Source organism: Arachis ipaensis, chromosome B10, assembly GCF_059453495.1.
Source record: "Arachis ipaensis isolate K30076 ecotype BB chromosome B10, ASM5945349v1, whole genome shotgun sequence".
NCBI lineage: Eukaryota > Viridiplantae > Streptophyta > Magnoliopsida > Fabales > Fabaceae > Arachis > Arachis ipaensis.
This window is the reverse complement of record NC_142435.1, coordinates 147,052,035-147,124,123: the sequence shown is the minus strand read 5'-3', so window position 1 is coordinate 147,124,123 and position 72,089 is coordinate 147,052,035. Positions and strand designations below refer to the sequence as shown.

Sequence of the window (72,089 nt, the reverse complement as noted above, 5' to 3'; positions counted from 1 at the left end):
ACTAATTTTTCTATAACATTTTTTAAATCAAAGCATTCATTGGTGGAATGCCCACGGACTCGATGGTATTCACAATATTCGTTCCGGTTTCCTCCTCCTCTTTTGCCTTTGAGTGGTCGAGCTGGGGGTATTTTTTCTGTGTGGCAGACTTCTTTGTAAACATCCACAAGGAACACCCGAAGAGGGGTGTAATTATGATATTTTTTAATTTTTTCCCCTTGTCGATCTTCCTTCTTTTTGGACTCTTTATCTTTATCTCGGTAGGTGAATCCGGATCTTGAGGTTTCTCCTAGTCGAGAATTTTCTTCCATGTTGATGTATTTCTCCGCTCGTTCTTGCACTTCATCCAGAGATGTGGGGTATTTCTTTGATATAGATTGGCTAAAAGGTCCTTCTCGTAGGCCATTAATGAGGCCCATGATGGCGGCCTCTGTTGGTAGGCTTTGTATATCTAGGCATGTTTTGTGTAATCTTTCCATGTAGTTACGAAGACTTTCCCAATCTCCTTGCTTGATTCCTAATAGACTGGGGGCGTGCTTAGCCTTATCTTTTTGGATGGAGAATCTGGCCAGAAACTTTTTGGCTACGTCGTCAAAGCTTGAGATGGATTTCGGAGGTAGGTTGTCGAACCATCTAATTGCTGTCTTTGTGAGAGTTGTTGGAAAAGCTTTGCAGCGGACTGCATCTGAGGCGTCGGTGAGGTACATTCTACTTCTGAAATTGCTGAGGTGATGGTTGGGATCTGTAGTGCCATCGTACAAAGCCATATCCGAAAGTTTGAAGTCCTTAGGTATTTTGGTCCTCATGATCTCCCTAGTGAATGGATCTTGATCCTTGCGAGAGTTGTCCTCAGGAGTGGATCGAGTAGCTTTGGCTTTGAGATCGGTTTCGAGTTTTAGAAGTTTGTCTTCTAATTCTCGGCGTCGCCTTACCTCTTTTTGTAGATCCTTCCCTGTTTCTCGTTGATGCTGGCTTTCTTTTTCAAGTTACTTTAAACGATCTTGAAGCGCTTCTATCATTCCCGGATTGCTGCATTTTTGTCCCTGTTAGATTCCGGGGTGTCTTTCAGTGTAGTGTCCGCGTTTTTGTGCGGTGTTCTATCCTCTAAATCTGAATCGTGGTTGTTGTCATGGTCGCCCGCCATGGCGATGGGATGACTTCCAGGTCCCCGGCAACAGCGCCAATATTCTGAGGGTTACCTGAAACTGTAGGTCGATCTTGGACGAGATCTTCTGTACCGGTCGGAGATGACGTGTCCGGAGCTGTCATGTCCGACTTGTTGGACTTGGCTGCACTGCTGATCCTTCACCACCGGAGGGTGGGGGTACCTTCAAGGGACTCCGATGCTTAAGTTAGCAAGGGTATTAAGCAGATTTTTAGTAGAATCAAAGTATGAGTTATACCTGGGTGTTCCAGTGTATTTATAATGGTGTAGAGTGACCTTTTTAGATAAGATAAGTTAGTTATCTTATCTTATCTTATCTTTGGGTGAGGTCAGCTTATCTTCAAGGGAACCGCCCTTATCTCTATAGGCTTGGGATGCCTTTGGATTTGGGTCGTATTCCTCTATTCGGGCCCTTTAGTGGGCTTTCCTGGCAATTTGGCCGAGCTCTTTGAGAAGAGGTCGGATAGTCTGATCTGAAGAGGTCGGTTGCTTTGTCTGCAAAACATCCCAGGTCGGACAGCTCAATCCTGGGTATGAACAATTATTTTTCTAAATGGGTAGAGGCTATCCCTCTAAGGGAGGTGACTCACAATGAAATAATAGATTTTATTGAGGAGCATATTGTGCATAGGTTTGGAATTTCTCAGTCTATTACCACTGATCAAGGAACCATGTTTATTGGGAAAAAGGTCATGGAATATGCCAAATCTAGGGATATAAAAAATACTTTCTTCTACACCATATTATGCCCAAGCCAATGGACAAGTGGAGGCAGCGAATAAAATTTTGATTGCATTAATTAAAAAACACATTGGAAGGCAGCCAAGAAATTGGCACCAAACTCTCAGTCAAGTTCTTTGGGCTTACCGAAATTCTCCAAGAGGTTCTACTGGAACCACCCCGTATAAGTTAGTTTACGGTCATGATGCGGTGTTGCCAATTGATATTAATCTGCAAAGTGTAAGGGTGGCTAGACAAGACGAGATAGCAGTAGTAGATTATTGAAATTCTTTGCATGATGAGCTCAATGAACTAGATGACGAAAGGTTGAGAGCTTTAGAGCGGGTGATTCGACAAAAAGAGGTTATGTCAAAATCATACAACCGCCGTGTTAAAACAAAGACATTTGCAGTTGGAGATTTAGTGTGGAAAACAATTTTGCCTATAGAAAAAAAGTAAAAAACTTATGGTAAGTGGTCTCCAACTTGGGAAGGACCTTATGTAGTTGACAAAGTTTATTCTGGAAATGCCTATAAGATTATTGAAATCGGATCAGGAAGAAGAATTCCTTCAATAAATGGCAAATATTTAAAGGTATATAGGCCAGGCATACATGAGATAAACATTCCACATGTTTAAGGACATGAAAATATCCAGTTGAAGTGTCTAAAGAAAAAAATAGCAAGTGTCCAATCTCCAAAATAAGGATAAAGTGCATACAAAAGCGAATAATAAACAAAATTCTAAAGGTTCAAAAAGTGAAGATTGCAGACACATATTAAAATCACAAAGGTTCACATAAGCAATGCAAGACTAGGTTTCAAAGATCTCCTTCAAGCGAGTAACTTCAGCTTGGAGAGCGGTTTGGAAGTTCCTGGCTTCTTTGGCAGCTTCCTGTGAGGAGGGCATCTTCTCTTCAAGTGACTGTAAGGCTGCATTGCTACTGTCAAGCATGCTACTTGCTTTGGTAAATTGAGCCTCATTCTTTATCAAAGCAGCATCCAGCCTATTTTTTGCTCCTCTCTTGACAGTCAGTTGTTGTTCTAAGTCTCGAATCTCCTCAGATAGCTCATGAGCCCGATCTTTAGCTTTTGTAATATGGGCAGCCAGGGTAGCTTTGACAGTCTCAAAAGAGGAGGTGTCTTGTTTCAACTTAGAAAGAGATTCAGTTAATTGTTGACACGATGAGATGGCTGCCTGAGAATTTGGAAATTTGGCATAAAGATCCTCATAAACCTAATTTAAATGGCACAAAAAACCTGATTTATGAATGGTTTTATTTAAAGAAAATGCATCAAGTTTAAAATCTTGGACAAAAATAATCTCTCATTGACATTTGGGTATGTACTTCATAAATACAAAAGCCTAATTGACTTAGAAATTCTGTTGAGTCTCTTAGCACTTGGAGTCAAAACTATTAGAATGTTAGTGTGGAAATTTTATAGGATTAGAAATTTTATCAAATTTAATTGACACCTAGAGTTTAACATATGAAAGAAACGACTTCACAAAGTTAAGATTTTGTTACTTCTGAAGTTAGGAAAATTGTGTCAATTAAAACAATGAAAGTGTGTGTCAAAAAATTCTTAATTGAAATATTAAAGGTCAAAACAAAGGTCAATTGATACACATTTAATGTGTCGAAATTAGAACAGATATCATTTGACACACTTAAAATTTTCATACAAAAGAATAGACCCCATTGACAGTTCAACTATTAATGTAAAAAATTTTATAGACTTAGAAATTCTGTTAAGTCTATTACTAGTAGGCATTTAATCTGTCAAGCGGATGTGTCTAAAATGTCAATTGACTCTCAATATCAAAAATAAGAAAAATGTCAATAAACAACTAAGTTTTCTCACTTTCAATCATTGCATATCTTCAAGTGAGAAATCTTGGGGGGCATCTTGTTAGGCAAAAAATTATTATCACTTAGGAAAAAATAATTTGTTTTAAGTAAATAAATATAAGATAATATTATTATTAACTTATGAAGCCAGATTCAATATATTAGGAGAAGCTTCTAATTCACTAGCAAAGAAGCAATTTTTATTCAAAATTTGAATTAAGCCTGAATTATAGGACGTGCTATATGCAGGAGCAGTTATCAACATGGAGCGTTAAAATTTGAGTAAAACAGCTATCTATTTAACTTTTGAAATTCACAAGAGGTGCGGGAACAGTTACAAGAAATTCAAATTTTTCGCAAGTGGTGTACAAATGGTAACTGTTAGCTGACATTAGGTTAGTCTATAAATAGAACTTTAGGAAAATATTGTAGGCAGTTCAATTCTTCTTGGAAAACGCTTAGAAACCCAAAAAACGCTCTCAATCCCTTGGCATCACAGAGTAAAATTGGGAATCTTAAGTAATTCCTCTGAACTCAAACACTTGTACTTTGCTTTTTTCCAGTTTTTATTAATAAAATTCCTCTACTTTTACGTCTTTTTCTCTTTTACGTTCATGTTTCTTCCTTCATTTTCTTTTTAATTTCCTGTTTGTTTTAATTTCTGCATTTTACTTTGCCTCCGGCACCTTGCATGTTTTCTTTTCATCTTTAATTTTACTTTCGAAACTACAATTGAGACCTTGAGGCATCCACAAAAAGAGTCGTTTCCGCTCCTTAAATTAAAATTGTGAAACAAAACTCGAAAATTGTTAATTTATTTGTTGTTAACAATGGAACAAAAATTTGAGTAAAACAGTTACCACACAAACAAAAAAAAACAAAAAAATTAAAAAACAAACGGGTCAAAATGTCATCAAAATCCGTTGTTCTTATAGTAATCCTAGGTACCGTCACAAATAATAATAATAATAATAATAATAATAATAATAATAATAATAATTTATTTACTAAATGACAAATAATATTAACATGGAAAATTGATTAAAAAATTTTAAAATAAAACATGCGTACTTTAAAAGTTGAAACAAGTAAAATAACACTGTACAAGAATAATAATTGACCAACAATTTCAAATAAAAAAGTATGTTGTCTAGTGCACTATGCGTTTGTTTCTGATAATAAGATAGGATAAGACACTGAGAATATGACAGGACAAGACACTTATGGATAGAGACACAAAATTTTGTGTTTTTGTATTCTGTTTGGTGATAAACTAGAACAAATTATGAAAATCTAATTTATTCTCATTTTTTTTTCATTCAAAAAATTTGAGATGAAAAATATAATAATAAAAAAATATAATTATGAAAAATTAACAAAAATAATAAAAAATGAATGAAAAATAAGTTGTGTCCTTTTTGTCAAGATGGATACAAAATACACTAATTCAGTGTTTTCGACACATTGTCTCTATCCATGTCTCCTCTGTCAAACATAATTTTGTATCTCAGTGTCCATATCTCAGTGTTCTGTCTCTGTAAACAAACGCAATACAGTATGGATACAAAATACACTAATTCAGTGTTCTTGACACATTGTCTCTATCCATGTCTCCTCTGTCAAACATAATTTTGTATCTCAGTGTCCATATCTCAGTGTTCTGTCTCTGTAAACAAACGCAATACAGTACTTTAACTATCCGAACACTCCATGAAGAGAATGGCAACAATCTTTTTAAATTTGTTTGTGCAGCGCATTATACTCTTTTTTTTACGGTGAATTATATGATAAAAATGGTAAATTTAATAGTTTTTTTTTATAAAATTAAATAGTACTTGAAAAAATTAGAATTTATATTTTAAATAATAATAATATAATAAAAAATAATTATAAAATAAATTTATATTTTTATATGATTTTAATTTATATAATAAAGTACCTTTTTTTACATTTTATAAATATATTTATTATTTTTACTTCTCTATTGATATATTATTCTCCTTTATTTTTTTTACTTCACACACATTTATTTTTGTTATTTTTATTATTTTATGTCTTACTCACTCATAAATACTTGCAACACAATTTAAATATATATGCAAGCCTGAACTTATTCTATTCAAAATATTAGCAAAGAAAAAAGATATTGAAGATAATTTTTATTGATATAGAAACAAGAATAGTATAATTTTTTTAGAATTTATTTATCATATGTTCTAAAAACACATGTTAAGATTACAAAACAAAAAGTTTTTATTGAAAATATAAAAAATTTAAGAGAAAATGACAAATTGATCTCTAACTTTTTTATCTGCACATATTTAAGTTCTTAAAGATTTAAAAATACATTTAAGTTTCGGATATTTTTAAATTAAAATCTAGATACAATCCCTAGATCTAATTTGTCCCATTTTAAAAACTCTTTCACATATACATTCGTATTAACCAGGTGAGTAGAACAGAAGTCACATTTAATTTTTTCGTTGACCCAAGTGAATATAAATGATCGATATGTCCAAATTTTAAAAAATGTTAGAGATTTAAATATATTTTCAAATTCTCGAAATTTAAATGTTTGCGGATCAAAAGATTAATGACCTATTTGTCTTTTTCTTATTTAAAATTTTTATGCATTTATTTTGTAGTCATTAAATAAAAATATTTAAAATTTTTTATTAATAGTAAGTTTATTATGTATTTATAAGACACATATTAACTATTTTTTTTTATGGGTGAATTGATGATTTTTTTTTTATGAATATTACATGATAAAATAAAAAAATTGAAAAAAAAATTGCGTTCAGAAATTTAAGATATACCTAATATTAAATATGCCTATTTTGCTTCAGATTTTGAACTATCACTTTTCTTCTCCAACTTATTTTTTTATTAACTGTGATATTCTCTGCAGAAATATATTTTTGTAGTAAAAAAGATTCGCTTATTAAGTTCACTACATCACATGCCTCAGCCAATGCATGCAGCAGGTTTAATTTGCATGTTTGTTGATTGGATGTTTTGTTGGTCCAATAAAAAATCTTGAGCCTTCGTTTTTTATCTTGAGGAATATTGGGCTATTAGCTAGACTTTTCTATTTTTCTTCTGCTTTTTTTTTTATGTTTTCTTTTTTTTTTTTTATTGATGGAACTGAATTTTTTTTCACACAGAATAATAATAAGTGCAAACTAAATTATCAACTACTTTTTTTTTTAATATTATGTTAGACAAAATTCGGCATTTACACTAAAACATTAAAAAATTCAAAATCAAATTGAATTGAAATTAATAACCAAATTACACCCTAAATTACATGGTAAAAACTATAAGAATGCAAGTTATTTTTTTAGTACAAAAGAACATAATATTTATAAAGAATGAAGAATCATAAATTAAAAATTTTAAATTAATGACTTAACTTAAAAAATTTAAAACAAATTTAAATAAAGAACTTGACTAATCAAAATTTCTATTAAATTAATGAAATATTACAAACTCCATATGAATGAAAATCTATTGAATTATTAGAAATTCTCTTATCTTTTGTGAATGTGTTGGTAAATTTTTAATATATATATATATATATATATATAATAATATTATTTAAGTGAGTGAGTAATCTAAGATTAATAATAAAATGAGGATATTATATTTTAAAAATGATATAAAATAGAATATGTGTAATATATTATAAATTTGTGGTTTAGCTTTTATTCTATTTTATTTATTGTTTTGTGTTTTGTGTTTTATTTTAATTTTTATAATACGTTCCATTTATAATTGTGTTAAATTTTTATTTAAAAAACTATTAGAGTAATTAATTACATTTTATCATTAGTTAATTGATAATATGAGATATGTCATTAACTAACCTTATTTGGAAAAAAAAGGTAGAGCTTTCATTAACAAATAAGGGCAAAAATTTAAAAAACTGGCTTTTGTTTTTTTGAACGAACATAATATATCTATGAAAAAACTAAACTAAACGCAGTGATATCAATAATAAATAGTAGAAAAAAATGTATTGTTTAATTATAAACTGGAGCTTGTTATTTATTTACTTCTGACCCCTTTTTTAATTATTTTATTCATTTATGTTAACTCACAAAAAAAATAATAAAAAAATACAAACGGGTCAAAATGTTATCAAAACCCGTTGTTCTTATAGTAATCCCAGATTTCAAGGTACCGTCACAAATAATAATAATAATTTATATGCTAAATGACAAATAAGGGAATCTGGGAACTAACAAAAGAGAGATGCATGCTTTGGAAGTTGATGGAATAATTGACGACGGAGAATCCAAGAAAGAAAAAGAAAGAAAAAATAAATATGTAGACTGCTTTGGAAGTTGACGGAATAATTGACGACGGAGAATCCAAGAAAGAAAAGAAAGAAAAAATAAATATGTGGTCTACATACATTGGTTTATTATGGTGTCTGTATTGTTGTGCAATACTTAATTACACGAACACTCTATAAAGAGAATGGTAACAATTTTTTTAAAATTGTGCCTGAAGTAAATTGTAAAATTAGTTTCTAAAAATTATTTATTTTTTAAAATAGCTTTTGAAAATTTTTTTTAATTAAATTTATTTTTTAAAAATTTTAAATTTTTTATGTTAGTTTTTTTTTTGTCATTTTCATGACTAATAATTTCAGAATTTGTTAACGTAGTACGTTAAGTAATATCATAATATATCTAATAGTTATAATTGACTATTAATAGGATGAGTTTAGGAAATTAGATAAAATCAATCTCAAATTAAGAGATTTTAATGTCTCAAGTTTTTTCTTCAATTAAATTTTGATTTAATCTAACTTCATAAACTTATTATGTTAATAGTCAATTAAAATTTATAAATGTGTTTTGTAGTATACTTAGGCCCAGTTTGAATAACCAACTTAATTAAGCTCATTTTGATAAAATAACTTAAACAATAAATGACTCTGTTAAAAGTAACTTATAAATAAGTTATTTTGTGTTTGAATTTTTAACTCTAAAAGTGCTTATTTTATAGAAATGTGATGAAAAGTAGAAGTATTATGAGAGAAATCATTTTTTTTAACTTCTCTATAAGCTCCTAAATAGCTTCTTAGAAAGTTGCAATTTGGTTTTGAAAATTGCAGTAGACATTAATATTATTACTTTTCATAAGTCAAAAGTTAAAAAAAGTTACTTCTAGAATTTACCAAACGGGCCCTTAATGTGCTACATTAGTAAATTTTGACATTATCAATTAAAAAAATGATAGAAAGATTAACAAAATTAATTTAAAATCTTTAAAAGACAAATTTAATTAAAAAAATTTTAAAGACCAATTTAAAAAATAAATAATTTTTAAAACTAATTTCACCATTTACCTTTTATTTGTGTAGCTGCACACATTATATTTGGATTACAGTTTACAAATTGAAGTTTGTATAAAATTGATTTTGTAAAATTCATTTAGATGAAAAATAAGTTTGGATTAACGTAATTTATGTTTGGCAATCTTTATATTAAAATTGATTGTAGTAAAATAAATGTTATTTAAATTATACTACTCAAAATTACTTTTAGACAAAAAATTAATAAAAGAGACATCAATTTAAAAATTATATATATATATATATATATATATATATATATATATGTAAAATCAGAACACTAACAAAAAATAATATAAAAAATATTTATCATATAAATAAAGTAAATACAATAAAAAAGAAAAATATGAAAGAGAGTACTATAAATTTTATAATGTCAAACAAAAAGAAAATATTCTATAATTTTTCTAGTACTGCTAGTATTCTTTAATTTATTATTATTTTAGACTATAAATTTTTATTATTTATGACTTTATTGTTACTTATAATTAATTTTTTATTTATTTTGTCCTTTTTTATAGGATTATAATTTATATTATACAAAATTTTGACAATAAACATAGTATATAATAATTACCATTACAAATTTTACAACGTCAGAATAAAAAATAAAATAAATTAATACAAAACAAAAATAAAGTACATCAAAGAATAGAAAACAAATTATACAAATAAAAAATAATAAAAATTTCATAAAATCAACAATATATATCATATGAACAAAAAAATACAATAAAAAGTAAATAAAATTTGTATGAATAAAATTAAATAAAAAATAAAAAAATTTCATACACAATGTAAATACAATGTAGTAAAGGATAGAAAAAAATTAATATGAAAAAAATAATAAAAATATTATTAAAAAAGTCAACAATATTTGTCATACGAATAAAAGAAATACAATAAAATAAATAAAAAATCATATGAACAAAATCATACAAAAATAAAAAAAATCATAAAAAATATACATATAAAAAATAGTATAGTAAATGATAAAAAAACTCATAAACACATAACATGAGAAATTAAAATACTACACAAATAATATAAAAATATTTATCATATAAATAAAAAATATAAATAAAAATATAATAAAAATATAAAAATTAAAATATGAAAATGAGTACTAAAAATAATAAAAAAATTAAAATATTCAATTTGTTAGTGATTAAAACAAATCTGATAATCTAACTATTTTAATGAAAAAAAATTAGATCGAAGAACTATGAAGAAGTAGAAAGAACTACAAAGAATTATTGTAAAGGTAATAGTTACTAGTATCCTTTTTATAGAAGAAAATGAAGGGTAGGATTGTTAAAAAGAAATAAAATTTTCACCTAATTTTTTAAGAATAATAAGCAACCATGAACGTGAAACCGTAAATTTTAGTTTCGCCGAACGTGCTTTCACAGGCAGAATTAATTCTGCGTTCAAAAAGATAAAAATGGTGCTTCTCTCTTCCAATGCCGTTTGCCAAACATACCCAGCTCTTTCGTTTATAAATATGTTTATAGAATGTTAGGCAGCCAAATACTTTATACAACCAAGTCTAGTTAAGCACTGAGAAATAAAAACACATTCCAAGTACTTCTTTCTGATACTTTTTTTTTGTCTACATCGTCATCTTTTTTTCCTGTTCGTTTTTCTTTCATTTGATTTCTTCTACTCTTTGTTTTTACTTCTCCTCCTTCCTCATCTTCATGGTCGTCATCTTCTTCTTACTTTTTTTTGTCTACTTCGTTATCTTTTTTTCTCTTTCTTTTTCTTTTATTTGATTTCTTCTACTCTTTATTTTTACTTCTCCTCTTTCGTCATCTTCATGGTCGTCATCTTCTTCTTTTATAATTAAGCAGTGAGAAATAAATTCGTCATCTTTTTTTCTTCTTCCTTTTTCTTTCATTTGATTTCTTCTGCTCTTTGTTTTTATTTCTCCTCCTTCGTTATCTTTATGGTCATCATCTTTTTTTATATATATGTTTAGTAAAGTTATTGAGTACAAAAATTTTAGTACACAGTACAAAACCCATAATAGCAGTAGTAGTAAAAATAATTTGAGTTGTGCAGCAAAATAACTGAGCATAGAATCCAGAACAGTGATAGTAAAAGTCATTTTTGAGTTATTTAGCAAAATTTTTTGAATGATGTACAAAATTTTTTATACTAAATTAATAAATTTATGTGCTATGTGTAAAATTTAGCTCATTTTTTTTATATGAAAACAATAATGGTGTAATGCAATGAAATGAACGGATGAACAAAAATTTCACTGTTATGATCTCAGTATAAATGGTAACCTGTTTTTTACCATTTTTAATCGTTTTTTATTTTTTTTATTCATCAAAATAATAAAACGTAGCCTTTGTTTTATTGTTTTCACGTTTTTTTTTTAACAACAAAAATTTTTTGGGTGTCAGGATTTTTTTTAAGGACGCAAAATGCAGGTTGCATTCTTAAGGTGTCAAAAACTATTGTAGAAGGCTTAAAATGCAGATTGCGTTTTTAGTAGAAAAAATATTTTAATCAAGAGTGTGTCTGTGAATTTTTGAACGATGATAATGGTTGCCATTGGTGCCGGCGATATTGAAGAAGTTATGCTTGTTGTCTGTGTACTCTTGTGTATCCATATATACTATGAAGTCGATGATAATGGTTGTCATTGTCTGTTATGAAACTTAAGTATTTGGAAAATTAAAGTTTAAAAATGGTGTCTGAGAAAATAATAATTTTTTTATTTTATTTTAATGAAAAAACTTCTGTATATGTCATAGTTGTGAATTTTTTTTACAGTTACTTATGTCAAAGAAACGAAAATCAACATTAGTTGAGGTTGAAATTATGGAAGAGGTTAGATTTACGTAAAACGTATCCTGCGTTTTGCAGGAGCCTCAGCTTTTTTCGTTTTAGGTAATGCAAAAAGTAACTTGTGTTTTGCAGGTTACTGACTTCAACGGATCCACATCTGTGGAATACACCCCAAATCACAGTATACTTGCACATCTTCATTATTACTTCCATTCTTAAATTAATTTACGCAAAATTTTTTATGCTATTTTAACAAATTTATATTATGTACAAATTTTTTTTGTTTAGTACAAAAATTTATGTACTATATGAATAAAATTTTGTACTTTCTAACAAAAATTTATGTGCTATATTAATAAAAAAAAAATGTATAATGCACATGCATATTGAATTTTGAAAAATTTTACATATATCAATTTGATTGGATTTAATTAAAAAAACAGTTGTATATGTAATATTGTCAAATTAAAAAATACAAATAAGTTAAATAATAAATTAAAAAAAAGTAAAATATGATAATAATTGCACACACTCTTTTAAAATTTTGCAACTACACAAATATGATAAATTAAAAGAGTATAATGTGTGCAACTACACAAATAAAAGGTAAATGGGAAAATTAATTTTAAAAATTATTTATTTTTTCAATTAGCCTTTAAAATTTTTTTAATTAAATTTGTCTTTTAAAAAATTTAAATTAATTTTATTAGACTTTCTATTATTTTTATTAGAATCTCTTAATTTTAGATTGATTTTATCTAATTTCATAAACTAATCATGTTAATAGTCAATTACAACTATTAGATGTATATTGTGATATTGCTTAACGTACTACATAACAAATTATGATATTAGTAGTTATGAAAGTGACAAAAAATTAATATGATTAATTTAAATTTTTTAAAAAAAAATTAATTAATTTTTTTTAATTATTTTAAAAAACAAATTTTTTAAAACTAATTTTACAATTTACTTCAGGCACAAATTTAAAAAGATTGTTGCCATTCTCTTCATACCGTGTAGTTAAGTATTGCACAAGAAGTCAACAATACATGTGTCATAATAAATTAGTGTATGTAGATTACGTATTTATTTATTTTATTTTTCTTTTCTTTCTTAAATTGTCGGTTGTTAATTATTCTTCTTATATGTTGTGTAGTGTCGTTTACTTGTTTCAACTTTCAAAGCATGCATCTCTCTTTTCAAATTTTTTGTTAGTTCCAAGATTCTCTTATTTGTTGTTTTTTTTTGTTATAAAAGTAAAAGAATTGATATATTTTAACATTATAATTTTTTGTATTTTTTAAAATTGTAGAAAGTATACAAATCGAAGGGTGCGATTTCTATACCTCAAAATTTTTATTTTTTTTAATACAAATCAGACAGATTGATTTATGTACTTTTCACAAATCGAACGGTCCGATTATGTACCTCTAGAAATTGGACTATTCGATTTCTGTACTTCTAATAAATTAAATGGTTTGATTTCTATTTCTCTAATTAAAACGATCCCACATTTAAGAATAACACCCCAATAATTTACATTTTAATAAAACACTATTACCACTCTAATATTAAAAATAAAAGTTCTCACTTTTCTTCTCCAACTTTTTTTTTAACTATGATATTCTCTGCAGAAATATTTTTTATGTAATAAAAAAAATTCGCTTCTTAAGTTCGTTTGCTTTATGGATTTTCTCATTTTTGGCCCTCTCCTTTGCTTGTGATGCTTTTAAGAATTTATAGAGCATCAAAGATATTTGATGTGATTGTACTCCCATATCTTCTAATTCATTTCTTCATTTATTTAAAATCTTTTGATAGATTAAAAAGTGACCGTTGATGCTTTATAGTTTATACCTTCATTTATTATTGACGTTGTTCTTCTTCTTCTTCTCTTGCTATTATATATTGTTAATTTTCTTTTGTACTGTATTACTTAATCATGATCATAATACATGCAGCAGGTTTAATTTGCATGTTTGTTGATTGGATGTCACAGAAGCAATTTTTGTCTTGAGCCTTCGTTTTTTGTTTTGAGGAATATTGGTGGGCTATATTAGCCAAACTTCTTCTTCTGTTTTTCTTTTGCTTTTTTTTATCGATGGAACTGAATTTTTTGTTACAAATAATATGGATGATGGTAATCTGGGAAAAATGAGACATGCATGCTTTAGAATAAATAAATAACACTGTAAAAGAAAAATAATTCATCGACAATAATTTCGAGAAAGAAAAGAAAGATAAAATAAATAGATACGTGGTGTACATGCACTAGTTTATTATGGCATCTGTATTGTTGACTTGTGCAATACTTAATTAACTACACTAACATTCTGTGAAGAGAATGGCAACAATCTTTTTAAATTTGTTTATGTTAACTGCAAACACATTAATTAATGATAACTTCTAAAATATATTTCCAATAAAATACAATTATGAAGAAGATATATAATAATTAAAATAAATTTACCAATTAAATCCTATGATCTAAATTTAATTCAATAAATTAGTTATTTACATGATATTTTACACAATTAAAAGTACTTTAAATATTTTGACGTAACATTATTTAAAGAAAAAATTTTACTCTTCTCTCCTAAAAGATACTAAAATGATACTCACCTCTCTTTTATTTGTAAAATGTATATTTTTTTATAATTTTTAAAAAACTTCCTTTTTAATTAATTTTAATTTTTTTTTGTGTTAACTAATGTTAACTTTATCTATTTTTCAAGAAAAATAAATTATTTATTTACAAAAATATCCTTTAACAAAAATTTTATTTTTTATCCTAAATTTTGCTTACCAAAATACTTTTTAATAAATTTTTTTATTGATTAAATTATATTTTTAACAAAATATTATTTAAAAAATAATAATTAAATTATTTTTTAAGATATCTTACAATAATTCTTTAATTATTAAAGTGTGACTTTATCAAAATTTTTCTTAACAATTATAATTATATTTTACTAATAATTTTTCGATATCAATATATATTATTTTAACATTAATTAAAAAATCTTGGTAAGATTATTTTTTGATATCAATATATATTAATTGTTATACATATTAACAGTGGTAAGATTTTTTTATTTAATATTAAAATAATATATATTGATATCAAAAAATTAATAGTAAAATATAAAAATAATTGTTAACAAAAAAATTTTGGTAAAATTATAATTTAATAATTAAAAAATTATTGAAGGGTATTTTAAAAAAATTAATTTAATTATTAAATTTTTTAAAAAATATTTTGGTAAAAATACGATTTAATCAATAAAAAAATAATTTATTAAAGGATATTTTAGTAAGCAAAATTTAATGGAAAAAAAATTTTACTAAAGGATATTTTTATAAAAATAATTTTTTTTTGAAAAATGGATAAAGTTAATATTAGTTAATACAAAAATTTTAAAATGAATTAAAGAAGAAATTTTTTAAAAATTATAAGGAAGAAAAATGTACATTTTATAAATAGAAGGAAGGAGAGTATTATTTTAGCATTTCTCAAGGGAAGAGAATGAAATTTTCTCTTATTTAAATATTGCAACTTAATTATTTGTACTTGTATATATATTGTTGAATATGTTTATAATTAATTATGAGAGCATTTTCAATGCTAATTTTAATTTTATTTTATTTTAGATCTATAAAAATATTTGTGAGACTATACATTATAAATAGTGATTTAAAACTAAAAATAAATTTTGTTCCTCTAATACCTAATATTAGTTCAATTAGAATTTTATTTTATTTTTAATTATTTTATCAACATAATTATATAAGTACCAAAATTTTATTGGTTCTCTATCAATGTAATACTGTATCTCTAAAGTGATATCGGTTTCATTTCATAAATCAACTCCAATAAAAATTTTAATTCAAAATTATATTTTTTAATTCATTTAATAAACTTAATTCTAAAATAGTTTTTATTGTTTAAATTTAATATTAAATATTATATTTCAATTTATTAAAATCAAATCCAATTTTTTCTTTCTAATTCAATAAAACAAACTTAATTATATAGTTGCTATTTTTTTTAAATTTTAAATGACCTAAAAGTGTATTTTAGTCCTTTAAAATCAAACTTAAATTTAGTATTATATTTCAATTTATTAAAATCAAATCCAATTTTTTCTTTCTAATTTAATAATACAAACTTAATTATATAGTTGCTATTTTTTATTTTAAAATTACCCAAAAGTGTATTTTAGTGTATTTGAAGCACTAAAAGTGTATTTGGCTTAGTCATGGAAATGAATCATCTCCAGTTTTTTCAACACTTGACAAAATACAGTGCAATCTCTCACCTTTGATTTTAATAGTGGGACCAAAAATAAATAAGAGAAAGAATGTGGTGAATGGTTAGATTAAACACTGCACACCATCCAGTTTTTTATTCACTGGAGAGGATCCACTCCCCTTAGTCATCTGCAGGTTAGTGTGGGTACCCTTCTCGCATTCACTGCTGTGGCAATATCTGTGTTAATTCTAAGATATATCCCTCCAGGAACCAATTATCTCAGTTGATTCTTCTGAGAAACATAAATGTCTAGTTGTGAAAGAAGATGTATCAGCTGACTTCATTTCTAAATATCTTTCTGCTGGCAACTGTGAGTTACACATCCTTCTCCATTACCATTTTCTCTGTCATAAATGATGCAAAATTTGTTACTAAGAGTTGTAATTAGTTTTGCTACTAGCATACACAAGTTTCTTGTCTGAAAGTACATAGAACTTATCCTCTTCATTCATTACCTTGGAAAAGCAATTAGTTTCTTGATTACATACCAAATCTGTGCCATAACTTGAACCTAGGGAACACTTGAAGAACAAATTAATAGGATATTACTGCACTTTCAGCATCCCGTTTACTCAGTATAGCTCGGTTAACCTGTATTTTTTCTTCCATTGCGCAACTTATCTAGCCGGTTTTTACTTCCAGGTCTGGTACATGGGCGCGTGTTTCTATATGGCTGGCAAGTGGACGACGCCTATCATGCATCGACAAGTTGTCTTGCTTAATCTTGGTGGCAGCCCAAACTGCAGCTCCACTTTTGTTGTATATATCTGTAATTTCTGTACAGAAAATGCATATAATATCGAGATTCAATAGTTTAGCAATTGTAGTGTGGAATATGATTTCCTATAGCAACAGTTGTATTATGCCTTAAACTACAGCTGTAATATTCTTTTTATACGGATTATACCTTCTGTATCATCCTAAATGCAAATATAATTTAAAAAGTTGATAACGCAAATGAGCAAACATCTCCTCAGATTTCAAATTTTCATTCCATATTGATGTAGCCAAATCTTGATACTACAGTGATTTCCAGGGCAATTAGAATGTTTAATCTGTTTTTCTTTTGTCACTATTGCTTATTCAGATATAGTCAAGAAGTAATGTAGAGATGCAAAAGTGATCAACATTTTGAAACCAAAGAACTATTACATTAGAAGTATTTCATTGTTGAAATGCTGAGGAAGGGCTAATGTTCACTCTAATTCTTGTAAGTATACTTGTGATGTAAGATATTTTGATCCCAGGTTTTAATGAGAAATAAAATAGTAACTGTAAGAACTAACTTTGTTAGTGGAGTGACATGTGTCATCATATCCTATTTTAAATCACTTGTGAAACTACAGGCACACTGTCACTTGAAGAAGAACCACCATTTATATTCGAAACTTCGTCTGCCATGAATACACTATGGAAAATAAGGATTCTTTGATCTTCCTTGCTTCCGAACAACTTTACATGTACACCATAAAAATTTGCATAGAAGTTACTTGTAGCTAAGTTCAAGCTTCAAACAACACAGTAAGTTTTATTCATTTGAACAAAATTTGAACACAGCCTAAGAACAATAAGATATTTATTACATAGTTACATGAAATGCAATATGCTCTGATATTTTTTAGAGTACGCCATATGTAAAATATTTTATGTGGAATATATGCGTACGCTACCTATTTGGTGAATTTGTAACTATGATTTATGCATTTTAGCCACAAAGACATACATTAAAATCTACGAAAATAAAAGGATGAACTCATCATGAAATTACATACTATCAGGATCAACTCTGGCACTTTGAATTGTTGGCATCTTAAGACTTGTCTCTTCAGATTGACTAGCTTCTTCATTCTTGCAACACTGCATCCAGTTTTGTTCATCAGGGCCCTTTTCTACATCTCCAGTTTTGACAGAACTCCTCAATCTTTTACTTGTAGAAGGAGATGATACTTCTGTTTTCCTCGGCCAGCCTCGTGGCGGCAGTTCATTCAAGATCTCAATCGAATTGTCATGGCCGATGTGATCCAAGGAAGGATAGTCTATTTCAGAGCCACTAATGATGTCAAAAATGCGTACTTCAATGTTAGAAGTTTCATTGTACTCAAAATACAGCATATGGCCATTATCCAAAGAGTAATATGAAGCAAATTCTTTCCAACCATTTTCAAATAGAATCACACCATCATACAAAGACCAATCTATCTTCCATGCAGTGCCATCTGGAGGCTTCAGATACACTGGATTTGGAAGACTATCACCATATTTCTTACTGAACTTTTTTGTTAACTTCTGCAATTCAAATAAAAGTATGAAACTAGTCTTAGTAATAAGCATAAATGAAGAAACCCTTACAAGGGAAAAATCACAAAGAGAAATGCATGCATTAAATAATATTATAAGTAAAAAGGATATGAAGTGAAGAAAATGCTTACAAGGTTTCCATCTTCAAGGCTTTTTTTGAGACCAATCTTAAAGAAACAGCTCAGAGAGGAAGGAGAATGTTTGTTTGTTTGGAAAATAAAGGAAGCCATGGAGAGTATTTAGGCGGTGGTGGATGATGAAGTTATCATTTTACCCTCAATATGAGTTGTCTCTACTCTCTACTCTCATGAAAGTACTTGATGCAATACCAAGAAGAACCGTCATCAAATCTAATGCTAGATACATGACCAACTCGCTACTTATATAAGCAGTTATATATATACACACAAAAACTATATTTAAACCAAAAACTATATTTAAACTCTTAATTATAGAGGATTAAAATTCTGGTGTTAGTACTTAAAAATGGTTTTATCTTTAATGTATCAATAAGGTTCTTTAACTGTGGAAAAGACTCAAAAATTATTTTAAAAGAATTCTTAACCTTTCCAATTTTTATAAATTTTATTTGATAAATAAAAAAAAAATTCTCTCAAAATAAAAAGCACAAATTTAGCACATTAGTATTCTAAAAAAAATCTTTCAAATATTGGAATTATAATAGACATAAAATTAATTATAATTATTTTATATTTTCTTAATCTTCAATTTTTTTATGATATACTATTTTAATGAGTTGATCGATTAGATTCATAGGTAAAAATCCATGAAAATTCTGCCTCACTTTTTTTTTATCCCTATACCAAACACAACCATATCTTCACTTTGAGAAGATAAACAATGCAAATCATGAAGTGACAAAACAAGAAGTAAAATTAAAACAGTTCATACATATATATATAACTAGTGACACCAAAAAAGATAGGAATACAGGATACAGTAGAAGTTTGATTCAACAAAAGAAAGCTGATACATTCTTCACAAAATTAACTTGTCTAAGAATTAAGAGCTCTTAGTTCCTGAAGTTATAATACATTAGCCTAGCATTGGACTCTACAGACATGAACATTAAACAGATCTTTTTCATTGATGAGCTCAAAAACACAAACATCTCCAGCTTCTAATTTACTTGCTCTAGCAAAAGAGCTCCAACCAGCCGAAATAAAGGTGTTTCTTGACGACGGATTGTAGATTATCGTAACAGGCCACAACTTCTTTCCGAACTGTAACTTTACATTCTGCTGATTCTTTTTAAAATATTTTCTGTAGAAGATAGCTGATAAGTTCTGCACCACATTTCATTTTTGAATCACTATGGTTAAAAATAGTTATAAACTTACAATTTGTGAAATTAAGTATAAATTAGCACTCAAAAAAGTTTGTATGGCATATTATGTTTCATCACAGAAAAGAAATAAACTTACAGGCCTTGATCTTCTTGGATCACTGTCTTTTATCTTGACCATGAAAGAGGGATTCTGTGAATTGAGCTCCTCAACTTCTTTCAGGAGCTGAATCCCATGAGTCACTGGTTTGGAAAGTGACTCTGATATCATAATAGAATTGTAAAAAAATTAGTGTAAATCTTACTTGTGGAGAGTTTTAGATACAAGCTATTTCTATAGGGTTGGAGACCAACAAAAATTTTATCATAAGATTAGTTTATATAACAAATTGTGATTACATTAAAAACCAAATATATAGTCACTGCAGTTATAAGCTAATTGCATTCTCAGTCAAACACGGGATCAATTAATTTTTAATATAATTTTTTTTAATGAGGATAATGCTAAATCCTATTCCATTATTAAAGTTAATTACGTTTTCAATGTTGGACTGATATCTTAATTTTTTTACAGAATAACACAGTTTAAGAATTTCTAAACAATTGCCTTACCGCGGCGTTGTCGACGACAAATATGAACATCAAGCACTGGATCTTTTCTATTGACGAGCTTAAACAAACAAACATCTCCGGCTTGTAATTTACTAGCTCGAGCAAAAAAGTTCCAACCAGCAGAGATAAAGGCATCACATGATGATGGCCTATAGATCAACTTAACAGGGAACAACTTCTTTCCAAACCTTATATTTGCATTTTGTGGATTATTTACAAAATACTTCCTGAAGAATTTAGTTGAAAAGTACTGCAGCACATCATATTTATGTCATTATCGTTAGAAATAAGACAAAGTTTGAAAGAATGATAGCACATAGAGATTCACATGATACATAATTTTCAACACGGATATATGTATTAACCTATACTTACACATGGTGCTCTCGTTTGAGACAGTTGCTTTATCTTGATGATGAAAGAGGGCTTTTCCCACTTGAACTTAGCTTCTTTCAGAGATTTAGGTCTTGCAAGACAGGGCCTAACAGAAGATTCAGAATCTTTTCTTTTTCTATTTCTTTTGCCTTGTACATGGGAAACAAAGAATTAGAAGCAGTTGCAAGTAATAACGGTTGAATCCACAAAAGGAAAGGATGATCCAATCGTGAGACACATACCATTAGAATCTTGATTGACAGGCATCTTATGGTTTTTCTTTTTAGATTTAATACTTTCTCTGATTTGTGTGTCACTTTCCAACTGTCTACCTTTAGAAGCAGATGACACTGGTGCTCTCAGTTTTTTCCTCGATTGGCCCCCGACTCCTGACATTGGTTCATTCAATCTTTTCTCCTGCCGTCCCTCGTTAAGTCTCATGTTTTGAGTGTTGGGACTGTTATCCACGTCTATAGTTTGTTGTTCTTTTGGCCTTTTCACCGGATGGCCCCTGTGTTGTGGCGGGTGCTCTTTGATCTGATCATTGACAGGATACTTTATTTGGAGGCCACTCATGTCACATATTTGTACTTCAATGTGAGAAGTTCCAATATTATACTCAAACCATAACACATAGCCATCATCAAGAGAGTAATATGCAACAAACTCTTTCCAACCTTGTTTAAACAAAATTCCACCATCTTGATTGATCCAATCTACTCTCCATTCAGTACCATCAGGAGGCTTAAGATACAACGGGTTTGATAGACCAGAACCATATATTCTGGTGAACTTTTTTGGTAACTTCTGCAATGTTATGAACCTGATGTTAATAACCATATTAACAATAAGGTGATATACATTAGCATGTCTTCACCAAGATGTTGACATGTATTATGTTAAATAATTTAATCAAACATGTCAAGCCATCATATAGTAACATTAAACCCCCAATTCATCCTTTACTGATAATTATAAATAGTTACCTGATTAGTGAAAGTGTTACCAAATCAGTAATGAATGATAAGAATAAGAACATATGCACAATAAAAAATGATTAGTGAAAGTGTTACCTGATTATTTTTCATTAAGAATAACGTAGATTTAATTGTAATTAATTTTGTAGTAAGAATACATCATGAGTACATAAGATGTAACCACTTAAAAAATATATTTTTAGGTTTTCATTTCATCTTATGTATTTTTTATCTATTTTTGCTGCAAAATTAATTATAATTAAGGCTACATTATTGCTAATGAAAGATGATCTAGATATCATGAAGCGATGAATAATAATCCTATTAATTTTAAAGAGTTTACTATTACTATCTTTGGAGCTAAGAAGCCATGCATGTGTGTTGTTCTACGAGGAAAGTGTTTATAAACAAAAAAATCATATACAAGGAAATAAAGAGAGAAACTATTGTTGAACTGAACAATATCTCAAAAGATAAACAGTTTAAAAAAAAAGAGGAAATGAAAAAGATCAGAAAATACTTACAAAGTTTTCATCTTGAAGAGTTTTTCTGAGGATAACCTTAAAGAAACGGATCACAGTAGAATTAGAAGGAGAATGCTTGTTTTGTTGACAGTTAGAGGGAACCATAGCAATGGATGATGAATGTATTTGACTGTTATTGAGACTCACAGGCTCTCTCACCGGTGCTGCTTAAATAACTTTATTTTGGGATAATAATTAAATTACAAAAATAACAAGTGAATACTAAAATTAGTTATATATATTTTAATTTATTTTTATGTATTATATAATTTTAGATAATTTTAATATATATTTAATATAGTTTAATAAGTTAAAAGGATCAAGTGAGGATATGGATTCATTCATAATTGATTGCAGAGTTATATAACCTTAATGGATAATGGTACTATTGGAAAAACAAAAAAAATAGTTAAAATTTATCTTGTAATTATTTTTGTTTATTTTTTTGATCAAATATTTCTAAAATGGAAATATGAAACACTATTAGACAAGTTAAACAAAAGGAGAAGGTGTATATGAAAAGAAACAAAATAGAGGCATAATAAAGTGGTATAATAATTGATAAATGTTAGTACATAAAATAAAAAGTGAATACTAATAATCAATTGAGTTAAAGTTTGGCTTAGTTTGATAAAATTTTTTAGCCCATGTCATTTATGGTCAGCTTGATCCGTTAAATGGACTGGTCCGTTTATCATTTTATTTTATTTTTTGAAAAATATTTTGACAAATTATATCACTTTTAGGTAAAAAACTTTAAATAAATAGTATTTTTTTAGTCGATGAGTCAGATTTTCGGGTTGAATCGATAAAAATGTCAACTAAAAATGCTACTTTTTTTAAAAAATAAATAAATAGATTGTTGCCCGTTTAACCGATGGACTAGCCCATTTAACCTCTCATTTTTTTTCGAGTTAATCGGGCTCAGCCCGTTTAACCTGAAATTTAAACAAACTTAACTTTTAGAGGCAAACCACACCCATTTAAATGGATAAATAGGCTGGCCCAATAGGTTTAACCCATTTTGACGGCTCTATTTACAATCGGCAAAAATGATTCTTTAATATATCAAAGGTACTTTAAATGATGGTATTTTTTTATGAAAGTATTAGAGATATGACTATTAGTATTACATTATCCTATTAGATTATGTTTTTTGGATGAATGGTTTCATGACATGGTATTAGAATTTTAGATCTAAAAGATCAAGAGTTCGAACCTTGGTGAACCCAAAATTAACTTTTTATCATAACAATAAAAGGATATTATTTACACAAGAATAACAAATAAGGGCAAAATTTTAAGAAACTTGCTTTTTTTTTTTTTTTCTGGAACGAACATAATATATCTATGATAAAAACTAAACTAAACGCAGTGATATCCCTAATCAATTGTAGAAAAAAATGCATTGTTAAATTATAAACTGGAGCTTGTTATTTATTTACTTCTGACCCTTTTTAAAATTATTTTATTCATTTATGTTACCACACAAAAAAAAATGAATTAAAAAACAAACGGGTCAAAATGTCATCAAAATCCGTTGTTCTTATAGTAATCCTAGGTTCCGTCACAAATAATAATAATAATAATAATAATAATAATAATAATAATAATAATAATAATAATTTATATACTAAATGACAAATAATATTAATGATAGAAACTTGAAAACTGATTAAAAAATTTAAAAATAAAACATGCATACTTTAAAAGTTGTAACAAATAAAATAACACTGTCCAAGAAAAATAATTGTCCAACAATTTCAAATAAAAAACGAAAGATAAAATAAAAAAGTATGTTATCTAGTGCGCTAATTTATTATGCCATATTGTTGTGCAGCACTCTATGAAGAGAAATAGAGAATGACAACAATCTTTTTAAATTTATTTATGCGGAAATTATTATACTCTTTCTTTTACTGTGAATTATACGATAAAAATGGTAAATTTATAGTTTTTTTTTATAAAATTAAATAGTACTTAAAAAAATTAGAATTTATATTTTAAATAATAATAATATAATAAAAAATAACTATAAAATAAATTTATATTTTTTATATAATAAAATACCTTTTTTAACATTTCATAAATATATTTATTATTTTTACTTTTTTATTGATATACTATTCTCTTTCATTTTTCTTACTTTACATACATTTGTTTTTTTTATTATTATTATTTTATGTCTTATTCACTCGTAAAAAGCAACACAATTTAAATATATATGTAATTCAAAATATTAACAAAGAAAAAAGATATTGAAGATAATTTTTATTGATATAGAAGCAAGAACAGTATAATTTTTTTTAGAGTTTATTTATCATATATTCTAAAAACACATGTTAAGATTATAAAACAAAAATTTTTTATTAAAAATATAAAAAATTTAAGAAAAAAATAACAAATCGATCTATAACTTTTTGATCCGTAGACATTTAAATTCTTAAACATTTAAAATACATTTAAGTTTCAGATATTTTTAAATTAAAATCTAGATACAATCTCTGGATTTAATTTGTCTCATTTTAAAAATTCTCTCGTATTAACAGAAGTCACATTTAATTTTTCCGTTGACCAAAGTGAACATAACGGATGGAATATCCAAATTTTAAAAAATGTTAGAAATTTAAATATATTTTCAAATTCTCAAAAACTTAAATGTTTGTGAATCAAAAGATTAATGACCTATTTGTTTTTTTCTTATTTAAATTTTTTATACATTTATTTTGTAGTCATTAAATAAAAATATTTAAATTTTTTTATTAATAATAAGTTTATCATATATTTATAAAACACATATTAACTAAATCTTTTTTTTATGGAGCTTCAGATTTTGAACTATCACTTTTCTTCTCCAACTTATTTTTTTATTAACTGTGATATTCTCTTCAGAAATATATTTTTGTAGTAAAAAAGATTCGCTTATTAAGTTCACTACATCACATGCCTCAAGCCTCAGCCAATGCATGCAGCAGGTTTAATTTGCATGTTTGTTGATTGGGTGTTTTGTTGGTCCAATAAAAAATCTTGAGCCTTCGTTTTTTATCTTGAGGAATATTGGGCTATTAGCTAGACTCTTCTATTTTTCTTCTGCTTTTTTTTTATGTTTTCTTTTTTTTTTTATTGATGGAACTGAATTTTTTTTTCGCCCAGAAAAAAAAAGTGCAAACTAAATTATCAACTACTTTTTTTTTTAAATATTATGTTAGACAAAATTCGGCATTTACCCTAGAACATTAAAAAAATTCAAAATCAAATTAAATTAAAATTGAAAACTAAATTATACCCTAAAATAGATAATAAAAACTATAAGAATGCAAGTTATTTTTCTAGTGCAAGACAATATAATATTTATAAAGAATGAAGAATTATAAATTAAAATTTTTAAATTAATAACTAAACTTAAAAAATTTAAAGCAAATTTAATTATAAACTGGAGCTTGTTATTTATTTACTTCTGACCCCTTTTTTTAATTATTTTATTCATCTATGTTAACTCACACAAAAAAAGAATAAAAAATTACAAACGGGTCAAAATGTCATCAAAATCCGTCGTTCTTAATAAGTACTCCCAGATTCCAAGGTAGCATCACAAATAATAATAATAATAATAATAATAATTTATATGCTAAATGACAAATAAGGGAATCTGGGAACTAACAAAAAAAATGCATGCTTTGGAAATTGGCGACGGACAATCCAAGAAAGAAAATAAAGAAAAAATAAATAAATATGTGGTGTATATGCACTTATTTATTATGACACATGTATTGTTGTACAATACTTAACTACACCAACACTCTATGAAGGGAATGACAACAATATTTTTAAATTTGTGTGTGAAGTAAATTGTAAAATTAGTTTTTAAAAAATTATTTATTTTTAAAATAGTCTTTGAAATTTTTTAAATTAAATTTATTTTTTAAAAATTTTAAATTAATCATGTTAGTTCTTTTATTATTTCTATGACTAACAATATCAAAATTTATTAATGTAATACATTTAAGTAATATCACAGCATATTCTCCAACTTATTTTTTTTTATTAACTGTGATAAGTAAAAAAAATTCGCTTCTTAAGTTCGTTTGCTTTTATGTATTTTCTAATTTTTGGCGCTCTCCTTTAATTTGCTTGTGATGCTTTTAAGAATTTATAGAGCATGAAAGATATTTGATATGATTGTACTCCCATATCTTCTAATTCATTTCTTCATTTATTTAAAATCTTTTGATAGATTAAAAAGTGACCGTTGATGCTTTATAGTTTATACCTTCATTTATTATTGACGTTCTTCTTCTTCTCTTGCTATTATATATTGTTATTTTTCTTTTGTACTGTATTACTTAATCATGATCATATATAATACATGCAGCAGGTTTAATTTGCATGTTTGTTGATTGGATGTCACAGAAGCAATTTTTGTCTTGAGCCTTCGTTTTTTGTTTTGAGGAATATTGGGCTATATTAAAATATTGATATGCCAAAATCAAATTTAGAATATTGATGATGGTAATCTTGGAAAAATGAGACATGCATGCTTTGGAACTGCACAAGAGAAATAATTCATCAACAATTTCAAGAAAGATAAAATAGATAGGTACGTGGTGTGGCTATTTTTTCTCCCACAAATCGGACGGTCTGATTTCTGCACTTTTACAAATCGGACGGTCCGATTTCTGCACCTCCCACAAATCGGATGGTCCGATTTTTGCTTCTCTAATTAAACGATCCCACATTTGAGTATAACACCCAAACAATCCACATTTTAAAAAAACACTACTACCACTCCAATATTAAAAATAAAAAATTCACATGGTGTACATGCACTAGTTTATTATGACATCTGCATTATTGACTTGTTGTGCAATATTTAATTAACTACACTAACACTCTATAAAGAGAATGGCAACAATATTTTCAAATTTGTTTATGTTAACTGCAAACACATTAATTAATGATAACTTCTAAAATATATTTTCAATAAAATACAATTATAAAGAAGATATATAATAATTAAAATAAATTTACCAATTAAATCCGATAATCTAAATTTAATTCAATAAATTAGTTATTTACATGATATTTTAGACAATTAAAAGTCACTACTAGAAAACTAGTTATTATAGACGGATATTTTCGACGAATTTTATTCCACAGAAATACAGACGAAATTTCAGAGGGATTTTTTTTGTCGAAAAACAAAAAAATGGATTAACATAAATTACAGACGGAAAAGAGAATCCGTCTATAATTCCGTCAAAAAAATTAATTTTTTTCCGTGAAAAATAGTTACAGACGGAAAATCTGTCTGTAATTAAATAGACAAAACACTACGTTTTATTAAATTATTACAGACGAATTTTTCGTCATTAATTTAAATTATTCTGTCGAAAGAGGTGAAAATAAGGGTATGAAAATCACGTTCTCCTCGACAGCATCTTCATTTTACAAAACACCCCATCCTTCATCGACGCCGCTTCTCACCGATTTGCTCCTAATCCTTCATCATCGGCGCCTTTCGCCCCTTCACCGCCGTTCCCGAAGCTCCATCACACCCCTTCCCCAATCTCTCTCTTTCAGTTTCGATCCCGATGAATTTCGCTACCTTCTCCATGCCGTTTTCTGTTGCTGCTTGCTAAAGCTCGTCAGCGTCGTCGCCGCCGCTTCTACCTCTTCTTAATGCAAAGTGAGGGACTAATTTGGTGCATATACAACAATGACGTAATAGATGACACGTTGACGAATACTGTTGCGAAAAGTGGCACAAACGGACACGTGGCCAAATAACATTGTGACACGTGGCACAACCATCCACGTCAGCATGCCATGTGTCACTGGTCACCACATCATCATACCATTACACTGGCCAAATCATGAAGTAACACGTGTCACTTACAATCCACGTCATCATGCCATGTCATCACGTCGTTAATGGAAAATAGGTCAGGGACTAATATGGTGCATTTTTTTCAATCTCAGAGACATAATTGGTGCAATTAGAATCTCAGAGACGATTTTAGTACACGACGCCAATCTCAAGAACTATTTTGGGGTTTAACTCCTATTTTATCACTCCTAATTATTGTACAATACTAAACTACACGAACACATACTATGAGGGTGTGTGTGGTTGAAGGAATTATAAATAATTTATAGGAATGTTAAGATAGGAGTATTATGTTTCCATGTTTGGTTCAAAGTTTGAAAAGATATTTTTAAGTAAGTTTGATTCCCGGAAATCAAAATACCATCATTTTAATCCCCACCTTCCCGTTGGGTATCTTTGATTCCCATGGGAATAGAATATTTATAACAAAGTAATATTTGAACCACACACACCCTTAGGGTGTGTGGTTGGAGGAATTATAATTCCTAGAAATTTTAAGATGGGAATATCATGTTCCCATGTTTGGTTCAAAGTTTGAAAAGTTATTCCTAAACAAGTTTGATTCCAGGGAATCAAAACACCATCATTTCAATTCCGACCTTTTTCTTGGGTATCTTTGATTCCCATAAAAATGAAATCTTTATAATAAAGTAATATGAATCACACACATCCTGAAGAGAATGCCAGATTGCCAGCAATCTTTTAATTTCAAATTTGTTTGTATAACTCCACACATTATACTTTTTCTTTTACATTCTATAAATATATTTATTATCTTTACTTCTCTGTTGATAGTTGATACACTACTCTCTTTCATTTTTCTTCTTTCACATACATTCATTTTTTTTATTTTTATTATTCTGTACTCTTATTCACTCAAATATTTGTAACACAACTCAAATATATATTTAGGTCTGAACTTATTCTATTCAAAATATTAGCAAAGAAAAAAGATATTGAAGATAATTTTTATTGATATAGAAGCAAGAACATTATAAATTTTTTTAATAATTTATCTATCATATATTTTAAAAGCACATGTTAAGATTACAAATAAATTTTTTTATTGAAAATATAAAAAGCTTAAGAAAAATTGACAAATCGATATCTGACTTTTTGATCAGCAGATATTTAAATTCTTGGCCTTTTCAAAATCTAGACACATTAATTTTTAGGTTTAATTTGTCATATTTTAAAAACTTTTTTACGTGTGCACGCATTCGTATCAACCAGCTCGGTACAACGGAAGTCACATTTAATTTTTTCGTTGGGTCTACAAACCCAAGTGAACATAAGGAATTGATATATCCAAGTTTTGAAAAAGTTAAGAACTTAAAATGTATTTTTAAATTTTCGAAAACTTAAATATTCACAGATCAAAAAGTCAATGATCTATTTGTCTTTTTCTCATTTAAATTTTCAATGTATTTATTTTATAGTCATTGAATAAAAATATTTAAAACTTTCCACTGGTGATAAGTTTATTACGTATTCTTACGACACATATTAGCTAAATCCTTATTTTATGGGTGACCTGATGAATTTTTTTTATGAATATTACATGACAAAATGAAAAAAAAAATTGCTTTCAAAAATTTAAAATATACGTAATATTGAATATGTCTATTTTGTTTAAGTGAACTATCACTTTTCTTCTTCAACTTATTTTTTTTGTATTAACTTTGGTATTCTCTGCCGAAATATTTTTTTGTAGTAAAAAAATATTTGCTTCTTGAGTTCCTTTGCTTTTATGTGTTTTCTAATTTTTGGCCCTCATCTTTATATGTGATGCTTTTTCAAAATTTATAGAACATGAAAGACTTTTGACATAATTGCACTCATATCTTTTAGCTCATTTCTTTATTTATTTGGAATCTTTTGACAGGTTAAGAAATGGGGGTTAATGCTTTATACTTTCGTTCAGTGGATAGTTTTATTATTGACGGTCTTTTTCTTCTCTTACTATCATATCTTGTTATTTTTCTTGTGTTGTACTACTTAATCATGATCATAATGCATGCGAACTTTTTAATTTTAATATGGAGTGAGAGTTGGTGTATAGGAGAATTATGAAGGTATATGGTATTTTATCAGAGTATGAAGATTGTGTAAGACAAATCGGACCGTCCGATTGGAGGTACTGAAAATTTTGGGCCTGATTTGTGTATTGACAGAAAATTTTGGGTCCGATTTGTGTACTGGTAGAAAACTCTAGGTTCGATTTGTGTACTGATAAAAAACTTTGGGTCCGATTTGTGTATCCACTTTTTCTCTCCAATGAAATCGGACGGTCCAATTTCTTCCCATTAAAACAAAAAATTGAATACCGTCATAATCGTGTATATCTTTCCAATACTCCATAACTCAGCATAACTCACATATCAACCTTATATAAAAAAAATTAGCCTAATGCATACAGCAGGTTTTTTTTTGCTCAAGATGCAGCGGTTTAATTTGCATATTTGTTGATTGGATGTCACAAAAGCAATTTTGTTAAAGTCCAATAGAAAATTTTGAGCCTCATTTTTGGTCTTAAGAAATATGGGCTATATTGGCTTAGACTGTTTTTTTTCATCGATGGAACTGAACTTTTTTCACAGAGAATAATAGGTGCAAACTAAATTATTAACTACTCTCTTTTCTCTTTTAGAATATTATGTTGGGTCGGACAAAATTCGATCACACTAGAAAACTAAAAAAATTCAAAATCAAATTAAATTAGAATTGGAAATTAAGTTACACCGATAGTAGAAAATACAAGAATACAATTTATTTTTTTAATTAAGACAACACAATATTCATAAAGAATGAAGAATCACAAATTAAAAGTTTTAAGTTGATGGCCAAACTTAAAAAATTTAAAATAAATTTGAATAAAGAATTTGATTAGACAAAGTTTTTACTAAATTCGTAAAATATACAAATTTTATATGAATAAAAATGTATTGAGTTGTTAAAATTTTTTTTATTCTTTATGAATGTGTTGGTAAATTTAAAAAATAAAAAATATAATAATATTATTTAAGTGAGTAAATAATCTAGGACTGATAAAATGTAGATATTATACTTACAAAAAAAATGGATAGAAGATAGAGTATGTGTAAATACATTATAAATTCGTGATTTAGCTTTTATTCTATTTTGTTTATTGTTTTATGTTTTGTGTTTTTTATTTTATTTTATTTTTTATAACATGTTCCAATTATCATTGTGTTGAATTTTTACGTAAAAAAATATTAGAGTAATTAATTACATTTTATCATTAGTTAATTGATAATATGAGATATGTCATTAACTAACCTTATTTGGCGGAAAATTATAACATCAATTTGATTATTTTCTCTATTTATAACCCAATTGATTATTAGATAAAAGTTGGAAACTAATTTAATTATTATTCAATTTACTCACCAATTTAAAATATTTTATGCTATTAGATTTTAATATCTATCTATCTACTTAATATATTAAAATTGGGTTTTACCCCCAACTAATAAAGGTGAGGTGTCGATCCCTCGTGATTCCGTTTTCCCTCCAAAATAAATACACTTTTTTCTGTTCTAAATTATTTTATACAAAACATCTTTATTATAATTATATTATAATTAATATTTAATGAATAATACATAATTATACTAATTTAGAAACATATCTTCATTATAATTATATCAAATCAATATTTAATGCATTATTAAACTACTTATCAATTGTCAATTAAAAATACTTTTAATAATAATAATAATAATAATAATAATAATAATAATAATAATAATAATAATAATAATAATAATAATATAAAATGATCAAATCTTATGATATTAATAACGCACATTGATTTTAAATATTTTTACTCATTTTAATTATATTAATTTCAAAAATATTAATATAATTCTAATTCTTATTCATTATCCAATAATAATAATAATAATAATAATAATAATAATAATAATAATAATAATAATAATAATAATAACTTGAAAAACCCGTATATAATCTATTTCAATTACCCGTGTATTATTATTAAAATTCTATAGGTTCCTAAATATAAGTATTGAAAAACACGACATGGCACGATCTATTTAGAGTTGTTTAGATTTGTTTAGGAAGATATAATAGAATTTATATTTCTAAATCTACTTAATATGCTAAAACTAGATTTTCTCCCAACTAATGGAAGTGAGGTGTCGATTTCTCATGAATCTATTTTTTCGCCAAAATGAATGCACTATTTTTGCTTCTAAGTTTATTTTATAAAAATATCTTTATTATAATTATACTATAATTAGCATTAAAGTAATAGTACATATTATACTAATTTAAAAAAATATCTTTATTATAAGAGTACAGTGATCCTTGCTCGTCTTATGTGTCTTTCCAAAAACCGTGGATACACATTCAAAAGCTAGAAAATCCCCTTTTGAAGACTCGGTGAATTTCTCAAATATTTTAAAACAAAACCTTTTTCCTTTCTTGCAAAATATGAAAAGTTTTTCCTAGATAGTATGAATGACTAACATATCCCAAGCATATGTTCAATTAAGTCTATACTGTAAGAATTTGATTTTTCATCTTTAAATCGACTTTAAAACATGAATCTTTTCCAAATAGTGCTTGTTTGCTCTTTTTTTGTTGGCTCATCGTTCACTCCGCGGTGAATTCTCCTCATGATTGTTGCGTTTTTCTTCTTTAATTGTTTGTACTTCATACTCCATTTTTCTCGTCGTTGCTGCGTTTCTTCAATTGTTTACACTACGTATTCTGTTATTTTTATCCTTTGTTCCTATTTTTCTCCAATTTTTTTAAGGAATTCTCTTTTTTTAAGTGTGGGTGCTTGAGCAATTACACAGGATACCAAGAGGAACAAATAAAATGGAATTAGAAATCAGATCTCTGATTTATATATAGCCTTAATATGAAAATTGAGATCTCATTAGAATTGAAATCAGTACTATATTTTTATACCAAAACAAGAAATAAAATTCCAATTCCGTAGAGAATTCTATTCTAAGAGTTAATCAATGCAAAACGCATTATTGATTATCCTAAAAAATAGTAGGAAATTAAAAAAATTTCTAGATAAGGATTAAAAAATATCAATTTATGTCACAAACATCTAAAGAATAAAAATAACATTAATATATACAAACATATAAATAGAATGCAAACAAAATATTTTTTTATAAATAAATTAATTATATAAAATAAAATATAATTGACAAGACATAATATTTGTATGACATGATTGTTGAAATAATAAATGAAAATGACATTATTTCATACCAATCGATTGAATACATAAAAAACTGTAATTACGTACAAATTTCAATCGATTGTATTTCGATTATATTATCATATCAATCGATTGAATAAGAAAATATCCTTGTTGCTATCCGAAATTCAATCGATTGTGTAACAATTTCAATCTATTCAATTTTGAGAAAATTCATATTGCCGTGCGAACTTCAATGGATTCTTTTATACCTCCAATCGATTGAATTTTGAAGAAACATACGGTATTCAATCGATTGAATTACCAAAAAATACGATTTTTCTTGCATTTACAGATGTAACGAATTAAGGACAAGAAACGTAAAACGTCATTGATTTGCATTGCCAAAATATTTATGAAGGTCGTGATTAATGGAAGATCTATTTCGTTGTTGTTTTTGTTTGGGTTAAGTACAATTTTGGTCCCTAACGTAGAGGCCAAAAATTTATTTGTCCCCGGCCTTTTTTTTCGCTACAAAATGGTCCCCAACGTTTCAGTTTGTTTTAAAATGGTCATTCGGGCGAAAATACCATTCCCCTTCTTTCCCAAAATAATCCAAATGCAGAAGTTGAAGAAGAACAGATGCAGAAGCAGAACAGAAGCATAACAGAAGCGATACCAATAAAACAACAAAAACAATAACCAGAAGCAAAGAACAATAATGGAATCAAAAGAACAACAACAACAATAGCAGCTACAAGCAGAAAAACAACAACAACAAAAGAACAACAAAAACTCAGAACTCAAAAAATCATCATCATCATCAAAACTCAGAAAAACATCCAGAACTCAGAACTCAGAAAAAAATAGATAATGAAATCAGAAAAATAACAACAAAAGAACAGAAAACAGAAGATTGATAATCAGAAGTAGAAGCAGCAGAACCAGAAGAAATAAGAAGAAACCAAAAATTGGCGAGGAGCAGCGACGACGGCGACCGAACGAAGAGGAGGAGCAGAAACGGCGAGCGGCGCACGACGTCCACCCTCGCGAATCTGCTGCCGTCGACGTCGAGCCAAGAAGAGGAGCAGCGGCGAGATCTGGCGGTGAGATCCAGTGGAGACAACGAGGACTGAACGATGAGGAGCAGCGGCGGTGGCGGCGAAGAGCAGCGGTAGCGACGGCGAGGACCCCCCCTCCCACCCCCACCCCCAACACCCTTCTCCCTTCGCGTAACCCCTTCCCCTTTCCCCTTTACTCTACGCGTTTCTTTCTTTTTTTTATTAAGGGTAATTTGGTAATAAAAATAAAAAATTTGGAAAAAATGACGATTTTAAAACAAACTGAAATTTTGGGGACCATTTGTAACGAAAAAAAGGTCGGAAACGAAATAAATTTTCGGCCTCTACGTTAGAGACCACAATCGTACTTAACCATTTTTCTTTTTAATGGTTAATAAACTATGATAGATGAATAAAAAATAATAATTTATAAAATAGAGGGTAGATTTAATAATTAAATAATATATAAAGAATTAAGTTGTAGTTAAAATTAAATAAAGACTATTTAGTAATTATCAAAAGACTTAAAAAAACATATTTCGTGACTTGACTACTTAATAGTCCAAATATTTTGAGACCGACGAATCCTATGTCCTCTTTGTCAGTACCAATTCATTAAAGAATCTTTCGATCGAACAAAATAAAAAGGAGATTTGAAAGATGAACAAAATAATTCGAAAATAAATTGACGGAATTGAAATAAATTGCATTTAAATTAAATAAAAACGGTAAATTGCCTTTGATGAGATCGAAGGACTTTTGAAATCAGAGACAGTGCTGAACCTTAAAAGAAAATAAGGACAGTAAATGTACTTGAAAGGTAAATTTGCAAAGAAAATAAATATTACAAAAAACGTAGATAAAATTTAAAAATGTAGAAAGAACTCTACAGAAAAAAAACTTAAAAAATCATTGGCATATACGAGTGTGCTTGAGTGTTTTTCTAAAGCAAAGTTCCAACTCTTGTTCATCAATCTTTCAACTGTTTATTAATCTTCAAGTCACTGATCCCGTTCATTTGTACAACAAATAAACTTATTCCTCGACTCGACTAAGTACATCGACAGGCTCTTATTTCTCATTTTTCTATAGTCCCTTCTCGATACACTTTCTATTTCTCGAAATAAAACTCCACTGCATTTCGAGTATGGTATTTTTCGAAACCAAATATTTCAATCAACAGTAAGATATTTTGATCACAGGTTTTAATGAGAAATAAAATGACAACGGTAAGAACTAACTTTGTTAGTGGAGTGACGTGTCATCATGTCGCTATTTTAAATGGGTTTAAAGTTCCTCCCAAAATTGAAAAAACGTGAGTCATGTTAACTTTTGCACCAATATCTTATATTTTTCTTTCGTGCATTATAAACTGAAAAATTTAAACAATAATTTCTCTTTCATATTGACACCCTACCAAGACAAATAAAGATGCAGATTGGGTATAAAAAAAAGTACCCAAATCATTTAGACTTATACGTGAATATCCTTATTGAAAGGTGTAGAAGATTCCATTGCGGCATTGCCAATGAACATAGAAAAGTCCTCGTTGGAGTAATTCTGAGAGATAATGCTAATACGGCTATTAGATTAACACACATTATGAAGAACCAAGTCATTCCGTTCATATTCAATCTTGTCTCTAGTATAGGTACAAGCTAGTATCTAGTATCTGTTATTAAGTTGAATAATATGCACTATGAAGCTCCTTAATCATGGGAATGAACCAGTTTCAGGCATTGAAAAAGCACTACAGTATTACTTGACAAACAATATCAGTTCAGGAAGATAATCAAGAAACAGTGTAAAAATTGCACCAAGTACAAAAATAAAAATAAAAGCAAACACTATTTTAAGAATATACAATAGATTGATTGGTTTCGATACCCTTGGTTTGGATTCCCTCCTTTCTGGATGTAAGACACCCAAACCCTGGAGAAAGAAAGCAAAAGAGATTGAAAAGTGTCATGCCAAAAATTTTAAAGAAACTAATTTTCATGAAAAATTGTTCTCAATTTTGCTTATTTGAAAATAAAAGTTAATTTAAAAAAGAAAATAACACTTACAAATGCCTGCTTTGACATCCATCGAACGTCTCTATCTCTGATTTCTTCTGCATAAAAAAATGAAGCATTTTTTAGTAATATTACAAGTTTTTCCTACTTACTCTCTTGTAAGGGGAAAAAATTAGAAAATTACAATATTTGAAAAGTAGTTTATGGATATCATAAGTTACTTGAAACATTCCACATTTAAGTTATGGTTGTTTTATCATGCAGCAACAACAATGGAAAATGTGTGGTGATGATCAACCCCCCCTTTTCTCTCTCCCTCCAAAAAAAAAAGAACAAATGTTATATAGCTGGTTTGAATGATTATGAAGACCGAAAAAGTTCACATAGATGCACACTCGTTCACATTTGAGGATAGCATTAACAAATGTTAACATATTAAGACAATATTTGGACAGAAAATCTGTACACAGAAAGTCTTCATTATAGAAACACAAAATTGTACAACTTCCTAATAGTAGAGACAGAAAGTATTGGTATCTGTGTCTTTCTATTTCTGACACAGAATCCAAACTCAATCTAAGATATCTTTTTTAACCTCCACCGAATACAAATCAGTCATAACTATGTACTACTACAAATCCTTAAAGAAAAAGAAAGCAGAATAATGAGAGAAGACTCAATTTGATTTCTGAAGTTTTACTTCATAGTAAGTTTAGTCCCTTGGTTTTAAACATGATCAATTTGGTCCTAAGCTTTATAACCATGAATCTTAGTTGAGTTTTTCGTCACCAATCCAGTTAACAGAGGTAACCAAAAAAAGCATTATTGAAATAAGACTACCATTGTCAGGTGGAGTATCCCTACATTTAGTAGACTTCCTTTCAAGTCTCAACTCAGACAGAAGAGGGAGTGGAAAGAGACTGATGCTACTACCAATAACAGGTACCGGGTGAATCATACATATCTAGCGAGAACCCTGATCCTCATTTCAAGTCGAATCCGAGTAAGGAATACCAGCAAGGAAGGGAAACACTATGGCAGCTGAGCCACTACACTAGTACAAAGGAGCAAGTAGCATTCTAATGGCTGACATTGCATAATTAGTTCTTCAAGGATCAAATTAAGTGTCCTAACTACCAAATTGAGTTCGACACCTTTAAATTTAATATTATATGAGAATGGAGACTCACACCCATTTGTCTTAAAGCGAGATTAATAGATAAGAACCATAGATGATAAGTTAATCAAATTTATCAAACAGAAATACTAAAGGACTATCAGAATTTATTATTTTTGGCCATCACTTATCAATCAACTCAAATTCCTTTAGTCTACTAATTCAACAACATACTTTATCCCATACTTTTAAACATTAATAGCTGATGGCTAAAAACAATAAATTCGCATGGCCCTCTAGCATTTATCTTTAGCAAATTATCTAAAGATTCTCAACTATCTGCATTTATCGGATATCTACATGTGAGTTTCTACTTTCTAGCTTATATGAGTAGTAACCTTATTTCCACACCCGCCTAATGTAGAAAGAAAACTATTTTCTTCCTTTTTTCCCTTTTTTTATTCGTTAACAGTGAAAGGTGTTAGGTGATTCAGACTTACCCGTACGGAAGAGATCCGTTTGGGTAACGGTTTGAAGCTTCCAACCGTCACCGTAGCTGACAAGAGTGGAAGTTGGACCAAAAACAATTGGCTCTTCACCGTCTTTTACTGCCTCTATATACAATGCAGATGGAAGCCCTACTTCCTCCGTCTTCAGCCTCATGTTTATCAACTCCACCGCCGATCCCGCATCCGTGCTCTCCGCAAACCGCCGCGTCTTGCCGGAGCTCGTGCAGTTCACCTCCAGGTACTGTACCCGCTGCTGCGTTGCATCAGTCAAGATCAGAATAAGATTGGATTAGTAGAGCTGCGAATTCAAGAAGGTTAATAACATGAAAAATGATGAACGGAATGATCAGAGAGAGAGAGAGAGGGTACAGAGGGTCGGCGACGAGGAAGAGGAGAAGAGGTTTGCGATGTTGGGGATAGGGTTGACTTTTCGGCCATCGGAATTCAACGGAGAAACGATCCACGAAGTAATGAAATTTGTTTTCGAGCTTTTTCTTTCTTTTTAGCATGGAATGGATAAGTGGTTTTTTTTTTTTTTTTTTTTTTTTTTTTTTTTTTTCTGTTTTTTGGGATCGAGTAATCCACCTACTAATTTTTTTGATATGAAAAATATGTGTGTTGTGTATTATTGTAAAAAATGTAAGTGTTAGATATAAATGTGGGAACAATTTTTTCTTAAAATAGGATAAAAAAATCGGACCATCCAATTTTTTTATAAAAAAAATTAAGTTTACTAATTAGACAGTCTGATTAGTGTAATATAGGAAATTTAAATTTTGTTGTTGGAGGGTCCAATTTTTACTCCTGACACCACAGTTGCATAAAATACTCATATACTCCATATGTATGATCTATACCATTTTCCCTTTCACATCTAAATTAAAAAGTGTAACCAGAAACAAAAGTATTATTTTTTTTATCACAATTTTTTTCATTTATTTTTGAGAGTTTTTAACTTTTTATAGTTTCGGTAGAAATATTTTTGTTTGTGTCTGAATATTTTGAAGAAAATAAACTATAATTTTTTATTTTTTATTTATCAAATTTTAAGAATATACCTAATTAATATTGAAATTATAGTGATTGATTTGTCTATTTTATTTTTGAAATTGTTAGAGATCCTATCTATCTCATTTTAAACTATTTTTAGAGATTGATTTATTCATCTTATTTTTTCAATTTGACATTGACTTATCTATCTTATTATACGTGAAGATTTATCAAAGATGCGTGCAAATTAACGTGTATCTTAGTGAATAATAAAAAAATCTAGCCGAAAATGATGTTATCTGACAAAAATAAACATTGTATATTACATTTTTTAGAAACTAAAATACCCACTCTTTAAAACTTTGGATTAGTTTGAGTAATTGCCGTGAAAAATTTTCTACCAGACTGGACTCCAAACAAAAAAAGGAAACGCGGGCTTCCCTTTCCCGCCACTAAAGGAGAGAGATGCACTTAAGTGCTTAACCTAACTCGTTATCGAGCCCTAAACCCCTCACTGGCCGAACAGAGCACTACCCAGCGAGCAAAGGCAGGTGTAGTTTTTCTCCGTTACGCAAGCTGCTTCTTATCTGGTTTGTACCATTGCCCTGAGTTTTAGCGTTTTTTTAAATGTGATTAGCGAGTCACTGGTTATTGTTAATCGTTCAATTTTCAATTTCTTCCTGTTATGTTCTTCGCTCGTTGATTTCCTTTACTGCAATTTGTGCTCTTTTGATTAAGTTCTATGAAGACGTACTGAAATTTTGTTTCTTTATTTTTAATTTTAATGTTTTGGTGAATAGCCTAATTTCTCTCAACTTGCGGCTTCTCTCTCTCATTTGGTGCGAAATTTTTGAAATTTTTATGTTTTTGTATTTGATCTATGCAAACCCTAAGTTTTACAAATTTTTCACACTCCTATCTTGCCTCGCCTCGCCTCTCGTCGGCTTCTCATCACTCATTACGGTGTGCTCACGGCTTTCCCTTCGCCGTTCTATCTTCGCAACACTGATGGCTGGCGCCGACAGCTCTTCCCGGCAGCTCTAATCTTGTCATTCTCTCCCCGGCAGTTCTCTTCACGTTCCCGGACGAGTAGTTTCTCTCCTCCATGCCATTTTTTCCTTAATATTTATTTATTATGTATTTTCTGCAATTGTTTTTGTATTGTTGTTGAAAGGTCTGAAGTGGTTGAAATTGTTAATTGTTGCATAAATAGATTAGGCGTTGTGTTATTGAAATTGGCACAGTTGTTTGAAAACTGTTGTTGGACAAAAAATGAGAATTTTTCTTTAATATATATGCCACCAACCTGCCAATCCACCAAAAAAAGGGGTGGATTATATCTAGCCTATTTTTCTTTGGCAAGCTGGGCTGGTCCGGCGCCCTTTCTGGCAGGGTTTGGTGGGGCGGGGCAGGGTGCTTTGCCATCTGTGCTCCTGTGTGACATGCGCATCTCTTACTTCTTTGACGTATAGTTGAGTTTGAACACTTGAAGGCTAACAAGAGGCATAAGGCAAAGGATGTTGTGGGTGGACAAGTACCGGCCTAAAACTCTCGACCAGGTTATGGTCCATGGCGACATCGCACAAAATCTCAAGAAATTGGTACTGCTCCTTCCTTTTTCTTTCTGCATGTAAATGTAATTTAATCAATCTGTTGCTCAAGTTTTTAATTTGTTTACTATTATTATTGTTGTTCATGTGTGTTTGGATGTGTCTTCCTGTGATTACTTGTTGCAGGTTACAGAACAGGATTGCCCCCATTTGCTCTTCTATGGATCACCTGGTTCTGGCAAGAAAACTCTAATAATGGCTCTTCTCCGCCAAATGTTTGGGCCTGGTGCTGAAAAGGTTCTTTTCTGACCTTTTTATTTGTTTGTTTGTTTTTCGCTTTTTCATGTGCATTATTTGTGTTGAGTGATTGGCTTTCTGAAAAACCATAAAAGGAAAATTTGTATAACATGAGTAGTGAGTAATGTAGTTCAGTTTTGGTTTATTGTCTTGGCACCCACAATATGATTTGTTCTAATTTTTTTCTTTTTTTTCATATACATTGTAGGTGAAGGTGGAAAACAGGACCTGGAAAGTGGATGTAAGTTTCCTTCTATTTATGAAGTCCTTCTTCCTTATTAGAAATACTTCCTTAGTATTATGATTGGGGAGATTTTCTCTGATAAACTTTCAAGTCCTGAAGATGCTGATATCAACATGTCACTAATATGTGATTTTTAAAGATTATAATTATTCAAAGAAAAAAATTCTGAGGCAATAATATGTAAACTATATGACTTGACTTGGAAAATAATGAATGCCTCAATGTTCCTCAAAATATTTTGTGTTGATCCTTTTAACTTAAAAAAAGATATCCCATTCTTATAAAAGTTACTCACTATTGTGTGTGCTTCCCACAGGGGATCACACTTGTTCAATTTTGGGTTATTTTCCCCCACATGTGGATTATGATGCATAACAGATTATGTTTGAATTATGTTCCAATGGATTACACATATAGCAATCTGAATCATTGGCAATTTGACATTTTATAAATTATTTGTTTCTATTTTAAAGTACTTGAGAATTGGTTTCAGGCTGGTAGTAGATCGATTGATCTTGAGCTGACAACACTATCAAGTGCCAACCACATTGAAATGAGTCCAAGTGATGCGGGTTTTCAGGATAGATACATTGTTCAAGAAATAATCAAAGAAATGGCTAAGAATAGACCCATTGATACCAAAGGGAAGAAAGGATTTAAAGGTAACTTGGATTCTTTGTTTTTAATTTTTTACATGAGTATGGTTTCAATCAAATAGGAAGTAGGCACCTTCGCATAGTCAACTAAGAGTTTGGTTGGATTTTTTGCACAATTTTGTCATCGTGGTTCCTCTATTTATTCATCTTTTGAAATATTTTATCTTGGACTGTTATATTGCTGTTTGATCTGCCATTTTCTAATTGAAAGTATTCTTGTTGTCCCTTTATTTTTGGCAATGTTAAAGGGGCAACCTCTTTCCCCTGGGGTTTTATAATTAATATATATGGACTAAAAGCTTTCACTATGCCTTCCTTATTTTTTGTTGACAATTGCATTTTGATATTTTTGTCCCATATCAGTACTGGTGCTCAATGATGTGGACAAACTCTCTAGAGAAGCACAACATTCTCTCCGCCGAACCATGGAAAAGTACAGTGCTTATTGCAGATTGATTCTGTGTTGCAATAGTTCTTCAAGAGTCACAGAAGCTATCCGCTCTCGTTGTCTGAATGTGCGAATAAATGCACCAAGTGAAGATAAGGTCAGCACTTAATATATGCTACAGTAGCTAGGGGAAGAAAGGAAACTATCTTTTGCTTTCCAGTTTCTATAAGAAAAATATTTTTCAGCATTGAGGCTTTTTGCCTTTCTCTGGTGGGGATGTACTAATTAGTAGCTTTCGTTCCCTATTTCCTATTGAAGTAGGTACGATATTATGCTGATTAAGAAAGTTGGAAAAGGAAGTATAATTGAGTATAGAATGAGTTTGTTGATCTGATAAGTGCAATGTTTGATTTACAACTATCTCTATCATTACTTTGTGAAGCTTTGCTGGCATGTTCTCTACTGAGAATTTTAGATATGCTTGTTAACCACTGCTATTCAGTATTTCAATGGAGAAAAGCTCATACTATTTGTTGAAGAAAGAAAACTAAGAACTGCCTGGATAATGGTATATTTTGGCTGTTTGTTTCAATATATCTGAAGCTGCTGTCACTCTTGTTTAGATTTTGAATTTCGTACAATATGATATAATATAATATGCGACTGACCAGTATCCAGTATCCACTGTATGATAAGATAGTGTCAAGTACTATTATATGATTATATCTTCTCTAGTTTTCTGATTTGAATATTTATCTGTACTTAATCTTTGGGAATCTCTGCGGCAGATTGTTGAAGTTTTGCAATTCATTGGTAAGAAAGAAGGGCTGCAACTTCCCCCTGGTTTTGCTAGTCGCATAGCAGAGAAATCAAATCGAAATTTAAGGAGGGCCATATTGTCTTTTGAGACTTGCCGTGTACAACAGTAAGCCCCATGCATTTCTCACCTTAGTGGATGCCTCACCTTAATTCATCATCTCAATTCTAAGGCACAACTTAATGGCAACTGCTGACATTAATTCTATTTCATTTTGTTGCATGTTTCTGTGTTTCTTTTAGGTATCCTTTCACTGACAAACAAACAATTCCCCCAATGGACTGGGAGGAATATATTTCCGAAATTTCATCTGATATAATGAAGGAACAGAGCCCAAAAAGGTTTGCTTTATACATAGTTTACCCTCTAGATTTTCCTCATAAATATTTTGCTAGAGCATTGAAATCACAATCAGGTCTACTGGTTTCATATTCAATAGTGTGCTCAATTTAATCTGAATTTCTTCACCTAAGTACCTTATGTGTCATGCATTACATCTCTTATCACAACGCTTAGTCTCTCACACATATATGCCTTATAGGTTGTTTCAAGTCCGAGGAAAGGTGTATGAGCTGCTAATCAATTGCATTCCCCCAGAGATCATTTTGAAGGTAAATGCCCTCCTTTGCAAATTTTCCTCATTCCATTCTAAAATTTATATGGGAAGTATTAAGGATACTGGATGTGGACCTAGGTCTGGTTTAGCTGATCCAGAGCATATGTTGTGGTTAAATTCTATTTTACGTGACTAGTTGACTCATTGACTTCAACTTGCATCTGTTGGCTGTTCTTTCAGAGGCTTCTTTATGAACTGCTGAGGAAATTGGATTATGAACTAAAGCATGAAGTATGCCATTGGGCAGCGTATTATGTAAGTGCATTAATATATACTATACAGTAGAAGATTTTTTCTTGCCGTTAATTCCTCTATTTTGAAATATGGAGTCTCTTATTCTTTTTTCCCTTCATTGGAACAGGAACATAGAATGCGACTTGGACAGAAGGCCATTTTTCACATAGAAGGTATTTTTTCGTTGTGGTCAAAGTCAAATTGTTAGCTATATCATGTGAGCTTGTGGGCTAACCATTGCGAATTCTTATAGACAATTTTTCTATCTATATTAGCATTTGTAATGGTCTAAATATGTGAGTAGCAATGGGGTTATACTGAAGCAACCCCATACTAAGGTATTCTTGGCCACAAGGAGTGACTTTTCAAGATATGATTGTAAGCACAATTCATGTCTCTCCTGAAGCATCCAAGAATCAGTTATAATCTTATATGCTATGATATATGTTTGGCCTGTACAAGAATTTATTGCTGACCATATATCTTTCTTTTTGCTCTATATGTTGACAATGGCAGCGTTTGTGGCTAAGTTCATGAGCATTTACAAATCCTTCCTGATTTCAACATTCGGCTGAAGATCTAGCGATAGTTTGCTGTTCATGCTACATGTTAAATCCCTTATGTACTGGTACATACAAGAGTTTTCTCATTATGTCTAAAGAGTATCTTATGTATGTGACCTAATTATCATGACTAAAATTAACATGTTTAGCTTGTAGAGGCGTTTCATGCTCCATTACTTAGTAGGGGAACAACACGATTTATGAACAATTTTGTTATTTCTACAACCCATTCAAACAACTCTACTCGACAACTCATTACCTAGTCACGCGAAGTTACAAATCTTCTATTCCAGTATGTGAAGTTATACCTCACATCTTCATTGTTGATTTGGGTCTTAATAATATACATTCTGTTTTTTTTTTTTTTTTGTGACTAAACAAAGAAAAAAAAAGAGACAACCAAATCAATTGGCTAGGTTCATATCTAAATCTATTATAAGTTGAAGTTTACTCCATGGTTGACTCTGATTTCAGTGAATGTTCGCTACAGAAGCAGCTGCTCTAGTTATACAATCTGCAGAACTATTTACATTATTCTGAATTAAAAGAATAGAGACTCTCCAATTTCAATTCATAACTTTTTGTATATGCTTTGTCAAATTCCATTTTGGAATATTTTTACCAAGCATTCTTTGGTTTACCAAGAAAAGAGTTTTTAAACAGTCTGTTTTACAAATAATTTTACGAAATCCACTGTCTCAAGCTAGAAGTAAACCTCTCCAAATCGTATATAATTCAGCAAAAAGAATACTGCATACTTTGACTTTTTTAGTGTAACCTTTCAACCAACATCCATCGGAAATGTAGTGTGTAAAGCACAAAATCCACAAATCATTGTGGAGCACCGTTCTATGACTTTGGGATCAATTGGCTCGAGAGTAAAATCATGATGTTGCGGAATCATGTTGAGCTTGAGATGGAGGTTGATGTTGAGGTTAGGGTCTTTCAGATTTTCACGACCAAATTAGGCAAGTTTGTAAAATAAGGAGACCTGTTTATATATTCCATGGAATTAGATTTTCTTTATAAAGTGATTTTCTCTATAAAATTTAAAAAAATACGACAGAAAAAAAATGAGTGATAAGAACAAAAATTTAATTGATGATGTAGAGGAAGAAATCTAAGAATTTCTCTTTTAATGATATGATATGGAGAAAATAATTTGCGAGGTCCCAATTTACAAGGAACTGAGGGAGTAAGTTCAATTCTCATTGTCTACGTTATGTAACTTCAGTAAGTGACATGATTTGGCGATGACCCATATAACTGAAATGATACCTTTCTGTTTCATTGTCTGTTGTTTCCCTTTCACTACACAGTGACACAGTTGAGAGTCTATTCAATCATGCAATAATTCCTAACTGAACTGGATTATATTCTTTATTTTTCAGCCAATATTTATTTTGACCATATACTTTATATTTAACTTTGGTTTAACCTCTAATTAAACCGATTGAAGCACTTGGCCTTCTGTCTTACTCGGTTGCCGGCCATCCAGTAGAATATTTGGCCCATTCAATCAAAATTTGATGCAATGAACACAAAAAGGAACATATATGTCATCCTCCAAAGTAGGGAACAAAATCTTGCTATCCTTTACACTCAAAGGTCTCAACGACAGGTGGTATTAGAATTTAGTTGAAACCGTTAGTAAATGTGGACAATGTTACAAGCTTGGGGCGGCCATGCAAATTTACTCATCAGTTGGTAGATTTGACAAGAAGAGTGTGGATATATATTGAGATATTGGATTGATTCTATGAAAAAAATAAGTTTTAAGAATGAGTTTTATTGACAAGTGAAGTGATCATGTCGATCAAAAAACAAGAACGAATGTTAATGCGTTCTATGAAAAAGTAGAGAGTATAAATGTATAATACATTATTATAAGAGTGAATACCCCACCGGCCCTTACAATTATTTCGAAAGGACAACGAGGCCCCCAAGAAAAAAAAAAAAAAACATCCAACTCGGTCCCTGATCTTTTTTTTTGGGACTGATTAGCCCCTGTGCAAAAAAAAAAAAAATAACATTCACTTTTTTTGGCACATAGGCTAATCAGTATAATATTCATTAGAATTACTATATCAATATAATAGATATAATTAATATATTTAATAATATTATAATAAAGTATATAAGAGAGAGAATAGTACGAAAGAGAGAGTGAAGAATGTTTGATATTCTTATTGTTGTGTCTTTCGTCAGAGGCAAAGCCTCTATTTATATACATATATAAGATTACTTTGTCAAACTTTATTAAATGTAATTTCGGGTAAAGTATACTTTTTGTCCCTGAAGTTTGACAAAAATTTTAAAAATACCCCTAAGTTTTATTTTGTTTCAATTTTGTCCTAGAAGTTTTCGATTTGCATTAAATACACCCCTAACAGCTAATTTTTCAAAAAATTTAAAACCAATTCAACAACAATTTCATAAAAACAACCCTCAACACAAGCAAATCAAGCATAATTTTCATGCATTATTGTTAAATTGGTCTTAATTTTTTTGAAAATTTAGCCGGTAGGGGTATATTTGATGCAAATCGAAAACTTCTGGGACAAAATTGAAACAAAATAAAACTTAGGGGTATTTTTGAAACTTTTATCAAACTTCAGGGGCAAAAAGTATACTTTACCCATGTAATTTCTCTTCAAAACTTGAGTTTTATGGAAAATGGGCATCCACATCCTTTGTACTTATCACAACACTCCCCTTGGATGACCATTTAGGATTATGCCTCATTAAAACTTTACTAAAAAAAACTCAATGGAAAAAAAATTTAGTGAAGAAAAAATAGTACAAAATCCTTTGTGATGGGGACTGCCTCATTAAAAACCTTGTCAAGAAAAATCCAATGGAAAAAAAACTGACCAAGAAAAAAAGAGTATAGTCTCTCCCTCTTGTCGTCATCATTTAATATCTCGAAATCGATGCATCCCAATATGATGTAGTAGTTTTTCAAATGATGATTTTGGGAGTGACTTTGTAAACAAATCTGCCAGATTGTCACTTGAGCGGATCTGTTGGACATCAATTGTCCCTTGATTTTGAAGATCATGAGTGAAGAAGAATTTGGGAGAAATACGCTTTGTTCTATCACCTTTGATGTATCCACCCTTAAGTTAGGCAATGCATGCTGTATTATCCTCAAACTGGACAGTTGGAGCTATCTTATGATCAATCAGTCCACATGATGATAGAATATATTTGATCAAACTGCTGATCCAAAAACACTCGCGACTTGCTTCATGAATCGCTAGTATTTCAGCATGATTAGAAGAGGTTGCTGTTATTCTCTGTTTCATAGACCTCCATGATATAGTTATACCACCATATGTGAATAGATATCCTGTTTGAGATCTCCCTTTATGTGGATCAGACAAGTATCCAGCATCTGCATAGCCAACTAGCTGTGACTTGGATCTATATGGATAAAATAATCCCATATCAACCGTTCCATAAAGATATCGAAAGATTTGTTTGATTCCACTCCAATGTCTTCTGGTTGGAGAAGAACTATACCTTGCTAATAAATTCACAGCAAATGATATATCGGGTCGTGTATTATTAGCAAGATACATTAGCGCTCCCATGACACTAAGATATGGTATTTAAGGACCAATGATATCTTCATTTTCTTCTTTAGGACGGAATTGATCCTTTTACACATCCAAAGATCTTACGATCATTGGAGTACTCAAGGGATGTGACTTATCCATATAAAATATTTTCAAGATCTTCTCTGTATATGTTGTTTGATGAATGAAGATCCCATTTTTTATATGCTCGATCTGCAGGCCGAAACAAAATTTAGTCCTACCAAGATCTTTCATCTCAAACTCTTATTTTAGAGTTTTTATAATTGTTGGAATCTCTTTAGGAGTTCCAATGATATTTAAATCATCAACGTACACAGTAATTATAATGAATCCCGATGCAGATTTCTTTATGAAAACACATGGGCAGATATCATCATTCCTGAATCCGTTTTTGGCCAGATATTTAGTAAGATGATTATACCACATTCGTCCAGATTGCTTTAGACCATATAAAGATCTTTGCAATTTGACTGAGTATAATCCATGTGAATATTCATTGGATGGTTTAGATATCTTTAGTCCTTCAGGGACTTTCATATAGATATCATGATCTAATGAGCCCTTTAAGTAGGCTGTTACAATATCCATTAAATGCATATGTAGTTTATGATATGCGGATAAACTGACCAAATAATGCAATGTTATCGCATCCACTACAGGGGAATACGTATCTTCATTATCTATACTGGGCCTTTGTGAGAAACCTTGTGCCACAAGTCGGGCTTTGTAGCACACAACTTCATTTTTCTCATTTCGTTTTCTCACAAATACTCATCAATATCCAATAGGTTTTACATCTTCTGGTGTACGGACTACAGGTCCAAAGACTTCACGTTTTGAAAGTGAGTCTAATTCAGCCTTCATGACTTTGTCCCACTTTGGCCAATCATTCCTTTGTTGACATTATTCGACTGATCTTAGCTCAAGATCCTTACTCTCATGCATGATATTTAATACCACATTATATGCAAATATTTCATTAAAAATTGTCTTATTTCGGTCCTATTTCTCTCCTGTAAAGACATAATTTATCGAGATCTCGTCATTTTCACAATTTTCAGGTACCTGAATGTCTTTTGGCGTTAAAACTATATCAGAATTTTGGACAACTACAGGTGTCTTTACTGTGTCTCTTTCAACAGGAATGTTATTTACCTCTTTTCTCTTTCGAGGGTTTTTGTCTTTAGAACCGACAGGCCTGCCACGCTTTTGGCGTGAATTTGCTTCAGTGGCTATTTGTCCGACTGGGACATCAATTCGAATTGGGACATTTTCCGCTGGTATATAAGATTTGGTTATCCTCTTTGTATCGAAAAATACATTAGGCAATTCATTTGCTATTCTTTGCAAATGTATAATATTTTGAACTTCTAGTTCACATTGCCCTGATCGAAGATCTAAATGCATCAACGATGATGCATTTCAATTAAGTTCCTTTTCAGGAAGCTTATTCTCTCCCCCTAATGTTGAAAATTTTGATTAATCAAAATGACAATTCGCACACCGGGCTTTAAATACATCTCCAGTTTGTATCTCAAGATACCTTACTATAGAGGGATAATCATATCCAACATATATCCCTAATTTTATTTGAGGTCCCATTTTGGTGTGGTTAAGTGGTGCAATAGAAACATATATCGCACATCCAAATATTCTTAAATAGAAAATATTTGGCTGCTGGCCAAAAGCTAATTGCATAGGAGAAAATTGCTGGTAACTCGTTGGCCTTAAACGAATAAGTATTGCGGCATGTAAAATAGCATGCCCCAAACTGAGATTGGAAGATTTGTTCTCATAAGTAAGGGTCTAGCAATTAATTGGAGGCGTTTAATAAGTGATTCTGCTAACCTATTTTGTGAGTGAACATAAGCTACTGGATGTTCAACACTTATTCCATTAGCCATACAATAAGCATCAAAAGCTTGGGAAGTAAATTCACCAGCATTATCAAGACGAATTGCTTTGATTTGATTTTCTGAAAATTATACTTTTAATCGAATAATTTGAGCCAGTAATCTCGCAAATGCCAGGTTGCGAGAAGACAATAAGTACACATGTGACCATCTCGAAGATACGTCTATCAGGACCATAAAATATCTAAAAGATCCACATGGTAGATGAATAGGTCCACATATATCACCTTGAATCCTTTCTACGAATTCAGGGGACTCAAATCCAATCTTTACTGGTGATGGCCTTAAAATTAACTTCCCTTTAGAACATGCAGCACAATAAAATTCACTAGATTTAAGAATCTTCTGGTTCTTTAGTGAATGTGCATGAGAATTTTCAATAATTCTCCATATCATGGTTGTTCCCAGATGACTCAATCGGTCGTGCCAAATTATAAATTTATTTGGGCTAGTAAACTTCTGGTTTAGAATAGCATGTGATTCAATTGCACTAATCTTGGTATAATACAACCCAGATGAAAGTGAGGGTAACTTTTCTAATATAACCTTTTTATTTAAATCATGAGTTGTGATACATAAATACTCATGATTTCCCTCATTTATTGTTTCAATATGATATCCATTTCGGCGAATATCTTTGAAACTCAATAAGTTCCTCAGAGACTTAGTAGATAATAGTGCATTATTTATTATAAATTTTGTTCCTCCAGGAAACAAAATTATAGCTCTTATGGAGCCTTCTATCACATTGCCTGAGCCAATAATAGTATTAACATATTCTTCTTTTGGCACAAGATGGGTAAAATATATATTACTTCTAAGAATAGTGTGCGAACTTGCACTATCCGCAAGACAAATATCTTCACAATATGTCCTTGCCATTTTCTTCAAAGATAATAATAATAATAATAATAATAATAATAATAATAATAATAATAAAATGAGTAAAAGTTCATGTACAGTAAAATTATTCACATAAATAGTTAACAAACACATATTAAACTATTCCATTATTGATCAAATAGCCAATATTTCCTTCAGGATCCTCAAAAAAATTAGATACATCATAATGAGTGGTGGAATTTTTATCATTTGAAACAAAATTTGTTTCCTTTTCTTTGTCATCATTTTTCAAGGATATTTGATAAAAATCAACTAGGTGCCTTGGGGTACGACAGATACGTGACCATTGGCCCTTTCTACCACAAGGAAATCATTTATCCTCAATTGGTTTACTTTGCCCATTGTTTCTTTCTCTATCTCACTTCTGGTGAGATTCTTTCTTGTGAATATAATTCTTCTTCCTTCCATAATTTTTTTTATTACCAAAATCTTGCCATTTACCTCTTTTGCGGTAATGATTTGCTGCATTTACTTCAGGAAATGGGGCGGCGCCAGCTGGGCGCGCTTCATGATTCCTTAGAAGTAATTCATTGTTGCGCTCAACAACAATAAGGCAAGAAATTAACTCAGAATATTTTTAAATTCTTTTTCTCGATACTGCTGCTGCAGGAGCACATTCAAGGCATGGAAGTTTGAGAAAGTTTTCTCTAACATATTGGGTTTGAGGAAGTATCACTGTCTTTTGATGATTGTACCTTTCTTCAAGGTCTTTCCACAAATCTACAGGATCTTTTAACGTGGGATATTTATTTTTCAATCATACGTCAGGATGACGACGAAGGAAAATCATGGCTTTGGCTTTATCCTTCTGGGATGTATTATTTTCAGCCTTGATGGTATCTCAAAGATCCATTAAATCAAGACGGATTTTAGCATCTAGTTTCCATGATAAATAATTGTTTCTAGATATATCAAGAGCATTGAATTTAAGATGAGAAAGTTTTGACATAATGAAAATTTGTTACTTGAGTCTTCCTAAAATTTGATTAGAGTCTCGTGCTGATAACGTGTTGTAAAATAACTAATAAATAAATAAAGAAGAGATAAATATAAAATATAAAAATATAATTAGATAACTCTAGTAGTAATTAATATAATAAATATAATTAATATAATAGATATAAGAGAGTGAAATATATTTAATAATATTATAATAAAGTATATAAGAGAGTGAATAGTACGAAAAAGAGAGTAAAAATGTTTGATATTCTTATTGTTGTGTTTTTTATCAGAGACAAAACCTCTATTTATATACATAGATAAGGTTATTTTGTCAAACCTTATTAAATATAATTTCTCTTAAAAACTTGAGTTTTATAGAAAATAGGCATCCACATCCGTCATACTTATCACAGTATTCTTAAATTTTATAATAAATTATTTGGTCAAAATTTTACAAAATAATTAAAACAAACTCTGTTTTTTATTACGAGAGAGATAGAGATCAAATGTGAGGTATGCATCACCAATCCAAAGTGGGTAGTGGATAGTTGTCGACAAATGGATTCAAAAATAATGAAGCTTCAATGCGTTTTGGTTGAAGTCAATAATTGTAGACCAAGAATTTGACTAATACCATATCCATGCTTACTTATTAGAGCAACTCCAATGGTAATAAAGGGAGGCTTTATTCTGATATATGTGAAAAAAAAGACCATTAGAATGAAAAGATGGAGAATTCCCTTAACTAGGACCGAAACCAAAAGTCCCTCTAAAAAGAGATTTTCAATAGCCAATAATTTTTTTTCATGTAGCAAATTATTAAAAAAATTTTAAAAAATATATATTACATTACATTACATATATATTTATATTAAGTAATTTTGTAATTTCACATATGATAATTTATTAAATAATTAAATTATAATTAATTTATTAATAATTATAGTAATTAATTATATTAAATAATTATATTTTTATTTAATTAATAATTTATATTAATATAAATAATTATAAAAAATTAATATTAAATTATAATTAATTAAATTTATTTACATGAAAAAATAAATTTAATTTTTATATATTATAAAATAATTTTTGGTTGAATTATTTATTTTTATTTATAAAATTTAAGATGCTAACTACATTACAAAATGGGATAAGTATTATTTTGGTCCCTAACGTTGAGTGTCAGAATCGAAACCATCCTCATCGTAATTTTGGATTTAAAATCATCCTTAATGTTTTTTTTTCGTATTAAAATCGTCCTTTTTAATAAAATTTTTAATTTTATTTCTAAACTACCCCTATTTTAAAAAAATTATAAAATAAAAAAAATAAAAGAAAACACGCGTTTTACATTTGGTGGGGGGGAGGGGAGGGAACGCATTTTTGGGGGTGGGGGTTGGGGGGAACGAAACGCAAAGGGGGGAGGGGAGGAGGCCATCGCCTTCACCGTGGGTCTCCACCATCGCAGGAGGCCATCGCCGCCACTGTTGGGTCCTTCGCCACGGAGCACGAGCAGCAAGAGAGGAGATCTGAAAAGAGAGAGGGAGCACCGGTGGAGGGGAGGAGGCCGCTGCCATAGCCGCCGCCACCATCGCGACACCTACATCGTCGCCGGTCCGCCCACGAGTCGCCGCCAAAAACGTCGCCGCCGTTCATGCATGCTTCTGCCACTGCCGTGGAGTGCGTCGCCGGGAAGGGGAGCTCGACGCGAGGAGGGCGGCGTGTGAAGGAGAGAGAGGAATCCGAGGCTGAGTTGGGTTTCTGCCACCGCCGATCTGCCCAGCCGTCGATCTTGCTTTGGCCTCTGCTTGTTGCTTTTGCTTGAGCTTCTGCTTCTGTTTCCTGTTGAATTTGTGCTTCTGCTTGTTGATTTGGTTTTGTACTTGAACTTTTGCATCTGTTTCTGCTTCAGTTTTTGCTTTCTGCTTCTGTCTTTTGCTTGTGTTGATTTTTTCTGCTTTCTACTTCTGCTTATGTTTCTGCTTGTGTTGATTTCTATGTTCATTTGAATTTTTTTTAATGTTGAATGTTATGTTATTATTGATTTGAATGTTCTGTTATTGTTGATAATGGATTCTTAAATTTGAATGTATATTCTGTTTTTATTGTTGTTGTGGAAAAAATGGCTGATAGTGGAAATAGGGGCGGTGACGGTGGTGGAGAATGCATAATGAACATTGGTGGTGGAGAATGCAAAATGATTGGATGGCTGATAGTGGAAATAAGGGGGGTGGCGATGATGGAGAATGCAGAATGAATGGTGGTGGCAGAGAAGGCAAAATGAACGGTAGTGCAGTTGGGGGTTGGGGGGTATTGTTGTCTTTTAAAAAATTATTTTATTAAAAAGGACGATTTTAATACGAAAAAAACGTTAGGAACGATTTTAACTCGAAAATTACAAGAGGGACGATTTCGATTCTGGCGAAAAACTTTAGGGACCAAAACCATACTTAACCCTTACAAAATTAGATGTTGCAATACTAGCGATTAAATAGTTGTTGTACTATTATTATATATGAAATTATTAATTATTTTTTTAATCTTAATATTTTTAATATTGAATTATTTTTGAATTTATAAATTTTAATAATATTATTGTAAATAAAATAATAACTACATTAATTTTAATTATTTTAATTAAATAGGACCACAACAGGAACTAAAGTTAGTTCCTCCTAATGGAGAAGAGAGAGATGCTTTGAGTTCCTATTTACTATTTATGACGCAAAAGCTGATGTAGAGTTACTTTTTATGACAGGTAGGCCATAAATAGAGATTGGGATGAGTTCTCTACTAGAGATGGTGTTAGGCCACTGACGTGCGGAAAATTGCCGATTAAGAATTTATAGTGGAGATCACGTTGCGAGTACAGTTCTTAACCGATGGAAATTCCGCGTATCAATTTAAAAAGGGTTGTCACAATTTAAGAATAAAATACTGGGAGTAGAATTCCCAGGTCATCTCCCAACGAGTTGCTAAGAGAGTGCTAATTATTGGTTAGGAGTTTTCTGAGAAATTTTGGAGTTGGAGAGTGGAAAAATAAATAATTTCAAATTAAAGCAATGGAAATTAACGAGAGATTTTATGTGATTAAAATAAAAAACCTTGACTAGGAGAAGATTAATCGAAAGTTCTATCCTTGTTGAATTTTCCCAAGATCAATCAGTGATATGTTGTTATTTCTACTTAGTTAACCTTTATCGAATAAAGAAAAATCAAGTAGTTGAGCCAACTTCTATTCACAAGTCCTAATCCTCTCCTTTGGGAAGGATTAGCGTTAGTGACTAGAGAGCCAGCCAACAACTTCCAATTACCAATTAACTTTTGAGTATTCCAACTCAAGGGTCTCCTATTAATTAACTCCCAAGTCAAGTTGGAAGTCTACTCCATTAACATGGATGTCATCTTCACATACATGTAAAGGGAGTGGAAAGAAGACATAGTAATCAAAGTAATTGGAGGCAAGCAAACAAATAATGAATTTAAATGGAAAATTACTCTTTGCATTAATAAATCCCAAAATCGGAAATATCCATACATAGCTCTAAACACAGTAAATGGCAAATAAAAGAGGAAGGAAATAGAGAACAAACTGGAATAATAAAGACTTCAACGGAGGTAGTAGCTCTTCTCAGTATCCAATCCAAAATGTAAAACTAGAAAAGATATGACTATGAAGAACCCTGGAGGAAGTAGCGTTCTTTTTTCTTCCCGATCCAAAAACTAAAACTAAAACTAATGAATGAGAGAGTGTCCTGAGTCTCTGCTGACCCTGGCTCTAGTCTGTGTTTCTGAGCAGAAAATTGGGTCAAAACTCAGCCCAAAATCTCTCCCAGTAAATCCTGCAGTCGTAGAGTATTACGCACGTCATGCGTACGCGTCAGTCACGCGTACGCGTCGATGGTCTTCTATGCGCGTCACGCATATGCGTCAGGTGCACGTCCGTGTCGCTGTGGAATGCTTTAAGTCACGCGCACGCGTGAGCCGTGCATGCGCGTCGATCCTCATTGGTCAGCTTCTTGGTTCCTTGTGTTCCTTCTATTTTTGCAAACTTCCTTTCCATCCTCCAAGCCATTCCTGCCCTATAAAGCCTGAAAACACTTAACATACAGATCACGACATCGAATGGTAAAAAGGGGAATTAAAGATCGATAATTTAAAGGCTTAGGAAGCAAGTTTTCATTCATAGAGCGGAATTAGGAAGGCCAATGTAGAACATGCGAATTACATGAATAAGCGTATGGAGAATTGATAAAAACCACCCAATTTAGCACAAGAATAACCATAAAATAGTGGTTTATCAACCTCCCCACACTTAAACATTAGCATGTCCTCATGTTAAGCTCAAGGAGATCAAGATAATGAATGGGGAAGATGAGACTCATGCAATGCAATGCAATCTATGTATATGAATGCAACTATATGCTAGAAATATTGCTATAGTTTGGTTTTGAAATTGTACTTTTTCGTGGTCTTTGTTGTCGAAAGAAGGGTTTTCTTGCTATGTTATCCCCAAATGGTGCCATTTTCCGTGTCTGAAGATGGTGCCATTTTTGTATCTGGTGATGCAGTGGTAGTGTGTATGTATGAAAAAATCTTTAAAAGTTGTGATTGTTACACCGACCCGACTTCTCGTTGTGACGATTTCTTTGTTTGTTGCTTTGTAGGTGTATTTTTGATGTCTCGTTCAGTAGTTCACATCATGTATTCTTAGATTCCGTTTGGCATGACTTGGGTAGATTTATCTGTTCTTACTCCTGTTCCCGTTATTGATAATGAATATGCCGAAGCCTTTCGTAGACATTATAGGTTATGTTTAAGTCGGGAGGACAAGAAAAATTATGAAATTATGGTTGCTGACCCTGAAGAGAGGGTCTGCTTTCTCTGACTTGATAGGTCGGAACGTTATTTCATATATGTGTATGATTGTTACTTTACAAAATTAGGTGTTACCTTTCCTTTCTCTGATTTTGAGTCCAAGGTCCTTAAATTTTGCAATGTTGTCCCTGCTCAATTGCATCCCAATTCTTGGGGCTTCTTTAAATATACCAACTTTTTTGTCGGAAATTAGATGTCTGACCTTCTCTTAAGGTCTTCTTTTACCTTTTCTTCCTCACAAAACCCTTTAGCTCCAAAAAACAAAATTGGCTCTCTTTTCGTGCCATTCAGAGTAGGAAAGTTTTCACAATCTTTGATGAGTCATTCCATGACTTTAAAAATTATTTCTTTAAGATCCGAGTTGTAGAGAATGTCCCACCTTTTTCCTAAATGATAAGGATGAGTCCCTTTCCCTTTGAATTGGGAAGAAAATCCTGTGATAGTCAAGTATAACTCGGATGACTTAGACGAGGTTGAGAAGGGTATGGTAAGGGTGTTCCAAGAGTACTAGGGCCAAGCTCCATATCTAGATACAAAAAGGTATTTAGGAAATTCGAGCCAACATCAGTCTGAGTTAGGTAGTTTTTCTCTTCCTTTTATAGATCTAGTTTTGTAAAAATTATACTGATGATTAATTGTATCCCAACTTTGGTGTTGCAAAAAGAATGGTTTCCAAGTTGGTTGCCATGAAGACACTCCGGAGTTCGGACGGCTTCGCCGTCGAAGTCAGACTCAGGCGCCTCGGCCTCTCTGAAGGTTATTCCCGACCCGACTGCTCTTTCTTCTAGATTGGCCAAGCCAACATCCTGTCCTCCGCCTTCTACTATCGAACCGAATCCCAAAAAATGCAAGACTCCGGATTCGGGGAGTATATATGAGCACAATTTTGATGCCCTTGCTTGGAGTGAAAAGCACATCCTTCCACATAGTTTTATAAGTATGGATGATATTGTCATTAAAGCCACCTTTAGCTCCTTGCCCGAAGTGAGGTCCAGACAGCCAGCATTTGTGCAACTTTAACTAGGGAATTAGAGAAGACTCCCCTTAATGCTACTCAGAGCTCCTTGGCTACTTCGCAGGCTGAAGTTGTAAGACCTAGGATTTTTGAAAGTTAAATAATAAGTTATTTACGATTTAGTATATCTAATCAAGATTATTTTTTTAGAGATTTTTATATTATTTGAGTAATTTATTTTTATGATTTAAAATTTTGAAATTAAAAGATAAGGAGAATTTTATATGCCTTATTTGAGTATTTAGATTTTTAACCTTACTTTATGAATAAAATAAAATTAATTTAATTACCTTTAATTCTTGAATTACAATACTATTTGAAAAATAATTTACAAGTAGATGAATAAATGATATTTTTATATATATATATTTATTGTTGGAGTAAAATTGATTTTTATTACTATTTTACCCTATTTTTATTAGAAATTAAAAAACCATCCTTATACCTACCAAAAACCCTACACCTAACCTTCCCTCACCCAAATCAGAAAAAAAAAAAAAAAGAAAGAAACAAAGAAACAAAGAAAAGAAAGGGGGAATTAAAAACGGGGAAGAAAGGAAAGGGGAAGGAGGGAGAAAACGGTGCCGGTAGGCGTCACTGCCACCATCACTGCCATCGTTGTTGCAGAGGGAGAGAGAGGAAGCGCTGTCGTCATTGCAAAGAGAGAGGAGAGAGACAATGCCGCCATGATCGTCACTGCCCAGTCCAGTCACCGTTGGTGCTTGCCGTTGAAGGAGACGCCAATTTCACCGCTGTCCACACTTGTCATCGCCAGCTGTCGCCGAACTACATGCGCCATCATCAAGGTCTTCATCACCGTCAATGGAGGGCCGTCGCTAAGGAGCAGAACGCGATGGAGAAGGGAGCAGGAACTATCGCTGGAGCTTCCGTGACCATCACCGATGCTAATCGAGGTCGCCGGTGAGCCGTGTGTCACCGTTAGCTTTGTCTTTTCTGTTGTGACATGTTGAGAGGGAGACAACTCGCGCAGAGAGAGAGAAACATGATGGAGCTGCACTGAGCCGCTGCCGTCGTGGTTGTCGCGCCTCTAGCCACCAGAAAACCATTGATGGAGCCTCTATCTTCTTCTTGGTAAGCATTTTCATTTCGAAACCTTTGAAATCAGCATTCTGTTATAATCTGTTAGAAATTCTGAGATGTTGGTAAAGTAGGGTCGAGTTTCGGTGATTGCATGTTGCGGTTTAAGTTGTTGATGTTGTTGCGAGAGTAAGACGGAGCAGTAAAGTTTGAGTTTTAGGGGAGGTGCTGTCGAAATTTTTATAAATTTGGATTAAACTGAATAATAAGAAAAATGAAATTGATTGTTGACTCCCTAAAGTCTAGAGACTTTGCCATGGAGTTTAATTTAATAAATCTTAATTCAAGGTATTTTAATTGGAAAATGAATAATAAGATTGACTCATTTGGCTTGGGTTGTTTTAGGAAAAGATTTAGGCTTTGGGTCCTTGAGGAAAAGCTTTGAAATTCTTTAGTGGTTTTCAAAAAGTAATTGAAGTTAAAATTTTAAACTTGAAATGGTTATTGAAGTTAGTTTGAGTTTTTTGGTTAAAAAAAAATGAGGGTTTAACTTGTTTTTCCAAAAAATGATTTTGGAAATAGGCTATTTCTGAATATGTTAAGTTCTTGATATGCTGTTAGTGAATTGAGTTTTGAAATGGAAACTGGATCTATTTTTCTAAATACAAGGGACTTGTCTTGAAGTTTTATTTGGAGAATTTTGATGAACGAATCATGTTTTGAGTTTGATTTCCTATTAAATGAATTATGTTTTGAATTTAGTTTGATAAAGAAAAGAGATTTGAACATGATGAACAAGAATGGTTGTTAAATCCCGCTTGCATGTTGAAAAGTGTGACAGGACACGTATTCCCTCTAATGGTGACAGGACACATATTTCCTCTAATGGTGACAGGGCACATAATTTCTCTAATGGTGATAGGACACGTAATTCCTCTAATGGTGACAGGACACATAATACCTCTAATGGTGATAAGGCACTTTACCTCTAATGGTCAGCTAATGTGTTGAGATTTTAGTGCACAACAAAGAGACAATGTCCAGATTAGCTACCAGACATGTCTGATTTGGCTGTATAACCGATAGGTGAGCTCATCGGCCATAGAACAGACATACATCATGTTGCATTTGTTTGATTTGTTTAGACGTGCTTAAGTGTTTTGGTTTGCGTATCTGATGAATTATGTTTAACTGTTAATTGTGATACTTGCTGTAATTGTTCTTTAAATGTGCTTATGATTGATTTCTGTTTTGAGTATTTAGTGGTGGATTGATGATAGCAGTGATGGGTTTTGTTGGGCCAGAGGCCATGAATTGACTGTGTTTGGGCCGGAAGCCATGATTAGTTAGATCGGTGGTAAGTTTTAGTTGAAATGGCTTCTTAGTAAGCGTTTGAAATGTATGGAATATTATTTTGCGTGAAATTTTTATAAGAAAAATATGAGTTTTAGATTTGGATAATGAACTGATGATCACTGCGATTGAAGATAGTTTTATTTAAACTATCTTCTTATGACAATTCTTAAAAATCCTCTACTGAGAACCAGCGAGGACGATGTTCTCACCCCTACAGACTTCTCTTTTCAGGACAGACGAAGAAGCTTGTAGAGTTTTTGCTAAGTTCTTAGATATGCTGTTTTTGTTTGTATACATATGTTATATATTTCCCTTGCCTTTATTATTATATTCTTGTAAGAGGAATATGAATGGTGATTATATGATATGTATGTATATAATAATTATAAGTTACTTGTATAAGAAGTTTTGTATATATGTATATGCTTGTTTGTTTTCAAGAAAAAAAATATTTCTAGTTTCTCAAAGAAAATAGCGATACGGTTTCGAGTCAAAGGCTCCTATTTTATTATTAAGTATATGAAGTCGTCATAATACTTCTCGCTATCAGAGTGGCGCAGCTGGAAGCGTGACATTCTGATAGTAAGGGTGTTACAAAAGTGGCCTCCTTGAGGGAGTCTATGAAGGAGTTAGAGGATGATGTGGGGATTAATGCCGATCTAAAATTTCTCAATAGAATTTTGTTGCAAGCATAGTCTAGACCAATAATTAACTCTCAATCAAAGTTTAAAAAGTTGTCACAATACAAACCAAAATAATGGGAGTGTTAATACCGGATCGTTCTCCGTTGGAATTGCAATCAAGTGCTCAATTATTGGCTATGAGAAAATTGGAGGTTTTGGTTGAAATAAGCAAGAAATGTAAATGAGCATGCAAGGAATTAAACTAAAGGCAACTAAAGCAAGGGAAAGACAAATCCAAATACTAAAAAGAGTCTTGGTAAGGGTTGAGAATTAAGGTTTCCTATCCTAGTCATTGACCACAAACATGGCCATTATGAAGAGTTAGTCCCACTTAGTCAACCTCTATACATTGAGAAAAGTCAAATAGGCATAATTAATTTTAATCCACAAGTCCTAGCCAACTCACTAATTAACTTAGTGAAAGAATAGTGTTAGTGGAAACTAAATCAACTAATAATCCTAAATTACCAATCAATATTGGACATCAATGACTCAAGATCACCGAAGTCTTCAATCCTAAGCCAAGAGTGTGAAAAACTACATTAAAACTAAAAAAGGTATTTTATCAAACACATGGTAGGCATAAAAGAAAAGCATCATAAATTGCATAAATTAATAAAAGCTATAACTACTAAACTCAAGAAAACAATGAAGATAACTCAAGTAAGCATCAATAACATGAAAAACATCAAAATTGCATTAATAGAAAACCAAGATTCAACATGAGTTCATATACTAAAATAGCATAAAACAAGAAAATAACAATAAAATCTAAAAGAATTAAGAGGATAGAACAAGTAAATATAAAGAAAACTAAACTAAAACAAAATTAAAACCTAAATCTAAGAAGAAATTAAACTAAAAAACCCTAAATTTTAGAGAGAAGTTGGAGCTTCTTTCTCTAGAATTGTCCTAAAACATAATAAAAACCTAAACTATGAGTACTTGGTTCATTTTCCTTTAATCCTTGGTTCAATAACATCAGAAATGAGTTGGATTAGGCCCAAAATGGGCTAGAAATCGCGGATCATGTGCTGCATTAAATGAGGTACGCACTCAGACGTGTGCATACGCACAAAATGGTGAGTGTGCATGCACAACTCAATGTCCACCATAAATATCTACATATTATTATGAAGTCCCGGATGTTAGCTTTCTAATGCCACTAGAACCGCCTCATTTAGACCTCTGTAGCTCAAGTTATGATCAATTCAGTACAAAGAGGTTAGGATGGACAGCTTTGCAAATTCTTCATTTCTTGAATTCTTCCACTTTGCATACTTTTCTTCCACTTTTTCAAGCCATCCTTGCCTTCAAAACCTTAAATCACTCAAACAAACATATCAAGACATCGAATGGGAGAAAAGTGAATTGAAATTGGAAATTTTAAGCATAAAAAACATGTTTTTCACAGTTAAGCATAATTAGGAAAAAATTCACAAAAACATGCAATTTCAAGGAATAAATGCAAGGTAAGTTGATAAAATCCACTCTTTTCAAGCAAAAAATTATCATTAAATATGGATTCATCAGAGGAAGAGAGAGAGTTTCTGCTCTCCGACCTTGGTAAAGCTCGGGCTAAATCAAGCAGGGAAAGGCCGCTTTAGCCATGTCGGAAGGGTTGAAGAAGAAAGCCAAGGATAGTTACACTAAGGTCTTTGGAGAAAAACTCGATTTAGTAGATGAGGTCACTAAAGCCCGAGACAAATATGCGGAGCTTGAGGAGACTGTAGCCGAAGGTATGGACAAGATGGTTGCAAATCTGAAGGCTCAGTTCAGAGTTGTTGCTCCTGAGACAGACCTCTCCCTCATCAGCCTGGATAATATAGTGGTGGATGGGAAGATCGTTCCTGCTCCAGATGATAAGGAGGATACTCCTATGCTTAATACAAAGACCTTAGGTGGTGAGCCCCTTCCTTCTCCAACTCGCCCAATTCCCGCAGTGCTAGTGTCTGAATACGTTCTGACTTCCTTCGCTCAACCCGAAGATGTTATTACTGGCGAACAGCTTCATCCTCTATAAGTTTCTAATTTTGGATGGCCTGAATTGTGGGTCTTTTATGAACACTTTAACTTTTGTAATAGTTAATTTTTGAACAACTTTTATTTTAATATTTTGTTAAAAATAATTTGTTAAAAACCTTCATCCACTATTTTAATAATGGTTTTTTGGGATAAATGACTGTGTCGTTTGAAACATATTTCTTTAGTCGGTACAGCTGTTTAGTTGAACACAAATTTTTATTTTTGCAACAACTTTTGATGCTATTTTTTGCTAAGTTAGAAAAGACATCGGTGAAGTAGATCGGTCCTTTCTGGACCTTTCGTAAATATTATTTTCCCTTAGATGTTAGAGTTCCGACTTCGAGTAATCGTACTTTTACCAAGTTACTTTTACATTTTGTTTTCAGTGTAACATACTTTGAGGTTGGTCCACGAACTGCTTACGTAACTTCTTACACTAATTTGTACCTCGTCGCTTCATCTAGCCAACCATGTAGGTCGGGCAATAATTTTCACGATTTTTCGAGCTTGAATTAATAATGCATTTGAAATGGCAAAGCTGGTAGAAAAAAAAGTACTTAATTTGTAATAAGAGAAAAAGGATTTACATGAATTTGTTTGCTACTAAGGAATTTTTTTTATAACCCTTAGCCCTCGCTGTAATAGCTCGTTGAAACCCCCTTTAGGAAAAACCCTTTACGGAAAAAAAATGATGAAGTCGAAAAAAAGAGTACACCAGGGAGCAAGGTACGCTTTTCTAACTGTAATACCTCTTTAGGTTACACACGTGCCACGACCTCGGGAGCTCGTTCCCCTTTAAGTCAGACACCTTATAGTAACCTTTCCCTAAAACTTTGACAACCTTGTAGGGTCCCTTCCAATTGGCAGTCAGCTTCCCTTCGCCCGACCTCTAAACTTTGATATCATTTTGGATCAGTATAAGGTTATTTGTGGTGAAGCTTTGCTTAATGACTTTCTGGTTGTACCTTAGGACTATCCTTTGTTTCAGTGCTTCTTCTTTTATCTGAGCTTGTTGTCGAACTTCTGGTAGGAGGTCAAGTTCTTCTTTTTGTGCTCGAACGTTGATCACCTCATCATAGAATCTAACTCTTGGAGATTTCTCAGCAATTTCTACATGAATCATGGCTTCTACGCCATAAGGAAATCGAAAAAGTGATTCCCTTATTGTTGAGTGAGGAGTTGTCCGATATGCCCATAAGACTAGAGGAAGCTCTTCTGCCCATGCTCCCTTTGCATCTTGTATTCGGAATTTTAGCCCGGCCAATATTTCCTTATTTGCAGCTTTAACTTATCCATTGGCCTGAGAGTATTCTACCGATGTGAATTGGTGCTTGATCTTAAGGCTGGCCACTGAGTTCCTACAGGTTGTATAGTGAACTGAGTTCCATTGTATGTGGTGATAGAGTATGAGACTCCAAACCTTGTGACAATGTTCTTATAAAGAAATTTTTTACTTCGTTGAGCTGTCATGGTCGCTAATGGTTCCGCTTAATCCACTTAGTAAAATAATCAATACCTACTATGAAATACTTTACTTGTCTTGGAGCTTGTGAAAATGGACCGAGGAGGTCGAGGCCCCATTTTGCGAATGGCCAAGGTGAGGTGATGCTGATAAGCTCCTCTAAAGATGCTACATGAAAGTTGGCATACTTCTAACAAGGTGGTCATTTTTTAACAAACTCGGCCGCTTTCCTTTGCAAAGTCGGCCAAAAGAAGCCGGCTCAGATCACTTTCTTAGCTAGTGATCGTGCTCCTAAGTGATTTTCACATATGTCATTATGAACTTCTTCCAAGACCTCTTTAGTGTTAGAGGTCGGGACACACTTCAATAGAGGTGTAGATACTCCTCTTTTGTAGAGAACATTGTGGACCACGGTATAGTTTTGTAATTCCCTTATGAGCCTTCTTGCATCCTTTTCATATTCCCCGATGATATCAAATTTAAAATATTCGATTATGGGAGTCATCCACCCTAGGCTTTGGTTGGATATGGTCATTGTATCTAACTTATCTTCTCCCTTTGATAATGATGGTGTGTGGAGAGTTTCATAGATCAGGCTTCTATTGTTGCCCCCTGGCTTGGAGCTGGCTAACTTAGAGAGGGCATTTGTTCGGGCATTGGATTCCTAAGCTATACGTCAGACCTCCTTTTTCGAGAACTGTGCTAATTGTTCTTGTGCTTCTTTGAGGTACTTCTTCATGCTGGATCTTTAGCTTGATAAGTGCCATTAGTGGTGCAGAATTTATAACCCACAAACTAATCGGCAAGTGCACTAGGTCGTACCAAGTAGTACCTCAAGTGAATGAGGGTCGATCCCACGAGGATTGATGGATCAAGCAACAATGATTGATTGATTGGCTTAGTCAGACAAACAGAAAAGAGTGTTGAGAGTTCAAATACATCAAGCAGTAATTCAGAGAATCAGAAAGGCAAGCAGTAAACAAGTTGTGAAGTATATATGGAGAAACAGTTAAGGTTTCAGAGATATCTATCTTCTTGATTGACTTTTCTTACTAACTATTTTAATCATGCAAGATTCAATTCATGGCAAACTATATGTGACTAAACCTTAATTCCTTAGACCTTTTTAGTCTCCTCTAACTTTCATCAACTGCCAATTCCTTGGTTACTTAATTCTAATTAGAGGGTGAAGTTCAATTTTAGTTTATGTGCCACAAAAATCCTAATTACCCAAATATAAGAGGATTACATGTCACGTATCCCGTTAAGTCCAGATAATTAGAAATTTAGGAGAAATTATTTTCAAGCTATTGTTTAAGTAAAGAGCTTTTCCAAATTATACAAGAACTCAATTAGAACAAGGGTCATACTTCCATTCCACCCAAATTCATAAGATAAAGAACGAAAACAATTCTTGAAATTGAAATCAATACATGAATTAAAATAGAAAAATAATAATATCAATCCATACAATAGAAAGAGCTCCTAACCTTAATAGTGGAGGTTTAGCTGCTCATGGTTTAGAGAGAAAACTAGGATTTTTAAAAACTGTAAAGTGCGAAATGAGGAAGAAGAGAAGAGAAGAGATTTGATTAGCCCGAAGGACTGATTCTTTTCCCTTTTATATCTAATCCTAATTAATGTAAAAATATATTTCCTAAAACTAACTAATATCTTTTCCTATTTTAAAATAAAATAAATTTTAATTAAAATTAATTAAATATATCTCCTGCAAACCCTTGGATGAATAGGGGACCACCTGATTTGCAAAGGTTGGCACCAAACTTGGAGAATCCAAGTTTGGCGCCGTTGAGGCTGTGTGGAGTCCTTGAAGTCTTCCTTTGTTGGCGCCAAACTTGAGGTATCTCAAGTTTGGCTTCAGCAAGCCAGTATGCATTCTCCAAATTCCTTTAGTTGGCGCCAAACTTAAGGTTTCTCAAGTTTTGCTTCAACATGTCCGTGTGCTTCATGGAGAATGGTGAGTGTGTGGCGCCAAACTTGGAGAATCCCAAGTTTGGCGCCGTTGAGGCCGAATGAAATGAAGAAAAAGGATATACTATTATACATCGTTGGAAATCTCTAGAAGTTAGATTTCCAATACCACTGGAATCATGTCAATTGGATCTCTATAGCTCAAGTTATTCCTGTTTGAGTGCAAGGAAGCCGGGGTTGACAGCATCATTCGCTTTCTTCCTTTTCTGCTACAAAACTCCGTCAAATCCATCCGAATGCTACCTGAAATAAATAGAAATTGCAAAAAACTCAAAGTAGCATTCATAGTGGCTAAAAGTAATTAAATTTTGATTAAACTTAATAATTCAAATGCAAATTCACTAGGAAAAGATAGAAAAGATGCTCACGCAGTTAGCTTGGCAGGTGATCACTTGAGAATCACTAAACACTATCAATCTTTCTATCCCAAATTTTTTAGCTAGCTTCAAGCCAACAAGCAAGGCTTCATATTTTGCTTGATTATCAAAAGTAGGAAACTCAAGCCTTAATGATAGCTCTATCCGAGTTCCCTCTTTATTTTTCAAGATAACTCCAGCTCTACTTTCGGCTTTGTTAGACGATCTATCTACATACAAATTCCAAGTTGATGGATCTCTCTGGGCTTCATCAGTATATTCAGCCACAAAGTCTGCCAAATATTGGGATTTAATGGCTGTCTGAGTTTCATATCTTAAGTTGAACTCGGATATCTTAAGGTTGATAGCATCGTTCCTGTAATGTCTGTCTTCTGTAGAATATTCTTTATAGATTGATTAATTCGGACCTTAATAGTGTGGGTCTGGAAGTAAGGTCGGGGTCTTCTGGAAGTGATGATAAGGGCATATACAAAATTTTCTATCTTTTGATAGTTTAGTTCTGTCCCCTATAAGGCTTTTCTTATAAAGTAGACTCTTATCGGACCAAGGCTGAGGTTATATCATGACTTGCTATTGCTAGATAAAGGACAAGCTCCTCTCTTGGAACAGTCAGGTAAGGATTGGTGGTTGACTTAGGAATATTTTAAAGTTTTAGAAGGCTTGTTCACATTCCCGAGTCCATTCAAATTGGTTCCTTTTTTAAGGATTGAGAACAAGGGTAAAGACTTCAGGGCTGATCCTGCTAGGAACCTAGACAACGCAACCAACCTCCAATTTAATTGTTGGACTTCCTTGAGACAAGTCAGGCTTTTTATCTCCAATATTGCTGTACACTTATCTGGGTTAGCCTCAAAACCTCTTTCAGTGAGCATAAAGCCTAATAACTTTCCTACCTCTACTGCAAAGGTGCATTTTGAAGGATTTAACCTCATCCCATGCTTCCTTATTATGGAGAACACCTTAGATAGGTCAGTCAAAAGAGTGAGGTCATCTTGGATCATGACGAGCATATCGTTCACATATACCTCTATTAATTTTCCAAGGTGAGATGAAAACACCTTATTCATTAATCGTTGGTATATGGCTCCAACATTCTTCAGTTTGAAAGGCATTACTACATAACAATAGTTTGCTTTGGGAGTGATAAAAGAAGTCTTTTCCTGGTCTGGCTTATACATCCAGCTTATACTTCAACTAACTATTTTCTTTTTATATGTGCATAGCAACAATGCTTCTTTCTTCTCTTTATCTTTGATAAACAAGCAAGTCAAGTGGCTCTTATGTGTTTGATTGCTTTGGAAATTGATGTTATTTACTTTTACCTTGAATTTCATGCATGCTTCCATTCAGTTTTATATTTCTGTTCACTTCATATATATGCTGTTTTGTGATTTAGTTTTTTGCTTCTTGCCTGTTTATTATATATTCTTGCTTTCTGTGTCTTTATATCATGTTCAGATCCCCATTTCCTTCGTGTTTTTTTAGATGGATGACAGAAAGGGCAAGGATAAAGCCACAGGGTCCGAAAAGAGGAAACAGACTTCACAGTCCACTGAGACATTAGATGTTGCATTTTATGAGAGACGTATCAGTGGGAGAGATAGAGTTGATCAGAATACACCTCCCATTGACACGTATAAGTTTAGCAGCCTATATTCAGAGCAGAAGTTTGAAAGTTTCTAAAGAGGAACTTGCATGTCGAAAGGAAACTCCAAATCCCGGATGAGCTAAGCGTGTACATCGATGATAGGATTGCTCAACGGGGTTAGAGGTTCCTAGGTCGGGAACTTCCAACGGTGAATGCATTGTGGGTCTGGGAATTTTACGCAAACTACTACATTGGGGCCCTCGGTCCAGTTCACCTAAGAGGCAAGAATATTCTGATTACTGAAGAGGTCATTGAGCAGACCTTTCACTTTTTGCCTAGACCGAGTGGAAAAGATGCATATGAAGAGGCAGAAAGTGAAAGGAAGATGAAGACTTTTGACTGGGATAGAGTGTTGGCTGTGATTGCCAAACCTAGGAGTTTGTAGATATTTGGATCTGATAAGACGACTCCCTAGGGGATCTCTATTCGCTCTTTGACCGATGAGGCTCGTATTTGGCAGCAGATTCTGTCCAATTATGTGATGCCGAGCACCCATGAGACTAAGATTACTTCTGATATGACGATCATGGTCTGGTGTGTCCTGGAAGATAAACCATTGTACCTTCCAAGGCATATCATACGATATATGGGGTGGGCTCACTATATTGGCAACCTCGTCTTTCCATGCATGATTACTCAGCTAGCCACAGAGACTGAGGTTATCTGAATGGCCACAGATGAGAGTCCAATAGTCTCCCACCACAAAAGGGTAATTCCACATGGCGACTGGCCTGGACTTGAGCCTACACCTAGACGACGAGGCAGACAACAGCCAACACCTTCTATAGAGGCAGGACCTTCAGCCTCAGCTCCTTCAGCTTTAGCACCTTCAGACTCAATAGCACCACCATTATTCATACAGCCATTCTACCACCTGATCCACCGGTTGACCGAGGACATAGCTCATTCAGAGCGCCGCTCCAAATGTCGCTATGAGCACTTGAGAAGGATCATGATCTCCGGCGGCACTAACATCCCACCTGAGTCGGATACTCCATCAGAGAATTCTGATCATGAGGAGGCCCGGGACCCACCAGCTGATGGTGGAGGTGATGCTAGTGACGACTCCCTCCACTCCGCCTAATTCTGAGCACCGAGGACGGTGCTACCTTTTAAGTGTGGGGAGGTTGTCCGACTTCAGCAGTGTATTTTGGGTGACAATTTTCATTTTTGAACACTTTTAGTTTTGGTTTTTGTTATTATGCTTTTTAGTTACTTTTTACATATTTTATCATTTTGAAAACTTTTTACTTAATTTATTGCACTTTCTTAGTTTATTGCACCTTTTAACTTTACTTGTACATAACCTAGTATTATATTGTAGTGATGCATATTTTTACATTTTCTTTTAATTTTGACTTGTACATATACCTTTTAGCCTTTAGTTATGATTGTGATTTGGATGATGTGATAATTGCACCTAGTTGATTTCCTATACACTTGATGTTTTGGTTTGATTGAAATTAGGAAATGAATTTAGGATTTTTTACTTTTTCCATCTAATCACATCATATATACATATATAGAATAAGTGTTAGTCAATTTAATAAAATTTTCAAGAAACTTCCTTTTATATAGGGAATTGAAATTCAAATTGATTTGAGTTGAAATTCTTCATGGAAACTTGCAAGATTTATACATTGTGAAATATGGTTTTTGAGCAAAGAACACCTAACCTATGAGTTTTTTAGCCTAATTGTGTGGTTACATCATTTAACCACTTATTTTATTCTTGTGTGTTGCTCTTTTCTCTATGATTGTAATCTTTGGTTTGTTTAATTCTATATGTCCATTGTTTAATATATGTTTTTGTATTTATGTGATTGAGGCCATCACTTCATTATAGCTCACTTAACCCAAATAGCCTACCATTTTATTTACCATTGTTTACCACTTTGAGCCTATTAATTTCTCTTTTGTTCTTGATTAAGCACATCACTAGCTATAAGGAGAAAAACAATAATGTCCCTAATTTAAATCTTTGATTAGTTTAAGTTAATGAAATTGTGTAATTTTAAATGTGGGGAAATCTGGAAAACATTGGTAGATAAAATTGAGTGTTTTATTCTTGTTAAAAAATCTTGGAAATTTGGGTACATGTATTAGTATGAAAACCATATGCATTGGAGTTTTGGTGTGTATATATATATATTATGTTTTTGGTATAAAAAAAAGAATAAAAAAAAGAGAAAAAGAAAGCAATAAGAAGGGGACAAAATTCCCCAAAGAAAAGTAATAAGAATAATGCATATGGGATGTAAATTGAAAAGAATGCATGAGTGTGTGAAAAAAAGTGAAGAATGGGTAGTTAAGTTTGCAATTGAATTGTATGGGTTGTTATATGTGTTAGGTGAGAGTTTAAGTTCATCAAAGATTCAAATTTCAAGCTCACTTGACTATATGCATCCTTACCTTTACCTTAGCTCCATTACAACCTTGAAAAGTCCTCATGATATTTGCATATGTACATTAAATATTTGTTGATTGATTAGATGAAGAACAAATTTTAGAAAGCATGATTAGAAGAGGATTGAGTGGATTGACCCTAAACACTTGAGCGACTAGAGTGCATATACACATCCGGTGAGGGTTCAATTGCTCGATTCCTTACTTCCATATATGACCATGATCATCTTGCAAGTTTGTAAATTCTTTTGGATGACTCAATTCAATTGTGAATTTGGTTTGGTTATGATTGTTTTGGTCCTTGATTGTGTATATATGTTTTCTTGGAATTTGATTTATTTTGACTAAACTTATATATAGATAGATAGCTAGTGTTAACTAGAATAGTTGCATGCATTTAGATAGATTGCATTTAGGTAGTTTAGTTGCATTGCATAAATGTTGATACCCCTTTCTTGTATTTTTCTTGATGTTAATCATGAGGACATGTTTGGTTTAAGTGTGAGGAAGTTGATAAACCACAATTTTATGGTTTATTTTGTATTGAATTTGGTGGATTTCATCAACTTTTCTTACACTTATTCACTAAAATAGCATGGTTTTGTGAATTCTTCTTAAATTGTACTTAAGATTGAAAACATTCTTTTTAGGCCCTTAATTTGCTAATTTTAATTCACTTTAATTCTATTCGATATCTTGATGTGTTTGATGAAGTGATTTCAGGTTTACAAGACAAGTAAAGATTGAAGGAGTGAGGAGAAAGCATGCAAAAGTGAAGAATTCATGAAAAAATGAAGTTTGGAGTATTTTACAGCCATGCGTACGCACAATTGCAATTTTTATAGCCATGCATACGCACAAGAATTGATGTGTACACACGATTGTATTTTTTACAATCATGCGTACGCATTGTCAGGCATGCGTACACACGAATGCAATCATGTGACTCACTTAAGAAAAACATGGCTGGTAGTTTCTGGACCTTCTCAAGTCCAATTTAACTCATTTCTGAAGTATTTGAGGCCAAATTCAAGAAGGATCAAGAGGGGAGCAATTAGGTTTAGTTAGAATCATGTTTTAGGATGTATTCTAGAGAGAGAAGCTTTCTCTTTTCTCTAGAATTAGGATAGATTTAGGTTTTGATCTTGCTTTAATTTAGTTTTTCTTGCAATTTCTTGTTATTACATCTTTACTCTCTTAGTTCTATATGTTATTTCTTTTATTTGGTCACTTTTATGTTTATGAACTCTTGTTGATTTTGATTTCTATTAGTGCAGTTTGATATTTATTTGTTTATTGATGTTTAATTGAGTTGTTACTATTGTTATCTTGCATTTGGTAGCTTTAGATTTTGTTATTATTGCAATTTTACTATG

General features: G+C 31.4%; 4 protein-coding genes, 1 long non-coding RNA gene and 1 pseudogene across 12 annotated transcripts; 3 read left to right on the top strand and 3 right to left on the bottom strand.

The window, feature by feature from the left end:
• The first annotated feature begins 13,612 nt into the window (after nucleotides 1-13,612).
• Nucleotides 13,613-17,170, top strand: LOC107622423 (uncharacterized). Its single transcript, XR_015881939.1, has 3 exons — nucleotides 13,613-16,356; nucleotides 16,430-16,532; nucleotides 16,865-17,170. It is a non-coding gene; the product is annotated as an uncharacterized LOC107622423 (long non-coding RNA).
• Nucleotides 17,171-17,730: 560 nt separating this feature from the next.
• LOC107622419 (B3 domain-containing protein At4g01580-like) lies at nucleotides 17,731-18,885 on the bottom strand. Its single transcript, XM_016324299.3, has 2 exons — nucleotides 18,652-18,885; nucleotides 17,731-18,508 (listed from the first exon to the last, which is right to left on the bottom strand). The coding sequence occupies exons 1-2, from the start codon at nucleotides 18,748-18,750 to the stop codon at nucleotides 17,987-17,989; spliced, it is 621 nt and encodes a 206-aa protein (XP_016179785.1). The 5' UTR covers nucleotides 18,751-18,885; the 3' UTR covers nucleotides 17,731-17,986.
• A 577-nt stretch (nucleotides 18,886-19,462) lies between these two features.
• On the bottom strand, nucleotides 19,463-22,457 carry LOC148582043 (B3 domain-containing protein LOC_Os12g40080-like). Of its 2 annotated transcripts, XM_088485994.1 has the most exons (7): nucleotides 22,315-22,445; nucleotides 21,491-21,620; nucleotides 21,056-21,403; nucleotides 20,814-20,962; nucleotides 20,439-20,688; nucleotides 19,966-20,087; nucleotides 19,463-19,827 (listed from the first exon to the last, which is right to left on the bottom strand). In XM_088485994.1, exons 1-7 carry the CDS (start codon nucleotides 22,417-22,419, stop codon nucleotides 19,582-19,584), a joined length of 1,350 nt encoding a protein of 449 aa, XP_088342120.1. In that variant the 5' UTR covers nucleotides 22,420-22,445; the 3' UTR covers nucleotides 19,463-19,581. The 2 variants fall into 2 exon arrangements, with proteins under 2 accessions (XP_088342120.1, XP_016179783.1); XM_016324297.3 differs by having other exon boundaries at nucleotides 21,056-21,620; nucleotides 22,315-22,457.
• Nucleotides 22,458-36,071: 13,614 nt separating this feature from the next.
• On the bottom strand, nucleotides 36,072-38,612 carry LOC107624534 (maltase-glucoamylase, intestinal protein). 3 transcript variants are annotated; one of them, XM_016327033.3, is made up of 4 exons: nucleotides 38,482-38,612; nucleotides 38,104-38,365; nucleotides 36,538-36,584; nucleotides 36,072-36,403 (listed from the first exon to the last, which is right to left on the bottom strand). In XM_016327033.3, the coding sequence occupies exons 1-4, from the start codon at nucleotides 38,548-38,550 to the stop codon at nucleotides 36,230-36,232; spliced, it is 552 nt and encodes a 183-aa protein (XP_016182519.1). In that variant the 5' UTR covers nucleotides 38,551-38,612; the 3' UTR covers nucleotides 36,072-36,229. The 3 variants fall into 3 exon arrangements, with proteins under 3 accessions (XP_016182519.1, XP_016182520.1, XP_016182521.1); XM_016327034.3 differs by having other exon boundaries at nucleotides 38,104-38,362; nucleotides 38,482-38,598; XM_016327035.3 differs by having other exon boundaries at nucleotides 36,538-36,581; nucleotides 38,482-38,594.
• An 824-nt stretch (nucleotides 38,613-39,436) lies between these two features.
• EMB2775 (ATPase family associated with various cellular activities (AAA)) lies at nucleotides 39,437-45,762 on the top strand. 5 transcript variants are annotated; one of them, XM_088485991.1, is made up of 13 exons: nucleotides 39,488-39,692; nucleotides 40,595-40,703; nucleotides 40,839-40,949; nucleotides 41,158-41,190; nucleotides 41,687-41,855; nucleotides 42,213-42,394; nucleotides 43,026-43,162; nucleotides 43,297-43,395; nucleotides 43,596-43,665; nucleotides 43,851-43,925; nucleotides 44,032-44,077; nucleotides 44,421-44,526; nucleotides 45,457-45,762. In XM_088485991.1, exons 2-12 carry the CDS (start codon nucleotides 40,620-40,622, stop codon nucleotides 44,477-44,479), a joined length of 1,065 nt encoding a protein of 354 aa, XP_088342117.1. In that variant the 5' UTR covers nucleotides 39,488-39,692; nucleotides 40,595-40,619; the 3' UTR covers nucleotides 44,480-44,526; nucleotides 45,457-45,762. The 5 variants fall into 5 exon arrangements, with proteins under 5 accessions (XP_016181039.1, XP_016181038.1, XP_088342117.1 ...); XM_021113089.2 differs by lacking the exon at nucleotides 45,457-45,762 and adding an exon at nucleotides 40,128-40,191 and having other exon boundaries at nucleotides 39,589-39,692; nucleotides 40,575-40,703; nucleotides 44,421-44,705; XM_021113090.2 differs by lacking the exon at nucleotides 45,457-45,762 and adding an exon at nucleotides 40,128-40,191 and having other exon boundaries at nucleotides 39,607-39,692; nucleotides 44,421-44,705.
• A 22,382-nt stretch (nucleotides 45,763-68,144) lies between these two features.
• Nucleotides 68,145-69,391, top strand: LOC148582042 (uncharacterized; annotated as a pseudogene).
• The last annotated feature ends 2,698 nt before the right edge of the window (nucleotides 69,392-72,089 follow it).

Coding starts and splice junctions, on each gene's coding strand:
- LOC107622419 (XM_016324299.3), bottom strand. CDS start 18,750: ATGGCTTCCTTTATTTTCCAAACAAACAAACATTCTCCTTCCTCTCTG. Junction 18,509..18,651: donor GCCTTGAAGATGGAAACCTT/GTAAGCATTTTC, acceptor TTTGAATTGCAG/AAGTTAACAAAAAAGTTCAG.
- LOC148582043 (XM_016324297.3), bottom strand. CDS start 22,419: ATGGTTCCCTCTAACTGTCAACAAAACAAGCATTCTCCTTCTAATTCT. Junction 21,621..22,314: donor CTCTTCAAGATGAAAACTTT/GTAAGTATTTTC, acceptor ATAACATTGCAG/AAGTTACCAAAAAAGTTCAC. Junction 19,828..19,965: donor ATCCAAGAAGATCAAGGCCT/GTAAGTTTATTT, acceptor AATGTGGTGCAG/AACTTATCAGCTATCTTCTA.
- LOC107624534 (XM_016327033.3), bottom strand. CDS start 38,550: ATGGCCGAAAAGTCAACCCTATCCCCAACATCGCAAACCTCTTCTCCT. Junction 38,366..38,481: donor TTCCTCGTCGCCGACCCTCT/GTACCCTCTCTC, acceptor GATGCAACGCAG/CAGCGGGTACAGTACCTGGA. Junction 36,404..36,537: donor GGATGTCAAAGCAGGCATTT/GTAAGTGTTATT, acceptor TTCTTTCTCCAG/GGTTTGGGTGTCTTACATCC.
- EMB2775 (XM_088485991.1), top strand. CDS start 40,620: ATGTTGTGGGTGGACAAGTACCGGCCTAAAACTCTCGACCAGGTTATG. Junction 43,666..43,850: donor CCCCAGAGATCATTTTGAAG/GTAAATGCCCTC, acceptor CTGTTCTTTCAG/AGGCTTCTTTATGAACTGCT. Junction 43,926..44,031: donor GCCATTGGGCAGCGTATTAT/GTAAGTGCATTA, acceptor TCATTGGAACAG/GAACATAGAATGCGACTTGG.